The 68,983-nt window shown below is 34.1% G+C and overlaps 4 protein-coding genes across 5 annotated transcripts; all 4 read left to right on the top strand.

Annotated features, from left to right (window-relative positions):
- The first annotated feature begins 469 nt into the window (after positions 1–469).
- Positions 470–8,524, top strand: LOC145310470 (uncharacterized). The gene is made up of 4 exons (XM_080150420.1): positions 470–557; positions 860–1,592; positions 5,654–6,844; positions 7,802–8,524. The coding sequence occupies exons 2-4, from the start codon at positions 885–887 to the stop codon at positions 8,507–8,509; spliced, it is 2,607 nt and encodes an 868-aa protein (XP_080006546.1). The 5' UTR covers positions 470–557; positions 860–884; the 3' UTR covers positions 8,510–8,524.
- An 11,078-nt stretch (positions 8,525–19,602) lies between these two features.
- LOC145310469 (uncharacterized) lies at positions 19,603–22,104 on the top strand. Its single transcript, XM_080150419.1, has 2 exons — positions 19,603–20,471; positions 22,100–22,104. Exons 1-2 carry the CDS (start codon positions 19,619–19,621, stop codon positions 22,102–22,104), a joined length of 858 nt encoding a protein of 285 aa, XP_080006545.1. The 5' UTR covers positions 19,603–19,618.
- Positions 22,105–22,562: 458 nt separating this feature from the next.
- LOC145310480 (uncharacterized) lies at positions 22,563–29,072 on the top strand. Its single transcript, XM_080150431.1, has 2 exons — positions 22,563–22,652; positions 27,918–29,072. Exon 2 carries the CDS (start codon positions 27,942–27,944, stop codon positions 28,776–28,778), a length of 837 nt encoding a protein of 278 aa, XP_080006557.1. The 5' UTR covers positions 22,563–22,652; positions 27,918–27,941; the 3' UTR covers positions 28,779–29,072.
- Positions 29,073–52,989: 23,917 nt separating this feature from the next.
- LOC145310456 (uncharacterized) lies at positions 52,990–64,112 on the top strand. Of its 2 annotated transcripts, XM_080150407.1 has the most exons (15): positions 52,990–53,059; positions 53,599–53,654; positions 54,303–54,361; positions 55,355–55,413; positions 55,611–55,674; positions 56,814–56,878; positions 59,306–59,364; positions 59,525–59,577; positions 59,794–59,852; positions 60,077–60,137; positions 60,495–60,553; positions 61,761–61,820; positions 62,474–62,659; positions 62,945–63,021; positions 63,431–64,112. In XM_080150407.1, exons 14-15 carry the CDS (start codon positions 62,947–62,949, stop codon positions 64,073–64,075), a joined length of 720 nt encoding a protein of 239 aa, XP_080006533.1. In that variant the 5' UTR covers positions 52,990–53,059; positions 53,599–53,654; positions 54,303–54,361; positions 55,355–55,413; positions 55,611–55,674; positions 56,814–56,878; positions 59,306–59,364; positions 59,525–59,577; positions 59,794–59,852; positions 60,077–60,137; positions 60,495–60,553; positions 61,761–61,820; positions 62,474–62,659; positions 62,945–62,946; the 3' UTR covers positions 64,076–64,112. The 2 variants fall into 2 exon arrangements, with proteins under 2 accessions (XP_080006533.1, XP_080006534.1); XM_080150408.1 differs by lacking the exon at positions 59,525–59,577.
- Positions 64,113–68,983: the final 4,871 nt, after the last annotated feature.

The following is a 68,983-nucleotide window of genomic DNA, read 5'->3' as shown; positions in this document are numbered from 1 at the left end:
CCAGGATGGAGATATTCAAAAAATTTCATTTCTCAGTTATGCCTCATACCCACACTTAAAAAGTCAAGCAGTTTGAGCTCTTTATCTTTCACACACAGAAAATGAGATAGAAAAAACCGGATGGGGGGGCGTTCAACGCCCCCCTCCCGACCGTTAAGGGTTAAAGAAAAATCATAATTTTTTGAAAAAATGTTATTTGTAAAAATGTGGAAATAGGTAGTATCTTATATACTTTGTTTCTAACATGTGTCGTCCTAACCTTACAGGGCTACCTTGTACATACCCAATTTACCCTAACCTAAGTTTAAGGAATACTAATTTAAAAATTTTTGATATTTCAACTAAATCGTGTAAATACTGTTTCTGTTTATACATTTTTTCTGTCCTTCTCTTGAATGCAAAAATGTGTAGGTATACCTTCTTTAATTCAATTAGATCTACTTATGAAATAATAATTTTGTTTATTTTCAGACAAAAAATAAAATTAAATAAGATTTTAAACTGAAGTCAACATAAAGAGAAACAAACCACGCATATTCCCAGTTCAGAAAATTAAAGTAAGTTAGTTTTTAACAAGTACAAGAATAAATATGTCCATAACAATGAATAAAACAGCACATTTGGATTACTTTTACTTACATATTGATGGACACACCCTACATATATAGAGTAGCGATACTAGTTAAGATATGGATGTAAGGAGAGAGTTTTCATAAAGTAAATATTGACAGACCTACGGAAACAACCTTAAATAAAGAGAAGCTGTAATAAGAAAGTCATACAAATAAAAAAAAATAATAAAAGTGGAATTATTATTCCAATTCTACAATAGTATTACATTAAATATTATTTATTCCAGGTGTAAGAACAATTAAGAACCCATCATGAACAAGTGTCTTATCTGTTCTAAGGAATTCTCTAGAAAGGATAGTCTAACAGTACATATGCGAATTCATACAGGAGAGAAGCCATTTATATGTGATACATGTGAAAAAGCTTTCTGTACAAGAAGTGATTTAACAGTACATATGAGAATACACACAGGAGAGAAGCCATACTCTTGTGATACATGTCAAAAAGCTTTCCGGACAAATGGTGAGTTAACTTACCATAAGAGGAACCATACAGCAGAGAAGCCTTACACTTGTGATACATGTACAAAAGCTTTCTCGCGACAAGATGCATTAGCTAAACATAAGAGGATCCATACAGGCGAAAAACCATACTCTTGTGACACATGTGATAAGGCTTTCTCACGCCAAAGCAACTTAATTGTACATAAGAGGATCCACACTAGTGAGAAGCCATACTCTTGTGAATTATGTCAGAAATCTTTTTACACCAAATCAAACCTGACAATACATTATGAATCAGCTAAACATCTCAAAAAGATAGAATCTTCTAACATTAAAATTCCACAATCTGCTTCTACCAGTTTTGTTGATTGTGGTGAAGCTGACATAAAACTAGAAACTAAAGAAGAAGAAACTCTTGATGAGGATCCTATATCTATAAAGATTGAGACTGAGAGTGTGGAAGTAATTATAAAAGAGGAAATGAAGGAAGAGGAAGGAATTGAGAGTGAAGAATTTGTTTAAGTAGATAAACATAAAAATGTTTGATGAATGCATGACCCGAAATAGCGAATTTGTTATAAATGTCTTTTAAAAAGTGTTTAATTATGTTTATTTATGTTTGTATTTAAGATTTAATAATATGTGTAAATAATATTACTTCTCCAAAAATATTTTTTTTTTAAATCATAATTCTTTGAAAAAAATGTGTAAATAGTTAGTATCTTATATACTTTGTTTGCTTTATTGATTAAACATAAACATGTGTCGTCCTAACCTTTTACACTAACCTAAGTTTGAGGAATACTAATTGATAAAAAATTGTAATTTTTTTCTGTCCTTCTCTTGAATGCCAAAGCTTTCATAACTTTTTAAATTTTTGTTATCCAATATATTTTTCGTTTTTTTCTCATATTTAGAATTGTGTTACTTGTAAAATTATCATATTTAATTTCAGACTGAATATAAAATTAATTGAGACTCTAAGATTATGAAAAGAAAGAAAACATTGAGTTTAGCAAAATTAAAGTAAGTTAGTATTTATATTACAAATATTATGTAGTAGAATCTTTAGAATATTAATATTAAAGATGTAGGATGTCTGTCTATCTGTCAGTCATAAAAGTGAATTAGTTTACTGTAATCAAAATATTATTTAAACAGTTGAGGTTTGTGATGGTTGTTTTCTATAGTATGTTTTTCAAATAAAAGCTGAAGATGGAAATTGAATAAAACATCAAAAGTAGATCAGGTAATAAGACATGTACATGTGAGTGGATGGAAGAGAAAGTGGGGTAAGAATTAGATGTAAGAGGAGAGTTCTCATCGATACATCTGGAATACTTTTACCAACATTGTGACAGCCGCACGAACCCCCCTTAATTATATACTACCCGTTATACAAAAATTAAAATGATTATTAAAAAATATGAAGGCTTGAAATTACTATTTTCAATTCTACACAAGAATTACATTAAATATTATTTATTCCAGGTGCAAGAACAATTAATAATCCATCATGAACAAGTGTCATATCTGTAGCAAAGAATTCTCTAAAAAGAGTGATTTGACAAAACACGTGAGAACTCATACAGGTGAATACTATATATACATATGTGCTATATGTAAAAAATCATTTACAGAGAGAAGTAATTTAATAAAACACAAAATGATCCATGAAGGTGAAAGGAAATTCAAATGTGATACATGTGAAAAATCTTTTTTCACAACAAAATGGTTTAATTAATCACACGAGGATCCATACAGGAGAGAAGCCATTCACATGTGATACATGTGGAAAGGCTTTCTCAACGTCAAGTAATTTAATTGTACATAAACGTATCCACACAGGAGAAATGCCTTACTTTTGTGATACATGTAATAAGTCATTCTTACAAGAAGTTAATTTGACTGTACATAAGAGGATCCACACAGGAGAAAGGCCATACTCATGCGAATTATGCCAGAAATCTTTTTCCGGTAGTTCAAACCTGTCAAGACATAACAAAACAGCTGGACATCTGAAGAAGCTAGAATGTAATAAGAATGTAGTTCCACCTTCTGCTTCTACCAGTTTTGTTGATTGTGGTGAAGCTGATATTAAACTAGAGATAAAAGAAGAAGAAACTCTTGATGAGGATCCTCTCTCTATCAACATGGAGGCTGAGAATGTTGAAAAAACTATAAAACAGGAAATAAATGAAGAAGGAATTCAGAATAAAGATTCTCTTTCTTATAAATAAAAGTATGATAAAGATTGAAAAAAACTTTTTACATTGAATTATACAGTAAGACCCACGAAAAAGTATTTTTTATGGTATACAGCCTTTAATTCTAAATGTATCCCCAAATGTAGCATATGTTCTGTTTCTCTGTACAATTTTACACCAGATAAAGGAAAAAAAATATTTCAAGTAGGTAACAATGGAGATTTTCAAGGTCATAGTTTTGAAAAAGCTCGAATTTTTTTTTCTTTTTCATAATTTTTTATGGATATAATATATTTCTGCTATCCGAAGAATAATATAAAAGAATAACAAATTTACTTGTTATTTATTAAAAAAAATGATTTTAACTTAAAACCTAAAAGTTCCTGCTAGTAACAAAAAATAACAGGATCTCTAGCTCAATTTTGCCAAAAAGTTGTTTCATGTAAAAAGTTACTTTTTAAAACTTTAGCTCTAAAAATCTCCGTTGTTAATGTAAGTAAAACTTTTTTTTTGTATATTCTTGTGTGAAAATGTATAAAGAACAAGGACATATGTTACTTTTGATGATACATTAAGAAATAAAGGCTGTATACCCTACAAGATACTTTTACGTGTGTCTTACTGTAGATTTTTTCTATTGGAGATTTAATAATGAGTAGTTAAATTTAAGTACTTCAATATCATTTATGTGGGATGTAGATATACAGTTTCTAGTATTTTGCTTTTTTAAATAACAAAACTTTTTAATGCTTTGAAAGAAATTATTAAATAGATGTTATTTTCAATTCTTAGTATTTTTCCTGATTTCAAAAATATCTTTTTAGCTTAACTGATAGTTCCACGGTGTGCTCTTGGCGAGATAATGTTATTAGGTTAGTTACTCATCAAATATGTTCTAGAGTATTACAAGTATAGATTAGCAATGATAACATTTAATAGAAAGATCAATTTATTATCATGTTGTTTTTGAGATAAAGCAAAAATGTCCGATTTGTGATTATTAAGGTTAGTTTTTGAGAAAAAGCATAAATCACAGTGGTACAGTTTTACATTAGTATTATTTCAAAGTTTTAACATTTTGAAAACTACATGGTCAAAATAAAAGTAACCCCAATTATTTTCTTTAAATATACAAGAAAAGGAAAAATACTACTGTGATCACGAATTTAATTTCAAATAATTTCATATAAATTATTTTGTTTCCTATCTCTGAAGAGATATTGTAACAGAAATATTTGTTAATTTCGTTTAATATCAGAATCCTTATACCAAGGTCATTGTTTTGTGATAACGACATTCTAACTGAAGAAGTATTAAAAAACACGCGGAAATAAGTACTGATGTACATATGTGAGTTGTTTGATGGATTGAAATGAGAATCAAATGTTTTCTCTCCTTTGTACTGAATATTTCATAGTAGGGGAAATTATTTAGTGAATTGATCTGTTATATGTTTAGTTAGTGTTAACTTTATTTCACCTTTTCTCATTTTATTTAATTACTTTGCTGTTTCTAAGTCTAATGTGAGTTGTTTCACTATAACTTTATATCATTTATAAAATTATTATTACAGATTTATATCCTGGTTTACCAATATTTCATTATTTGCTCATTATCAAACTTATGTTGCTTGTAAAATAATAATTATATTTATTTTCAGATATAAAATGAAATAAAACTGAAGATCATAAAACTGCAGAATTATTGTTTAAACATAAACTTGTGTCGTCCTAACCTTACAGGGCTACCCTGTACATACCCAATTTACCCTAACCTAAGTTTGATGAATACCAATTGATAAAATTTTTTAAATATTAATTACATTTTAACTAAATCATGTAGATACTGTTCTGTTTATACATTTTTTCTGTCCTTCTCTTGAATGCAAAAATGTGTATACCTTCTTTAATTTAATGAGATCTACTTATTAAATGTTAATTTTGTCTATTTTCAGACAAAAAAATAAAATGAATTAATATAATATTTAAAACTGAAGTCAACGTAAGGAGAAACAAACCACTCATAGTCTCAGTTCAGAAAATTAAAGTAAGTTAGTTTTCAAGTGCAAGGATAATTTTGTCCATAACATTAGATAAAACAGCGCAGCATATTTAGAATACTTTTACTTACATAGTGACAGACCCTACATATAGAGGAGATATACTAAATAAGAAGATAGTTTTCATAGAGTACATCTGAAATACTTTTACAAGTGATACTTTACCTTTATAGTGACAGACGTACGGATACATCTTAATTATAGAGAAATATAATAATGAGAGAAATGAATATAATAAAATGAGGCTTTAAATGATTATTTTCAGTTCTACACAAGTATTACATTAAATATAATTTATTCCAGGTGCAAGAACAATTATCATCATGAACAAGTGTCATATCTGCTCCAAGGAATTCTCTGTAAAGAGCCATTTGACAAGACATGTGAGAATGCATACAGGTGAGAAGCCATACTCTTGTGATACATGTAAAAAGTCTTTTTATACAAATCGTGAGTTAACTGTCCATGAGAGGATCCACACTGGAGAGAAACCATACTCTTGTGATACATGTAAAAAGGCTTTCTCACAACAAAGTATTTTAACTGCACATAAGAGGATCCATACAGGAGAGAAATCATATTCTTGTGATACGTGTAGAAAAGCTTTCCGTACAAATAAAGAGTTGACTCTGCATAAGAGGAGTCATACAGGAGAGAAACCATACTCTTGTGATACATGTGATAAAGCTTTCTCAAACAAAAATACGTTAGTTTATCATAAGAGAATTCATACAGGTGAAAAGCCATTCAAATGTGATACATGTGAAATGGCGTTTCTAAACAATAGTGGATTAACAAACCACAGAAGAATCCATACAGGTGAGAGGCCATTTAAATGCGATTCTTGTGAAAAGGCTTTCATACAAAAAATTCAATTAATTCATCATAAGAGAATCCATACAGGGGAGAAGCCATATTCTTGTGATTCATGTGGAAAGGCTTTCTGTACAAATACTCAATTAGATGTCCATAAGAGGACCCATAAAAATGAGAGGCCATACTCTTGTGATACATGTGAAAAGACTTTCTCACAACAAAGTTATTTAACTAAGCATAAAAGGATCCATACAGGAGAGGAGCCATACTCCTGTGAGATATGTAAAAACACCTTCTCACGACAAAGTTTATTAACTGAACATAAGAGGATCCATACAGGAGAGAAGCCATACTCTTGTCAAATGTGCCAAAAAAATTATAAATCAAATTCAGAATTTTCAAAACATAATAAATCAGCTAAACATCTCAAAAAATTAGAATCCACTAAGAATACAGTTCCACCATCTGCTTCTACCAGTTTTGTTGATTGTGGTGAAGCTTATGTTAAAGTAGAGATAAAAGAAGAAGAAACTGTTGATGAGAATCCTCTGTCTATCAACATGGAGGCTGAGAATGTGGAAGAAACTATAAAACAGGAAATAGAAGAAGTAGGAATTCAGGATTCTCTTTCTTGTGAAAAGAATTATGAGGAGGATATAGTCAACACTAAATGCCTTTATGAAAATCTTTAACCTTAGTAGATTTAATGTAAATCGCAAATATTTTTAACTACCTAATGATATTGTGTAAACTGATTTTATTTACTTTTCATTAAATGAGTTTTTGTATTTTATTTTGCACTTGTACAATTTCTGAATAATCAAACTTGTTATCAATGCATGTTATTTTACTATCTTGATTCTACTCCTATTGAATAAGAAATTATTACATCTTTTTGGTGCCATCATTGTATCTAACAAAAAATCAGGTATTTTGAAGAAAATTATTTTATAGAGAATCCTTACTATTTTATCCTATTATATAAAATAAGATCTCATTGAGCACAAAACCAAGTTCTCCAATTTAAGGAAGCTTTCCATGGGTTCTGCGATAGTTTTAGGCTATTTTAATTTAAACTATTATTATTTTGATTGACACTTAGGGGGATACTACTCGCATTAAATTGTTCTTTGGGATATGTTAAGGAAGATATTTCTCACTTGCAAAATATGACCGACAAACAATGTGGAACAATGTAAATTTCTGTAATGCACAGGAAATGCGAGGCTAGAGAAAACACATGTAAAATCACACTGTCTCTCAGTATTATCCTATTTTTGTGAGAAATTAAACTTGCAACAAGTCATTTAGTTCAAGCAGTTACAGAAAACTGTCTTCCTTATTATTTCTAACTTTATTCAAAAACATTCGATCTATTTATAGATTTGAACAGTGTCAAGTGACTAATTTCAGTTTGAAATTAAACTTCGCCTAAATGTAGATATTTCTCTCCTAAATGATTGTATTCGATTTTGTAATATTTTAAGATCAAATCAACTCTCTTGGCCATGAATACTCATCAGACAGATGGAAAACCATTCAAATGTGAAATTTGTAATATGACATTCTCACAGATAGATAGTTTTTACAGACACAAGACAGTTCATGGTATTAAACCATTAAAATGTGATAAATGTAAAAAGGCATTTTCAGATAATAAAGCCTTAACAAGACACAACAGAATTCATACAGAAGAGAAGTCATACTCTTGTGTTACCTGTGAAAAGGCTTTCTTACAGAGAAGTAATTTAACTGAACACATGAGGATTCATACTGGTGAGAAACCATACTCTTGTGATACGTGTGAAAAGTCTTTCTCACAACATAGTTCATTAACTCGTCATAAGATGATACATTTAGAAGAAAAACCATACTCTTGTGATACATGTGAAAAAACTTTCTCACAACATAGTTTATTAACTCGTCATAAAAAGATCCATACAGAACGCAAGCCATACTCATGTGATACATGTAAAAAAGCTTTCCTTAAGATTTGTAACCTAACCCGCCATAAGAGGATATACTCTAGTGAGAAGCCTTACTCTTGTAGTTTATGCAAGAAATTGTATTGTTCCGGTTCAGACTTGTCACAGCACATCAAATCAGTAGGACATTTCAAGAAGATAGAATCTACAAAGAATGCAATTTCACATTCTGCTTCTACCAGTTTTGTTGATTGTGGTGAAGCTAATATTAAACTAGAAATAAGAGAAGAAGAAACTCTTGATGAGGATCCTCTCTCTATCAACATGGAGGCTGAGAATATTGAAGAAACTCTAAAACGGGAAATAGAAGAAGAAATTGAGGATAAAGATTCACTTGATATCAAAGAACATAAAATTAAAATATGATGAACAATTGTTTTTCTTATGTGAAATACTAAATTTTGTAAATATTGTATTATTTTTAATATAAATGTCATTAGAGGGGGGGGGGGGGAGTTATGCCACTTTTGCTTACTCTGTGATTATTAGGCTTGATATTAATGTGAGAATATAAGTTATTTTGGATAAAACTTTACTTTATATTATATTGTCTAACATTGTTATATATTGTTATATAACATTATTAATGTTAGACCATATTTAAGGTTATTTGGGATAAAACTTTACTGTTTAGGTTATATTGTCAAACATTAATACCTAGCCTAATAATCACGAGTAAGTGAAATTGTTAAAACTCCCCACCTCCACTCCCAACCCTTACTTTATCTTTATAAAATCTATATATATTATTTTTCTACTATTGCTGGTTATTTAAGATTTTTTGGTTAAAAATATTTTTTTCTATTTTGCAAATCAAAATCATTTTTGTACATTTTTTTTTTTTCAGATAACGGATAACAATGAAATGAAAGTATAGGTAAATATTCCAGACTTCATTTAAATAGATAGCTAAGATATTTCAGGTAAATATGATTACTTTCATGAACCCTTAATTGTCGGGCCCCTTGCCGCACATTTATCGGCGGGGGCGGGGGGGGGGGTGTTCAACACTCTCCCATCCTATTATCTCAGCTCCTATTAGAGCTAGAGGGCTAAAAATTGTTGTGCATGTCCCCTGTTTGATGAATTTCTGACGATAAGTGAGTCAAAGTCAATTTTCGCTCCCTTCACCCTTTTATTTAGCAACATTTGTATTTAGGTCCTTTTTTACTTAAACATGATTTCTTGCATAAATTCTGTCATAGTAGAAAATAAAAAAAACTATTATGGTAAGATCAATCTCTCTTTTTCTAGAATACTAGCAGCTTCGCCCCTAGCCTCTAGGGGCTTTGCTCCATGAGTTAATTTAAAAAAATAAAAAAAATAAAATTTCAGGTGCTACCAATAATTTATGTTAAGTAGTTTCCCCAGAATTTTTTTATTTTTTGGGGGGGGGGATAAATCAGGTAAATGTGATTGCTTACATTAACCCTTAACCTCCCTCAAAATAGCCATAAACCGCCCCTAGACCTATGAGAAGTTACCCTGTAAAGGAGAATCACATCGGTTCAGCGGTTATCGAGATCCTTTGGAACAGACAGACATCCATTTTCTTTATTTTTTATACCAACTAATAGGAATGCATTTATAGTCCCCAAAGTTGTTGGTCAAACGAAAAAGAAAACGTAATTATAAAACCTCTAGGACTATTGTAATAATCTTCTCAATGTCTCCTCCCTTTCATTCATTCATTTAGCCCATGTCCTTCTCATGTAGATTCATCATCAGCTGTTGCCAGGTCTAGGAATCTGGCCGTAGCAACAGGATTTTTCCAGAGGTCTCTGACTGTAAGGTTCGTTGGTTTATTTGGACAGTTAAACAGATGAGTAGTGGTGTGGGAACTGTCACAATTAGGGCATTTATCTGTCACAGTTCTGTCGATGCGGGCCTTGTAACTGTTCAAATAGACACTATAACCAGATCTCAGCTGTGCTAGTGTTGATCTGGTTGGTCTGGGCAGCTTCAATTCAGTCTTGCTGATATCTGGAGGTTTAGTTTTCAGTACTTTGTTGTTATCAAGGTTTTTGATAACTTCTTGTACTGATTTGGTGTGGATTTGTTTCAACCTGGACTTGTATTCCTTCTCTGGCAGATTAGGGCGAGAAATTTTCTTGATTTCTTTACCAAACTTGGATGTAAGAGTTTGTTTCATCTGCCGTGGAGGTGGACGTCTGTTCAGGTTGGTTCTGTTGGGATGATTTTCCCGTTGTGTGCCAAGTAAAAATTGCTTACTAAGCATTTCACAGTGGGGCCGCACAGGCATGACTTTGGTTTCAGAGTGCAGATGGTCTATGTTAGTCATTCTGTGGCAACCCGTGGCGACTCTGAGTGCTGCATTTTGGGCAGTTTGGAGATGTTTCCAATTTGTGTCGCTTAGTGTTGGTGTCCAGATGGGGGCGCAGTAATTGAGGGTGGACTGTCCAATAGCTTTGTAAGTATTGACAATTACCTCTTTTTCCTTGCCCCAACTGCTACCTGCCAATGCCTTGAGGATGTTGTTCTTGGACTGTACTGATGTTTTCATGTTGGCAGCATGTTCTTTGAAAGTAAGCAAACCATCAAATGTAACACCAAGGATCTTGGGTTTCTTGACCGTTGGTACACTTTCTCCTGCTATTTCAACGCCAAGTTCAATGTTGATTTCATTGGAACTTGTTGTGAACAGGGTTGCCGAAGATTTAGAGGGTGAGATGTTGAGATTTCGACTTTTAAACCATGTATCAAGGGTGGATAAGTAGATGTTGATTTCCTTGACAATTGGTTCTATAGCAGGGCCAGAGTTGAGGATATTTCCATCATCTGCATATGATACAAGATTAATGGAGCCAGGTGGTGATGGCATGGACGACATATATAAGTTGAAAAGTACAGGGGACAGGACACCTCCCTGTGGGACACCCTGTTTGACTTTCCTGTATTTGCTCTTGGAATTACGGAACATTACATATGTCTGCCTGCCTCTGAGATATGAACATAGAAATTTCTTGATGTAATCGTTCAGGTTGAGTTGGTTTATGTCGTCCAGCAGGATCTGGTGGTCAACCGTGTCGAAGGCACGGGACAGGTCGTTTGCGACGGAGACAGTTCTGTGTACTGGCTTTTTCCTATTTAAACCGTTGTTGATGTGGTCTAAAATACTCTGGAGTGCAGTTGTGGTTGATCTGCCCTTCCTAAAACCGTGTTGGTGATCGGCAAGTTGAACAGCTTCATTTACATAGGGAAGTAGGAGAGCTTCAAGGATCTTGATTGCAGGAGAAAGGAGAGAAACAGGTCTGTAGCTAGGTCCAAGGTCTGAAGATTTGCCGGGTTTTAGGAGGGGGATGATCTTGGCAGTTTTCCACAGGCTGGGGATGACAGAGTCCTTCATGCATTTGTTGAAGATGTTGGTGAGAAATTTAATTGCATGTGGTCCAAGATGTTTAAGCATGAGAGGCGAAATGTCATCAGGTCCAAGAGCTTTGGAGTTCTTGGCCTTTTTGATAGCTGCGCTGGTCTGTTCTGGGGTGAAGATGATTGGTTGGTTCTTGGCTTTCCTCTTCATGGCTCTCAGAGTTTTCCTAAGTGCCTGGAGAGGTTTTTTGTCAGAAGGTGGAGTGTACTGCTTGTTGAACTGTGTTGCTATATCCTTAGCATTCAGGTAGGTTTTGCCATTGAATGCTATGCCTTGGTTGTCTGGTTGTTGTGGATGGTTATTTAAACTTTTTATCGTTTTCCAGAGTTTCTTAGAACCCGCCTGACAGCTGGCAAGGTGTTCCTGCCACTTGTTTTTGCGATGATTGTTGATGACATTGTTGATCTCCTTGTTTAGATCAGGTATTCTATCGTCAGCTGGGTTGGTGTTCTTGATGGTGTCTCTGTTCTCTATCAGTCTTACAGCTTCAGTAGGAAGAGCATTTAAGATTTTAGGGATGCGGCCAGCAGGAATAAATCTTTTGGAGGCTTTTTGAAGGGTTTTTCTAAAATGTTTTTCAGCTTGATGGACATTTGTGACTTCTCTGGCATTAGCAAAAATATTTTCAGTAAAGGATTGAAACTTTGGCCAGTCAGCTTTCGAGAAGTTCATGAAGGTAGATGGGCGGGAATTAAACTTTTTCAGTTCAGCTGTAATACTGATAATGATAGGCAGATGATCTGAGCTTAGCCTGTTTTCTACCTGCCATTTGGAGGTAGCTAATAGACTAGCAGAGGCGATGGATATGTCAGGTGATGTTGATGAAGTGCTGGTTACTCTGGTAGGGAGGTCTTCATTCAGAAAACCACAATCTTGCCCTGTAACGATGTCAGCAAGGGCATTACCTCTGGCATCAGGTGTTGAGCCAGTTAACCAAAGTTCATTGTGAGCATTTAGGTCGCCACAGACAAAGTAGTTTTCACCGAGATTATCAAAGAGATTATCAAGTGAGGGAATATATCCCTGGCTGCAACTACTCTGTGGTGGAATATACACATTGCGTATATACAAGGGTGAGTCTTCTCCTGGGATGCTGATGGTCATTGACTCAATATGTTGATCCTGTTCCAGGCTCTGAGGGGTTTTCTCAAGTGTGAAACAAACTTCCTTATGAATAAGGAAAGCAAGTCCACCACCTTTGTTGACACCTCTGTCCTGTCTGATGAATGTGTATTCAGGGGCTTTGGGATGTTTAGATTTGGCTGTAAGTTTTGTTTCTTGAACAGCCGCCACAAGAACCTTTCGTTTCTCCATGTAATCTAATAGTTCATCAAGTTTACTACTAATTCCGTTGATGTTCCATTGTAGTATTCTGCAGTTGTAGCTTGAGTTGTTGATGATAGGGGGGGTGGGGGTGGGGGGAGCATGATGAGGTGGCGGGGGGTCACGATGGGGGGGAGGGGGTACACGACGGGGGGGAAGGGGGGCACGTTGCGGGGGCAAGGAGGCTCGTTGCGGGGGCAGGGGGGCTCGAACCGGGGGCAGGGGGGCTCGTTGCGGGGGCAGGGGGGCATGTTGCGGGGGTGTAGGGGGTGATGAGGGGGCACAGCATGGTCCAGTCCAGTGTGTAATATTTCTCCTTTCTTTGGATGTTTTAAAACCTTAGCATTTGACATGGAGCCAATTTTCGCAGGTGGAGCACTGAACCGAGATGGTTGCTACTCTTTTGGAGCAGAGTGAACATAGCCATATGTCACTGGGACCAGGATTTTGTTCAATTCCAGCGATAAGTAAAAGTAGCCGAATTAGACAGGCTGGAGTTGTCTTATTCTTTGTCAACCAATTTAAAAACACAGTTTAGCTGAGGTGGAGGCCTCATTGTCAGAGTTGATGAAAAACCTCTGGGAGTTGATGATGAATCTCTCGGAAGGATGGGAGATTGTAGTTGTTGGTTCTTGGCTCTGCTCCTGCTGCTGATGGTGTTGCTGCTGTAGTAGAGGTGGATGCACGGCGTAGACATGACCAACATAGCATGTCTCCTCCCTCCCTGAATTTGCCGCCATTATCTTTATCTAAAATAACCCCATATCATATTTGCTTGTCCAGTTTCTAATTAAAAATGGGAGGGAGTCCGTGTTGAGCATCATATTTGAGAAAATGGGCGGAGATTTAGTTAACTTTAATGAATATAACTATTGTTTATGATTTAGATTGATAATTTAATCAATGTCAGTCAGCAACTAACTTTCAAAGTGAACAGAGAGAAATCCATAATACAGATCTACTTAATATCATAAGGTATTTATAATTCTTTTGTACTTTACTACAGAAATAGTTAGGGTTTGATTTGTTATCTGATCAATAAATGTATATGTTAAGATGTATAACTGGTAACTTTCTGGTTCAAGTGGTGGGGACATATTTATTCTGATAGCAAATGTCTATTTCCTCTTTTATAGCAACTTAGCTGTGTTATTATTCCCGATGCTATTGGCTGATATTCAAAGACTTAATTGAAAGTCGCAATAGGGTCGACACCCTATGAACATTGAACATACAGTTATTTAAACCCTTTCTTTTACTATCCTGATCTATATGAAACTAGTTAAACTATTATTTCTGATTAAAAGTGGGAGGAGTCCGCGCATTGAGCATCATATTTAAGTAAATGGGCGGAGATTTTGTGCAGTTTTATTTTTAAAGCAAGACTATTGTTTATGATTTAGGTTGATAATTGAATCAAAATCAGTCAGCAACTAACAATCAAAGAAAACAGAGAGAAATTCATTTTACAGATCTACTTTATATTATAAGGTATTTATATAAGGTAGGTTTTGCTAAAATTCCGTAAAGGTGTAAGTTTTAAGGCTTAAAAACAGTAGTAGAACGATAATATTCACTAAAAATGTGTATTCCTTATTGAATAGAACCATAGACAAAAAAAAAATAAATATTTATATTTAGTGAATATTACCATTTCTTCTACTGTTTTTAAGCCTTAAAACTCACACCTTTACAGAATTTTAGCACAATCTATCTCTCCCTTTATAAGTTTAGATGCCCCCCTCTATTCACTATACTATTCTGATCTATATGAAACTCTGCAATAGTTAAACTATTATCAAAAATTGCAAAAAATATGTTCCGGTTTTTAACTGTGAATTTCTCGGCTGCTATTCAAGTTAGACTGTTGATTTTTTGTTTGTAAAGATTCCCTATGGTACACCGACAAACGTCCTACTGCGACAAACGTCCTAATGCGACAAACCTCCTAAGCGACACACCTCCTAAACGACAAACGTCCTAATGCGACATCTCTTAAGTAAAACATCCTAAAATATTTTAAAAATTTAAATCTTTCACAACTTAATTTAAAAATTGCCCGAATATAAAGGAGGATGTGCTTAAGGACCATTTGGGCAGGGGGGGGGGGTTTACTCGAGAACCCTTAGAGCTAGAGGGAGCTAATTTTGGATTTAAGCTTCTATGGGGCCAAAGTTACTTTTAAAATTATCGTCGACCCCCCACCCCCCCCCAATTTTTTTTTTTTTTTTTTTTGGGGGGGGGGGGTAAAAATTTTTTTTATTGCATTTCTCGCCGAATTAGGCAATTTGGAATCATTTGAGACCATGTTATTTTTTTCAAAAATTTTTCGCCTTACAAGCAACCCTGCGGGGGGACTTGGTCATTTTTTTCAAATTCTCGTTTATGAAGGTATATCTTAAATACAGTATGCTACTCTCTTAGTTTTAAAGATAATTGGATGAAATCTTTTTGATTGTGTCACTAATTACCCCAAGTTTTGGTATCTTTAAAAAAAAACGGCGGCGGGACCGCCGCTCCCGCCGTCCGCCGCCGTTTTCCGCCGCCACCAAAAAAGAAATTTTTTATTGCATTTCTCGCCGAATTAGGCAATTTGGAATCATTTTAGACCATGTTATTTTTTCAAAAATTTTTCCCCTAACAAGCAACCCTGCGATGGGGACTTGGATTTCGGCACTTTCCTTCTTGGGGCTTGTGGAGCACAAAAACCCCCCAAACACTAAAAATATGAGTTCTGAGCTTATTTTTAAAGATATCAACCTGATTTTTTTTAAATAATACTTTTTTAACATAACTGAATCAACGAATCATTACAGATTTCATTTTGGGACTTTCCTTCTAGGGGCTTGTGGAGCAAAAGACCCCCAAAAACTAAAAATATGCGTTCTGAGCTTATTTTTAAAGATATCAACCTGATTTTTTTTAAATAATACTTTTTAACATAACTGAATCAACGAACCTTTACAGATTTCATTTTGGGACTTTCCTTTTAGGGCCTTGTGGAGCAAAAGACCCCAAAAACACTAAAAATATGCGTTCTGAGTTTATTTTTAAAGATACCAACCTGATTTTTTTTAAAATAATACATTTTTTAACATAACTGAATCAACGAACCATTGCAGATTTCATTTAGGGACTTTTCTTCTAGGGGCTTGTGGGGCAAAAGACCCCAAAAACACTAAAAATATGAGTTCTGATCTTATTTTTAAAGATATCAACATGATTTTTTTAAGGAAACTTTTTGAACATAACCAAACTAGGGAACAATTACATATTTTATTTTAGGACTTTCCTTCTAGGGGATTTTGGAGCAAAAGAACCACAAAACACTAAAAATATTAGTTCTGAGCTTTTTTTTAGAGACATCAACCTGATTTTTAAAAAATAATACTTCTTTAACATAACCAAACTAATAAACCATTACAGATTTCATTTTCGGACTTTCCTTCTAGGGTCTACTGGAGCAAAAGATCCCCAAAACACTAAAAATATTGGGACTTTCCTTCTAGGGGCTTGTGGAGAAAAAGAACCACAAAACACTAAAAATATTAGTTCTGACCTTATTTTTAAAGATATCAACCTGATTTTTTTAAGAACACTTTTTTAACATAACCGAACTTAGTAACTTTTACAGATTTCATTCGATTATGTTAAAAAAGTATTATTAAAAAAAAAAAGGTTGATATCTTTAAAAATAAGCTCAGAACTCATACTTTTAGTGTTTTTGGGGGTCTTTTGCTCCACAAATCACAAGAATAAAAGTCCCAAAATGAAATCTGTAATAGTTCGTTGGTTCGGTTATGTTAAAAAAGTATTATTTTTAAAAAATCAGGTTGATATCTTTAAAAATAAGCTCAGAACTCATATTTTTAGCGTTTTTGGGGGTCTTTTGCTCCACTAGACCATAAAAGGAAAGTACAAAATGAAATCTGTAATGGTTCCTTAATTCAGGTATGTTAAGAAAGTTTTTTTTAAAAATCAGGTTGACATCTTTAAAATAAGCTCAGAACTCATATTTTTAGTGGTTTAAGGGTCGTTTGCTCCACAAGCCCCTAGAAGGATAGTCCCAAAATGAAATTTGTAATGGTTTGTTGATTCGGTTATGTTAAAAAAGTATTATTAAAAAAAATCAGGTTGATATCTTTAAAAATAAGCTTATAACTCTTATTTTTAGTGTATTGGGGGTCTTTTGCTCCACAAGCTCCTAAAAGGAAAGTCCCAAATGAAATCTGTAATGGTTCGTTGATTCGGTTATGTTAAAAAGTCTAAGTCTAAGTCCCCCCCGCAGGGTTGCTTGTTAGGGGAAAAATTTTTGAAAAAATAACATGGTCTAAAATGATTCCAAATTGCCTAATTCGGCGAGAAATGCAATAAAAAATTTCTTTTTTGGTGGCGGCAGAAAACGGCGGCGGACGGCGGGAGCGGCGGTCCCGCCGCCGTTTTTTTTTAAAGATACCAAAACTTGGGGTAATTAGTGACACAATCAAAAAGATTTCATCCAATTATCTTTAAAACTAAGAGAGTAGCATACTGTATTTAAGATATACCTTCATAAACGAGAATTTGAAAAAAATGACTAAGTCCCCCCGCAGGGTTGCTTGTAAGGCGAAAAATTTTTGAACGAACCATTACAGATTCATTTTGGGACTTTCCTTCTTAGGGCTTGTGGAGCACAAAAACCCCCCAAACGCTAAAAATATGAGTTCTGAGCTTATTTTTAAAGATATCAACCTGATTTTTTTAAATAATACTTTTTTAACATAACTGAATCAAAACTTGGGGTAATTAGTGACACAATCAAAAAGATTTCATCCAATTATCTTTAAAACTAAGAGAGTAGCATACTGTATTTAAGATATACCTTCATAAACGAGAATTTGAAAAAAATGACTAAGTCCCCCCGCAGGGTTGCTTGTAAGGCGAAAAATTTTTGAAAAAAATAACATGGTCTCAAATGATTCCAAATTGCCTAATTCAGCGAGAAATGCAATAAAAAAATTTTAAAAGTAACTTTGGCCCCATAGAAGCTTAAATCCAAAATTAGCTCCCTCTAGCTCTAAGGGTTCTCGAGTAAACCCCCCCCCCCCCTGCCCAAATGGTCCTTAAGCAATCCTCCTTTTAAAAAAAGAATTTAAAAAATTAAAGGTCGATTTTTGTTATGCATGATTGTATCGGGTTAAAAACCATGCCATTTGATGGCCAACGCAGACTTTGGAAAAACTGTCGGACGGATTTTTAATTTTCAGCCTGTGTGCAAAGTTATTCAATAAATAAATTCAATTAAAAATTATGTCCCTGTGTTTTATCGCCATATTGGATTTTATATTGTTAATTTGTATTAACGTTAGTGGATTTTGTTCTCAAATTTTGGAAGATTTTTTTATTTCATAATTTTTGAAAATTTTTAGGACGTTTTACTTAAGAGATGTCGCATTAGGACGTTTGTCTCTTTAGGAGGTTTGTCGCATTAGGACGTTTGTCGCATTATGAGGTTTAGGACGTTTGTCGCATTAGGACGTTTGTCGTGGTAGGAGGTTTGTCGGTGTACCTATTCATCTGATTTTTTTAATACTGATTCCTATTACAATGTTAGAAAGAAGCGTCTCTATAATCATATTCTTATCCTTTAATTAATTTACTTACAATTTTGTTTAGACTTTTGTTTAGACATTTTATTCTGCTTATTCAGTTCTGACATTTTTAATGTGTTAATGTTATTTTGCTCTACCATTTTAGAGTTTCGCTTTCATGTGTTGGTCTGTCAGTACTGCTCTGTTTCAAATTTTTATAAGAAATATACCTTTCCTTAGCTTTTATCAAAGATAGACTGCATATTTGTCTCAAAGAGAAAGTGGACAATGAGTTGTTTCATTTATTGAGTTTTCAATCGTTTCAACCACTAATTTTTATCTACAGAAGGGGTAATTATGTGCATTATCATAAGGAATGCATATCAATTTTATTGGCCATTGTCTTATCCCTTTAGATCCCTGAATGTTTCTACTAGTCTGGTTTATTTGGACTTAATAGATATTGTCATCAATGTTTTTCTTGTATGATAACAATATATTTCCAGTTCTATATGAATGTATTTATTTTTATTTACCGCCCTAACTTATATAAGTCCTGGGATGGGGGTGAGGGGGTGATTACCCCAAACTTTGATATTTCTCATTTTACTCCCCTGCCTCAAATATTTAATTCCAACTCCGCCCAATTATCACTGATTTAGAACAATTAAAGTAGGAGGAGTTGCTAAATATTTTTAAAAATAATTATAAAAACTAAATCTGGGGAAAGGGGGGGGAGAGATTATAAAACCATATCAACCTCTGTACACAAATATATAAATGCTGTCATTCCATGTTTGTCAGCTTCGCTTTTATAAATTATTATAACATGCTTGTTTATTACAATTTTAAAAGCGAAGCTTTTTTACATTTGTCTGTAGGTCTATTACAGTAGCTCTCATAAATTTAGGCATGTCAGAATTGTTCTGATGGTTCCTTTAACAATAAGTAAAGGATCCGTAAAATTGTTGAAGAAAGGTCTTTTGTTCTTTTAAAATTAATTAGCTTTATTTACAACAACTTGGATATGACTTTTACAATCTGTATTGCTTGTCTGACCGACTGTTTTTTCTTGCTTTGCTTCTATGTAAGTTGCATCCTTTGTGTTTATTTGAAAATATTGGAAAACAATATTATATGTTTTTATTAACAAAAATGATATTTTAGGAGATTGAGAGAGGATAGACCAGCATGAATACCTGTGATATTTGTAAAAAGAATTTTACACGGAAATCTGCTTTGGTTGTTCATATGAGGGTACATACGGGTGAGAAACCATACTCATGTGATCTATGTAAAAAAGCTTTTAAGGATAGAAGTCATTTGACTAGACACAAAAGGATCCATACAGGTGAGAAGCCATACTCGTGTGGTCAGTGTGAAAAGTCATTTTCTCAGATTAGTGATTTGACTGTGCATAAAAGAATTCATACTGGTGAGAAGCCATACTCTTGTGATCAATGTGAAAAGACATTCAATCAAAGTGGTGAATTAACTCTCCATAAAGGAGTTCACACTGGTGAGAAACCATACTCATGTGATCAATGTGAAAAAAGATTTCTTCGAAATTGTGATTTGACAGTCCATAAAAGGATCCACACAGGCGAGAAACCATACCCATGTGATCAATGTGAAAAGACCTTTACATCTGGTGGTACCTTGACTAAACACAAAAGAATCCATAAAGGAGAAAAGCCATACTCATGTGATCAATGTGAAAAGATATTCCGACAAAGTAGTAATTTGACTATACACAAAAGGAACCATACTAGTGAGAAGCCATACTCATGTGATCAATGTGAAAAATCATTTTCTCAAAATAGTGATTTGACTAGACATAAAAGAATTCATACAGGTGAGAAGCCATTCTCATGTGATCAATGTGAAAAGACATTTAACAGAAGCAGTCATTTGACTAGACATAAAAGCAGTCATTCTGGTGAGAAGCCATTTTCATGTAAACTTTGTGACAAACATTATGTCTCTAGTTCAGATTTATCAAGACATAAAAAATCACCTGGACATTTAGAAATGATTAAAAGCTGTAATAATACAGTTCAACCTTCTTCATCTATTAGTTTCATTGAATGTGAAGAAGTTTATATCAAGGAAGAAATTAAAGAAGAAGAAATATTTGATGAAGATCCTCTCTCTATCCAGATGAGAGCTGACAATATTGAAGAAAATATTAAACAAGAAATAGAAGATCCTCTTTCTTTAGAACAAAATTATGATGAAGATAGAATTGATACTATTGATATTGTTCATCATAAAATAGAAATATAAACATTTAATTGTCATAGGATACAAATAAGGGGGGGGGGGGGAGTGGTGACTCGTTACTTACTGCGATTGGACTAAAAAAAAAATTAACTTAAAAACGGCGATTTGCCGCCGTTCACTGCCGTTTTCAGCCGCCACCGCCACATTATTTTTACATTTCTTGCCGAATTATATGTTTGTAATCATTTGAGAACATGTTGGTTTTTTGCGGCGGCGGAAAATGGCGGTGAACAGCGGGAGCGGCGGTATTTAAATATTTCTTACTAACTAACCTAAAAATATTTTATATTCATATGTCAAACACTAATCAAAGACAAATTAACTATTTGACAAAAAAAATCCATGTTTTTGTTTTATTTCAATTGATATGTGAATGTTCTTGTTTAATGCTATCTCTCTTTTTATTTAGCTTACAACTTACTTTTTACAATGATTTAATTTACTTTAATTTTCTGTGAATAATTTTGATATTTTTAAGCATAATGACAATCATTAATTTATTGGTTTCTGTGTGAATAGAATATTTATCAAATGTAAATATATTATTTTCAGATAAATATTTATAATACATAAAAATGCACCAAGTATAGATAGCAATGTTATACAGAAAACAAGTTTCCTACCAATATTGTTTCTGAATGCTGCACAGGTTCTTTATTTTTATTCATACTTAAGGCTCCACATTATTCTCTAAGGGGTCCAACTTAAAAGGATTTACATGGCTGGTTCAGGTTCTAGAAATATGATTCCTCCTCGAGAGCCAGCGCTGCTGGTACGTGCAGCGATGACTCTTTCTCCTTGTTCTTGTTCACGATTGTTCATTGTTAAAAAGTTGTATGAGATTTAGAAATTTTAATCATAGGCAATTAAACTCTTTAATCTCGGTGTAGAGGAGAAAAGACATAGACAAAAGATAGAAATTTTGGAAGAAAAGACAAGAGTTCTTCACCTTTATGTTTTGCTAAGCCGTAAGCCCCCGTGCCAACTTCAAGGCTTGGTGTATCTGTGACCCCCTCTTAACCCACCTATTCTAATGCTCCCTTTCGAGCAGCAAAGTAAGGGGGAATGAACTTAAAAGGCCATATGGTACAAAAGACCTAATCCTACAAAAGGCCTAAATTAAATGTAGAATAAATTCAAGGATGACAGCATCCATAAATCGGAAGGCCCTAATCCTGCGGGGCTAATTAACATTACCTAACCCAACTTAAATATTCATTTAATGTCTTTTTTTTTCATAAAGATAAAAAATGATTTTCGCCAGAATAAATTTCTGATTAGGTATTAGTAGGAGGAGTCCGCGTTGAGCATCATTATCAAGTAAATGGGCGGAGATTTTGTTTATCTTTATTTTCATAAAAAAGGAGTTAAATATTGTTTTTATTTTAGGTTGATAATTGTGTTAATGTCAGTTAGCAACTAATATTCACAGTGAACAGAGAGAAATCAGCACAGAAATTTTTTATTTTGGAATAAACTTATTAGAGGTATTTTAATTTCTCATCTTATTTATGTGCAAAGCCTTCATCCAATTTTGACTGTCTGTCCGTATTAAGTTCACATTTATTCTGTTTGAGGCGTTAAATTATATTGATTTTATATGTTGACAAAATAACATATTTATATTTTAAAAATTCAAGATCATCAAATAATGCATGATAGATAATAATTTGCCACTAGAATCTTTGTTTTAAATAAATACATTACAACCTTTTAACAAAACTAATTGCATGTCCAGTTTTAAATAAAAGTGGGAGGAGTCCACCTTAAGCATCATTCATATTTAAGTAAATGGGCGGAGATTTTGTGAGGTTTTATTTGTAAAACAAGAGTTAACTATTGTTTATGATTTAGGATGATAATTGTATCATTGTCAGTCAGCAACTTACATATACAGTGAACAGAGAGAAATCCATAATACAGATCTACTTCATATCATAAGGTATTTACAGTTTCTTTTGTTATTTACTACAGAAATATTTAGGGTTAGTTAATTGTAAATAAGTATAGACGTATACAGATTATCCAAAGAATTAGATCTTTTTAGTATGCAAAGATAATTACTCAATAATTAAATTTTTGGCGTATTTTCATCCTTCTATCAGTTTGAAAGTAATGTAATGGAGGAAATCTGAATGCTTGGCTGCTATTCAAGATAAAGGACTATACCCCTTTTGGGTATAGTCCTTTCCACGACATCCCTCCATAAGGAGCGATTCTTCGTATTTTTAAAATGGCTTTTTTATAGGTTATTTTAGGTTAGGTCAGGTTATATTGTGTTAGGTGATTGCCCCACAGGGTTAGGTAATTGGCCCCGCAGGGTTAGAGCCCCCCGCAGGGGCTAGAAATAGGAGAAAAGCTACTGTGAAAAATATGAAGAATCGCTCCTTATGGAGGGATGTCGTGGAAAGGACTATACCCAGACTTTTTTAAAATTCCCCTTTCCAATATGAGCATCAACTAGTTAATTTTCATGCTCTGTCTGAAATTAATGGAATGGTTATATTAAATTTCTAGAAGATAAATTTATAAATAATAATTATATATATCTATTTCCAGTTCTATGTAAATGTATTATTTATATTTGTTGTTGTTGTTTTGGCTGCTCATAGTCAGTTTCCGGTCCGGGTAGTCATCAGTGGGGTGAGGGGGGGGGGCGTGGGCTTATGGTGGGGGCTCTGGAGGGGGGCGTTGGAGGGGAGGAAGGCTGGTGAAACTTGGATGGGAGGAGAGGAAGGCAGCTACATGGGTGGGATTTTGCCAGAGGTCCATAGGATTAAGATTTGTAGGATTATTTGGGCATGAAAAGAGGTGCTGGACTGTTTCTGGGGTAGGATTAACAGGACAGGATGGGCAGTTGGGGGTAAGAGAAGCGTTGATGGAATGGAGGTAGCTTTGGAGTTTAGGACAATAGTTGGATCTTAATTGGGAGAGGATGGTTCTGTAGTGCCTGGGGAGTTGGATTTCGGAGGGGTTGATGTCAGGGGGAGCTTGATTAAGGACAGGATTAGGGGGGTAAGAATTTATGGCTTGGGTGACAGCTGAGGTGTGGAGTCTGGAGATTGTGGATTTGTAGTTTGTGGGAAGGAGGGTGTTGTCGGGGGAAAGAAAAGGTTGGAGAGTAGGAAGGAACATGGATTGAAGGGTGGATTTTTTGGATCTAGGGCCAGGGGGGGTTGTGACGTTGTGGAAGGATGGGTGGGAGGGGCGGAGGGAGGAGGCCAGGTATTGGGAACAAAGAAGGGAAAGGTGGTTCTGTACTGGTAGGATTTTGGTTTCTTGGTGGAGGTGGCTGATGGGAGATTTTTTAGTGGAACCAGTACAGATGCGGAGGGCTTTGTTTTGGAGGACTTGGAGTTTGTCAATGTTGTTTTTGGAGGTGTTAGGGAACCAAATAGGACAGGCATAGGTGGTGATGGGGCGGAGGAGGGTGTTGTAGGTGGTGAGGAGAGTCTCCTTCTGGTGGCCCCATTTGGTGCCAGCCAGACATTTGAGGATTCTAAGGCGGGAGGAAATTTTTGAGGAAATGGTGGAGACATGGGAACTGAAATTGAAAAAGGTGTCAAAGGTAACTCCAAGGATTTTAGGGGTTTTCTCAAGGGGAAGGGTGGAGCCGTTGATTTGGACTTGAGGATGGAGGTTGGATTGGTGCTTGCGGTCAGAAGTGAAGAGGGTGACAGTGGATTTGTTGGGAGCTATGGAGAGGCCGTTGGTGGAGGCCCAGTCAGCGATTGAGGAGAGGTGGGAGTTGATGGATTCAACTGACTGGGGGATGTTAGGGGAGGAGTGGAAGGAGTTAAGGTCGTCGGCATAGGAGGAGGTGTGGGCAGGGGGAATGTGGGGGGCATCTGCTATGTAGAAGTTGAAGAGGACTGGGGAGATAACAGAGCCTTGGGGGACGCCAGTGTGGACAATTTTAGGAGAGGCATTGGTGTTTTGATAGGAACAGAAAGCCATCCTGCCACGCAAGTAGCAGGATAGCCATCTAATGATGTTGGGATGAAGGTTGGAGGAGGAGATTTTTTGGAGAAGGAGGTGGATGGGAATGCAGTCAAATGCTTTGGAAAGGTCGATGGAGGCAACAGTTGTGCGGCTGGGGGGGAGGTTTTGATTGAAGCCATTGGCAATGGTGGTGGAAAGGTTGAGGAGGGAGGAGGTGGTGGAGTGGAGGGGTTTAAAGCCGTGTTGTGAGGGGTGGGTGGAGAGGGATTGTTTAAGGTAGGGGAGGAGTAGGCGTTCAAGGACTTTTGCTGCAGGACAGAGGAGGGAGATTGGGCGGTAGGAGGTGGAAAGGTCAGGGGGTTTACCAGGTTTGAGAAGGGCAATGATTTTGGATAGTTTCCAAATGGCAGGGATGTTGGCAGCGGAGATGGAGAGGTTGAAAAGTTTAGTGAGGTAGGAGATGCCATTTGGACCAAGGTGTTTAAGGTGAAGGATGTTAAGGTTGTCGGGGCCAAGTGCAGAGGAATTGGAGGAATTTTTAATTGCTTCAAGGACAAGGGCAGGGGTAAAAGGTTGGAAGTTTCTGTTGAGGTGGTTGCGGCGGCGGATTTTACGGATAATTTTTCTGGAGAAAGGGTTGGAAGTATGACGGAAGACAGAGGTGAATTGACTGGTGAAGGATTCGGCAATGTGGAGGTGGGAGGTGTGGACTTTGTTGTTGTTGAAGGAAATGGGTTGGTTGGAGGGAGGGGAGTTGTTTTTGCCAGAAAGGGACTTGAGGAGGGACCAGAATTTGGAAGGATTTGTTCTATGGTCGGATTTGGAAAGGGTTTCTTGCCATTTTTTGTTGGAATGTTGGTTTACTATTGAGGAGATTTGGTCATTAAGGATTTGAATTTGAGGATCATGGGGGTTGGTTTCTCTTAAGGAGTCTCTTTGCTGGATAAGGGGTTTAGCAGACTGAGGGAGGGTAGGGTTGGAATTTTTGATGAAGCCAGCAGGAACAGTGTGTTTGGAGGCAGTTTGGAGGATTTGGCGGAAAGTGGCTTCACCTTGGGAGCAGGAGGAAGGGTCAGGAAGGTCTTCAAAAAGGGTTTCAGTTTCTAGGGTAAAGGTGTCCCAGTCTGCTTTATGGAAGTTGTGGAAGGTTTTGACAGGGCGGGGGGTTCTGGTGATTTTGGGAATGGAGAGGAGAATGGGAAGGTGATCAGAACGGAGGGTGGTAAGGGTGTGCCAGGAGAAATCAAGGGCAAGGTGGGCAGAGCATAAGGAAAGGTCAGGGGAGGTAGGTTGGCCATTGGGGGGAAGGCGGGTAGGGGAATCCTCGTTGAGGAGGCAAAGGCTGCTCTCATTGAGAGCTTCCAGCAGAGCCTCCCCACGATTCATGGCAGATTGGTCAAGGGTAATGGAGTTCCAGGCAGGGTTGTGGGCATTGAAGTCACCGACTATGATAAGGTCATTTGGATTTTCAAAAAGGAGGTTAAAGTCAGGGGTGTATTGTGGGGGGCAGGAGGAGTGTGGGGGGAGGTAAAGGTTGATGATTGGTAGAGGGGAGCCATTGCGGGAAATTTGGATGCCATCAACCTCAAGGGGGCCATTGGAGAGGTGGTTGAGGTTAAGGTGTGTGAAGGGGATGTCTCCACCAGGTCGGTCTTGTCGATCCTTCCTGATGAAGTTATAGCCAGGGAGGGGTTTAGGATTGGATTTGCAGGAGAGTTTAGTTTCTTGGAGGCAGGTAATTGGGATGTTAAGGGTTGAAATAAGGTTGTGGAGTTCATCTTGGGTGGTAAGGAGACCATTACAGTTGAATTGGAGGATGAAAGGTTTACCAGGAGGTTTGCGGGGGGCAGGGGTGGGGGGAGGAGGGGGCGGGGGTGATTGAGGGTGTGGTGGTGATGGAGGTGCTGTTGGGGAAGGTGGGGGAGACGGGGAGTTGGGTGTGGAGGGTGAGGGAGGGGGGGAATTTTGGGGGGAACAGGAGGGGCATATCCAGAAGGGGGAGTAGTGGGTGGAGGATGGAAGGAGGGAACATTTGGGGTGGACCCATTGGAGGCAGGAGTTACATTGGAAGGAGCCAGTGGATTTAGTAACACCTAAGGAACAGATAGGGCATGGAAATTTGGGGCCACGGGATTTAGGTGGGGGTGTTGATTGTTGGGGGAAATGGGTGAGAAGGGGGTAGGGGAGGCAGAGATGCAGGGTGGACAGGACCAGTTAGAATTGTATTCGGATTTGGATGAGAGGAGGGAACATTTGGGATGAACCCAAAGTTGGCAGGAGTTACAGAGGAAGGCACCAGAGGAGCGGGTTATGTTGCGGGAGCAGGTAGAGCAAGGGTATTTGGGACCAGGATTTGGATGGATGTCGCCAGAGAGGATGAGGGGAGGAGGGGGGGTGATGTTGGATGTGGTTATGGAGGGTTGGAGTTGAAAGGCCTCCAAGGCCTCCAGAGCTGACAGGGGCTGACTTAAAAGCCCTTTAGGCCAGCCCCGTGGGGGAAACCCGGACGGGAGACATGGCTGTCAGAACAGGTGGTTTGGTGCAGGTTTGCCCGGGGGTGTACATCTTCTTCTCCTCCTCCCCGGATAGGTCCACTGCGGAAAAGCTTGCACCCTCGGACCTTATTATTTATATTTATATTACTCATATACGTCCTGGGATTGGGGTAAAGGGGTGCTTACCTCAGACTTTAAAATCCCTCATTTTACTCCCCTGCCTCAAAGATTGAATTCTAACTCCGCCCATTTTTCAATGATTTAGAACAAATAAAGTAGGAGGAGTTGCTAAATATTATAAAAAATGATTATAAATAATAAATCTGGGGAGAGGAGGGGGGGATGGTTGGGTTATAAAACCATATGACCCTCTGTACACAATATAAATGCTGTTATTCCATCTTTGACAGTTTCGCTTTTATTAATGTTGTTTATTACTTTTCTAGTACAATTTTTAAAATGAAGCTTTCTTATATTTGTCTGTATATACGTACATAACACTAGCTCTTATCGTGAATTTATGCATGTCAGAATTGTTCTGATGGTTCCTTTAACAATGAGTAAATGATCTGTAAAAGTGTTGCTAGAAAGGTCGTTTGTTCTCAAAAGTTATTTATTGACAACAACTTGGATAATGATATGACTTTTACAATTTTTCTTGCTTTGCTTCTATGGAAGTTGTTATACTTGTTTCAGTTTTAACCTGAATGTTGTGATTATTTGAAAAAACAATATTTTGTGTTTTTATTAATAAGAAAAATATATTTTAGAAGATTGAGAGAGGATATATCAGCATGAATACCTGTCATATTTGTAAAAAGAATTTTACAAAGAAATCTTCTTTGGTTGTTCATATGAGGGTACATACGGGTGAGAAGCCATTCTATTGTTATCAATGTGGAAAAGCATTTGCACGGAAAGATAAACTTTCTATACACAAAATGATCCATACAGGAGAGAAGCCATACTCATGTGATCAATGTGAAAAGACATTTACAACTAGTAATAACTTGACTAGACACAAAAATATCCATACTGGCGAAAAGCCATACTCGTGTGATCAATGTGAAAAGAAATATACAACTGGTAGTCACTTGACTGAACACAAAAGAATCCATACAGGTGAGAAACCATACTCTTGTGATCAATGTGAAAAGACATTTTCAACTAGTAGTTACTTGACTTTCCACAAAAGGATTCACACAGGTGACAAACCATATTCATGTGATCAATGTGAAAAGACATTTAGAACTGGTAGTCACTTGACTGAACACAAAAGAATCCATACAGGTGAGAAACCATACTCTTGTGATCAATGTGAAAAGACATTTTCAACTAGTAGTCACTTGACTTCCCACAAAAGGATTCATACAGGTGAAAAGCCATACTCATGTAAACTATGTGCCAAACATTATGTCTCTAGTTCAGATTTATCAAAACACAAAAAATCTGTCAAACATTTAGTAATGATGAATAGCCATAATGATACAGTTCCAACTTCTGTATCTATTAGTATCATTGAATGTGAAGAAGTTTATATCAAGGAAGAAATTAAAGAAGAAGAAATATCTGAAGAGGATCCTCTCTCTATCCAGATGAGAGCTGACAATATTGATCCTCTCTCTATTTAAATGTAAATGAATGAGAGTGTTGTAAATAATTTAATCAATATCCAATACCTACAACATAATTTATTATCCAATTAATAAAAATATCCGTAACATCTCTACTTTATCATATAACTAAATACATCGCCTCTTGCTTAAAGACATTTTTCTCAATTTAATACCAAACTTCTTAAATTAGTGAACTTTTTATCTAACCGTTTATGAGATAGTTTTGACCAAGCATACATACTTAAAGAAAGACATCCTATTATTTCATATAATGTAAAATATGTATTGATAATGCCAAATGTTTTGAATTATTTTGACAACATGTTCTATGATGTAGAATAAATATTGTAAAATTAACTAAACAATTTTTTTCTTTTCAAGCTTTTCTATATAACTAGGTTATGTACGTCTGTACGCACGTCATGGTTAGCTCTTTTCAATAATTAGGCTTTTTAGAATTGTCTTGTCGATTCTAAACTTTGGGTAATGAATCCTGTTTGGTACGATTTTAAAAGCATAGCAACTTCATAATCGTTAAAAGAAAGTCCGTACGACCATTATAAAATACTGATTTTACCTTTTTTTGACAACCACTTTTTATACAACAGAGTTTGATAAGTTCTTAAACAGAATCTTATATAATATATATACGCAGTTTTGCATCACGTTTATATATGTACAATGCTAGCGGCTACGCCACTAGAAGTCTCTAAGGAGCTTATTTCAAATAATAATTTTTGGTGGGTTAAGTGATATTGAAACTATTAAAAACTATCACTGTATAAAGGAGAGCCATATTGTTCTAGCAGTTCTTGAGAATTTTCGGTACAAAACTACATAATATGTTGCTAGATAATATAAAGATCATAACGACGCCCTTCTTAAAAGAAAATTTTTTTGGGTAAAATATTTGTTTCCAGGGTTTGTTTGTTTGTTTAGCCCTCGTCATCTCAACCTGGATCATCATCACTTCGGACCAGGTTTAAAAACCTGGCTGCTTCCAAGGGTTTAGACCAGAGGTCTCTGACATTTAGTGTTGTGGGATTGCCTCGACAGTTGAAAAGGTGCTTAGTGGTGTGTGATGCGTCATTGCAGTGAGGACAAATATCTTGTATTGGTGTAGGTTGATTCTGGCTAATACGGGCCTTGTAACTATTTAAATAATTACTGTAGCCAGATCTAAGTTGGGCAAGTGTGGATCTTGTTTCTCTGGGTAGGGCCTTTTCAGAGTCTGAGATCTTTGGGGGGGTGGCATTTAGGACCTTATTGTTTGCCATGCTGGTTATTTCTTCTCGGACGCAACTGGTATGGATATTCTTCAGCTGTTTTTTGTAGATATCAGGAGGCAATTCAGGATATGATATCTGTTGGATTTTCTCGCCAAATTTTGAAGACAGTGTATTTTTCATTTGGCGGGGGGGTGGGGGGTCAGATAGGTTTATTCTGTTGGGGTGGCTGGGTTGCTGTGTAGACAGTAAAAATTGCTGACTAAGCATCTCACAGTGTGGCTTTACTCGCATTATTTTGGTCTCGTGATGAAGGTGGTCTATGTCTGTCATTAGATGACAGCCAGTAGCAACACGGAGGGCGGCATTTTGAGCTGTCTGGAGATCCTTCCATGAGGTGGCACTTAGGGAAGGTGTCCAGATGGGGCAGCAATAATTTAATACTGACTGACCAATGGCTTTGTATGTAGTGACAAGAACTTCTTTTTCTTTCCCCCAGGCGGAGCCAGCAAGAGCTTTAAGAACATTGTTCTTTGCCTGAAGTTTTGTTTTCAGGTCTGTAGCATGTTGCCTGAAGGAAAGTAGATTGTCAAAGGTTACTCCTAAGATCTTAGGTTTTTTGACTGTTGGTACACTTTCACCATCAATAATTATGTCCAGGGTGGTACTGACTTCACTCGAGGCTGTAGTAAAAAGTGTGGTGGAGGATTTTGATGGTGAAATAAACAAATTTCTGCTTTTGAACCAAGTGTTTAGGATGGACAGGTAAGAATTTAATTCTTCAACAAGTGGCTCAATCTTAGGTCCAGAATTTAACAGGTTTCCGTCATCTGCATAGGAGACAAGTTTAATACTACCTGGAGGGCTGGGCATGGATGCCATGTACAGGTTGAAAAGGATGGGAGATAGCACACCCCCTTGGGGTACGCCCTGTTTTCCTTTCTGTAGGTAGATTTTGAATTTCTGAAGACCACAAAGGTCTGTCGTCCTCTCAGGTAAGCACACAGGAATCGCTTTATATGGTCGTTTAGTGGAAGGTTGTTAATATCATTCAGAAGTAGGTGATGGTTAACTGTGTCAAAGGCTTTTGACAAATCTATGGCCACTGAGACTGTCCGATGTACTGGTTTTTTCCTGTTCAGTCCCTTGTTTATGTGATCTATTATGCTTTGAAGTGCTGTAGTCGTTGATCTTCCCTTTCTGAAACCATGTTGATGGTCGGCCAGGCTTATGGCAGCCGTGACATAAGGAAGTAGAAGGGATTCGATGGTTTTGGCAGCTGGCGAGAGTAGAGATACTGGGCGGTAGCTGGTTCCTTGGTCAATTGGTTTACCTGGTTTCAGTAGGGGTATAATTTTGGCTATTTTCCAAATACTGGGTATGGTAGATGTAGCTATGCATTTGTTGAACATGATGGTCATAAATTTGATTCCATAAGGACCCAAATTTTTAAGCATGATGGGTGATAAACCATCAGGGCCCAGTGCTTTGGAGTTTTTGGCTTTTTTAATAGCAGCGGCTGTTTGAGTTGTTGTGAAAAGAATTTTTGGATCTCTGGGTGTTCTTTTCATGTTTCTGAGGGTGTTACGTAGAGCCTTATCTGGTTTAGTATCTGATGGAGGTGTATATTGCTTATTAAAATGATTAGCCATTTCTTTAGGATCATTGGTAGTCTTGTTGCTGAAACTAATACCATGGTTATCAGGCTGGATAGGTTGGTCATTCAGGTTTTTAATGGTTTTCCATAGTTTCTTTGAACCTGCTGGACAGTTGGTAAGGTGTTCATTCCATTTATCTTTCCTGTAGTTATTTATAAGTGTGTTGATGTTTTTATTCAGGTCTGAAATTCTGTCGTCAGCAGGGTTATTAGCTCTAATATTGTCTCGTTCGTCAATTAATCTGGCAGCTTCTGATGGGAGGGCATTGAAGGTCTTAGGTATTCTTCCGGCTGGGATAAATTTTCTGGCCGCTTCTTGCACTGTTTTACGAAAGAATTTTTCAGCTGCGTGGATGTTTGTGACCTTCTTGGCTTTTGAGAAAATATTTTCAGTATAGTCCTTGAACTTGGGCCAGTCAGCTTTATTAAAATTGATGTAAGTAAAGTGTTTGGTGTTGGTTTTAATCAGTTCTGCTGTCAAAGTGATTAATATTGGAAGATGATCTGAACTCATTTTAGTCTCAGTTTTCCAGTTGGTTGTTGGAATGAGATTGGAGGATGCTATGCTGATATCCGGAGATGTAGATGAATTGTTGTGGACTCTGGTGGGGATGTCTTCATTGATGACGCCATAATCTAGGCTAGATAATGAGTCAACAAGGAGCCTTCCTCTGGTATCTGTAGTAGCTTCTGTGTGCCATAGCTCATGATGAGCGTTGAAATCTCCAAGTATAAGTGATGATGGTCCGAGATCTTCAAAAAGGTGGTTGAAAGGAGGATTATATTGTTGTTGGCAGCTACTTTGTGGTGGAATATAGATGTTTCGTAGATATAGGTTGTTGTTATCTTTACTTGGTATGTTGATGGTTAAGGATTCCAAGTGTACATCTTGTTCGTGGCTATGTGGTGTAGGTACTAAATTGAAACTGATATCCTTGTGTATTAAGAATGCCAGTCCACCTCCTTTGTTGGTACCTCTGTCCTTCCGAATGAGTGTGTAATTAGGTGTTTTCTTCATTTTTGACTTACCAGTGAGCTTTGTTTCTTGTAGCGCAGCAATATGGATTTTTCTCTTCTCCATATAATGAAGAAGTTCATCAATCTTGTTGTTTATTCCATTGATGTTGTATTGTAGCACTTTTATGTTGGAGCCAGTATTATTATGTTGATCAGTAGTGTTGGGGGGTTGGGGGTGAGGGGGGGATGATGATGGGGGGTTCCGGGGGTGGGGGTTGATGAAGGGGGGAGTCCGGGGGCGGGTAACACGACGTGGGCAGGGGCTATTTCTCTTCGGGTGGTGATGATTATTAACCTTTCCGGGACTTTTGAGAAGCTTTTTGTAAAGGAGGTCCATATCGGTCCAGTGGTTAAGCAAGATCCTTCGGTACAAACAGACAAACTAACATAATGTTACTATATAATATACAGATCATAATGACGCCCCTTAATAACGAAAGTATAAAAGAAAAAAATCATTGGTCATCCAGCAGGAGAAGAGGGGATAAGGCAATGGGGGTGGAAGTATCATTATTTCAGCCTGCTGCAAGTATTACTATATGTGCTCAATAAGGTACTTTGTGCGAAATCGACAAAATTATGCACGTTCTAAATACATTTTAATCAGACAAGCTTTCAGACAAGTTTCGTAGTCATTTGACCGTGGATGCGAAAATAATGTAAGGGAATAATTCCATTGTTTAGTCAACGTATCTGTGGACAATATCTTTAACAAACAACTTGTTTGTTCATAGCTGTGCAGAACTGGTTTCTATCCAGCGGATATGAATAAAATCCGGAGGAAAGTTACAGTGCAGAACCGGTTTCTATCCAGCGGATATGAATAAAACCCGGAGGAAAGTTACAGTGCAGAACTGGTTTCTATCCAGCGGATATGAATCAAATCCGGAGTAAGTTACAGTACAGAACTGGTTTCTATCCAGCAGATATGAATCAAATCCGGAGGAAAGTTAAAGTGCAGAACCGGTTTCTATCCAGCGGATATGAATAAAACCTGGAGGAAAGTTACAGTGCAGAACTGGTTTCTATCCAGCGGATATGAATCAAATCCGGAGTAAGTTACAGTACAGAACTGGTTTCTATCCAGCAGATATGAATCAAACCGGAGGAAAGTTAAAGTGCAGAACCGGTTTCTATCCAGCGGATATGAATAAAATCCGGAGGAAAGTTAAAGTGCAGAACTGGTTTCTATCCAGCGGATATGAATAAAATTAGGAGGAAAGTTACAGTGCAGAACTAGTTTCTATCCAGCTTATATAAATAAAATCCGGAGGAAAGTTAAAGTGCAGAACCGGTTTCTATCCAGCGGGTATGAATAAAATCCGGAGGAAAATTACGCTGCAGAACTAATTTCTATCCAGCGGATATGTATCAAATCCGGAGGAAAATGTCCTTAATTGTTAAATTTCTGTTTTGTCTTATCTTTATTTAAGCAAATAAGCTGATTTTTTTTTATTGTACAGCTACTCTTTAGTTTTATATACTTGTATCTTTCTCTCTCTCTCTCTCTTTCTTGCTTTATCTGTTTCTCGCTCTCTCTCCTTCTTTCTTGATCCCTATCACTCTTTGACCTTCTCTCTCTCTCTCTCTCTCTCTCTCTCTCTTTCTTGCTTTATCTGTTTCTCGCTCTCTCTCCTTCTTTCTTTATCCCTATTACTCTTTGACCTTCTCTCTCTCTCTCTCTCTCTCTTTCTTGCTTTATCTGTTTCTCGCTCTCTCTCCTTCTTTCTTTATCCTTATTACTCTTTGACTCTCCCTCTCTCTCTCTCTCTCTCTCTCTCTCTCTCTCTCTCTCTCTCTCTCTCTCTCTCTCTCTCTCTCTCCTTTCTTGCTTTATCTGTTTCTCGGTCTCTCTCCTTCTTTCTTTATCCCTATCACTCTTTGACTCTCCCTTTCTCTCTCTCTCTCTCTCTCTCTTTCCTTTCTTGCTTTATCTGTTTCTCGCTCTCTCTCCTTCTTTCTTTATCTCTATTACTCTTTGACCTTCTCTCTCTCTCTCTCTCTTTCTCTCTCTCTCTCTCTCTCTCTCTCTCTCTCTCTCTCTATCTATCTCTCTTACACATTGCCAATAACATAAAACTTTATATTGCAACTAAACTTTGTTAACTTTTATAGCTGCGCTACTTATGGACATGTTTAAAATAAGGAACATAGATAGTTCTTCAGAAATTTTATTTGAATTAAATCATATACAATTAGATTGTTTTTAAACCTAACCTAAATTTCTTCAAACTAATGTGTATAAACCCTATTTCTTACTTTTGTTTGTTCTTTTTTCAAAGCGCAATGAACTGAATATTATTTCTATTTAAAAATGCTTTTTTAACTTCAAAGATGAAGGGCTTATGTTGTTGTGATTTTTTTCAAAGTTCTTCTCCATAAATAATTCTGACTATTTGTTTGACAGGTTGTTTCCCTCAATGTGCCTTATCGAACAAAGAACCCCTCAGCCTTTTTTCAAAATAAATTGCTGTAATCCCTATCAACACAGAGTATAAAGCTTGGGGTTAAATAGTTTATCTACAGGTATTATATCCCTGTCCTGGATTTTTGTCAATAAAAAACAAGGCTCTGCCAGATAGAAATGGGACAATGGGCTGTTTAATTCATTAAAAGTCCCAAAAAAATTTAAAATAACTTTTTCTTATTAGTTAGTTTAACAACTTTGGGGACTGTTAGTAAATTTTGATTGTTTTTTTTATTAAATTGAGTGTCCTTATGTTTCAACCTCTAATTTTAGTCTACAAAAGGAGTAATTTTGTGTATTAACATAGATGATATGTAGCAATTAGTCAGGCATTGTCTTATCCCTTTAGATCCCTGGGATAACTGCCACGTCCTATTAAAAATTAAAGTAAAAGATAAGGAAGGAATATGCATATTTTAGTTGTTTCTTTACTGCTGTGATAACCTATAGCATATTTCGTTGTTTAAAAAGGTATTAAAACGTTTACATAACATTATAACAAATAACTATAACAAGAATGACAACATCCTTAAATGATAAAGAAAGTTTTGATATCATTGTTGAAGCCGGGAAACAATTGTTTTTTTTTTCACATTACAGACAGACAAGTAAATATTATTTTTGGCAGTTCCCCTCAAAGTGGCTAGCAAAGCACAAAAAAAAAACACTTTTTTTAAAAATAATGTTGAAATAATTGGTGGATAGTTTTTCTTGCATAGCCATTGCGGCACTCTAACCTTGTAGGACTACCTAATATAACCCATCCAAACTTTAAACAAACACATGAAAAAACTTATCACCCCACCCCCCCCCACCCCCCATCTCCGATTAGAGTTTGTCCATGAGCAGTAGAGCATGTCAATTTATTAGTTTTAAAGTTTAAAAACCATCAATATATCATTTAATTTGTAGATCAGCTTTGTTCCTAAGGAATAACTTGGTCTTGCTGTTATCCCTAGTTTAGGTAAGTGTTAAACTTTTCATTTTTATAAGGAGCGTAGCTACTATTGAAATAGGCCATGTTATGGATTGGGTATATGTTTCCCAGCTTTATTTTTTAAAATCATCTAATGATTTTAAAACTTAACACCCCGTCATAACTAAAGACGTGAAAAATTCCAGGTGCATGACATTAATAGTTAGTGTAAGGAAAATACCTTGGATCAAAACAGGAGCAACTTTATGGGACTTCGAGACAAAGGACGTGCAATGTTGGTTGTCTGTTGGGTGCTACAACAACCTGGTTCTTTGGAAAGAAAAAGCAGGGATCTAAAGGGATAAGACAATGGCCGATAAATTGATCCCAAGTGATGATACTCATAATTACCCCTTCTGTAGATTAAAACTAGTGAAAATAGTTGAAATGTTTGAACACTCAACTTAATAAATCAACCAATCAAAATTTAAAAGTCCCCCAAAGTTGTTATGCAACCCAATAAGAAAACGTTATCAATTTATCGTCCATTGTCTTATGCCTTAAAATTCCTGGAAATACGCGCTTAAAGGAGCATTAACCTGGTCAAGACCAATATGACGATCTGACAAACTCTTGTTATAAAGAATAGCTACGATCCTGAAAATGTTTGTTTTTAAAAATCACGCTTGTTTTTTGTGATTAAGATAAACTTTTTTTTCTTTATTGACACTTTTTAACCTGCCCTTCATTGACGTCAATCCTTGATATCTTAAACAATTGAATGACAACATCCATAAGTAGCGAAGCACCAAATATTTATGGAATGAACAAACGGACAAAGCGAGTTATGCATATATAGCAGACATTCAGTTGTCTTTACAAAGAAAAGGAAAAAGGAAAATACGTAAAAATGAATAAAGAAGTTTTTTTGTCTTTTGAAGCATGGACGACAGACAATGTATTCTAGAAGCACATATGCCATTGAAGTCTATGTCTATCTTAAATATTGCCGAGAAAATTCATTTCCCCCATAACGTTATGTACTGACTGACGGACATATAACATGAATTATAGAGTAGCTTCGCTACATATAAACTTTATTGTTTTCCTATGATCTATTTACTTAAGAAGTGAACACTTTTTAACGTGCCCTAGATTGACGTCTAACGGTCAGTTATATTTTTAATCCATTTTACTGTCATAATAATTACTAGCGGCTACGCCCCTAGAGGCATCTAAGGGCACTGGTAGGAGGGGGGAAAGTCGACCTCAAAAGAGTTCAAATAATTTTTTGGGAGGAGGGGGGGTGAAGACACCCTCTCAAAAAATAGTTTAAAACCTTCCCAGGACCTATAAGCAGCTTTACTGTAAAGGAAAATTATATCGGTTCAGCGGTTAGCGAGATCCTTCATGGTAGACCAAAAACATACTTTATATAATAGGATAATTAGAAGCTACTCCATAATGTTGGGGTTACCTAAAACAAAGTACTTGGGCGGGCTAAAGCCCCTAGTTTTAAAAAGAAAATAAAACGCATCCTTACAAATGATTAAAAAAAAAGAATGTACAAATAAAAGAATTGAAGTAGGTTTTGACTGTTTTTTTTGTTATTGTTTATCAGTATTGTTATTAATATCCGCTGGATTAGAACCAGTCCTCAGCCATACTGATACTGATCAAGTATGGCATCGTATTGTAGACAAATGTCAATTCGAATATTAAAAAATTGTAAAATTAATACCTATTTTGTTATCCTGGTTATTCGGCCCCTCGGGGCTAACAAAACTAGTTTTAATAATATATTTTTTTTAAATTTTGATATCCGTGGAGAGCTGTCTATAATACGATGCAATAACTAACTATTAGCTGTCAATAGCTACTGCCCTAGCTTTAATCTATAAAATAAATAAATTTAAAGATTTCTTTCTAACAAACTAGGATAACAACATCCTAAAAGGCACAGCACAAAATTAGATACTATTTAGCGCAAGTATTCATAATTTAATCACCAAATAGATAAATTATGATAAAGAATGATTTATTGACATTAACTGCTAATTTTTCATTATTTCATTTTTATGAATGCTGCGCTACAAATTTAAATTAATTATGTAAAATCCAAAATAAAGTTTTAAAACTTTTTTTCCCTAATGGTAGTTAAATGTCCATATATTTTTCCAATGGTAGCTGAGTAAGTATCCAAAAATGAACCCAATAGTAGCTAATATTTCATGAAAAATTTTTAGAAGTTACCTAACCTAGGGCAATGAAATGCACTTTGTCCCAATTCAGGTTCTGACACAAAAAAAGTCAGATCACCCTTCGAACGGACTGTGATTGCTTTATCAAAGTACATGAAAATCTGGTGCGATATCCATGTAATAATATATCAATTCATGTTTTGGACACGAAATACCTTACTGTTATCTTTATGTACACTGTACATTATTCGTTGGCATTTCTAAATACGTTTTATAAGAAATTATTATTATTTATTACAAATAAAGTGAGCACAATAAAGTTCAGGTTTTAGACACGTAGCATTGATTTTTTTGTTTTTGAAAACATTGATAAAAATTATGCATCCGGCAAAAAAACGTGGCAGAATATTTGTTTTTTAAATGCTAAGTTACAAAATAAAGATAAGAAAAAAATTGAACATTCTAACAGGCAGGGAAGGCCATTTATTGTTAAAACAAGGATGTCAACATCCATAAAAGCGAAGCTTTGAAATCAGAAGGACAAAATAATAACTCTTTTAGAATGTAGAAACTTAACAAATAGATCATTAATTTATCTATAAATACCCATAAAAAATTGTACATAAAGTTGTTCCAAAGTTGCTTAAATACAGGATACAGTAAAAGGACGCATTTTTATTTTTATGCTTTAATCTTAGAGATGACTTGCTTAGTTTATTGTACCTCATAGTCATAGGAATCATTATTACAAAAATCAGATTAATAGAATTATTATATCAAACACAGAATTGTTGTCAAAAAAGTTTAAAAAAAACAACATGATGGACGGACGGACTTTCTGTTTACGGCTATAGAGTTGGTACGCTACCTAATTCATAGCAAATTTTGCAATTGATAGGACAATTCTAGCATATCTTGATTAGCGAAAAGACGGATTAATCCTAATTATTTGAAAGCTTCGCTTTTAAAAGGGGATAAATTAAATTTATTGCATAGAAGTATATCAAAACATATTATTAAATCATAGAGTCGGGGAAAAGAGGGTGTGTCTGTCACTACTACATAGGATCTTGCTAATCACTGAACTCATTCATTTCTTCTTTACAATTTAGCGTCTCAAAGGTCCTGGCAAGGACCTCTCCCAAATTTTCTTTTATACTTCTTCTTTTTAAAAACTTATTTGGAAAGGGTTGCGAATTACAACCCCCCCCCCCCCCCCCCTCCTCACCTCAAATGTCCCTAGAAATGTCGAGGGGCGTAGCCGCTAGTATCTTAAATAGGAGCTGAGAAAATCACATTTCCTCCATACAACTCAGACACACGGATGGACGGACAAAGTGATATAAAGAGTAACTTTGCTAATAAAATCCAATCCCATGGAAATTTCCAGAAAATGAATTTCTAATTACGCCTTTTTAAAAACGAAGCTTTTCTATAATTAGGATAAATCCGATTGGTCTGATTTTTTCAATACTGATTTATATGATAACAAAGTAAATGTTATAAGCGAAGCAACTCTATAATCAAGTACTAAACATGTAAGTATGTCCTTCAACATTATCTTGTATTTATGCAGTTTTTCAACAAGTTCACTTATAATTTTGCATTTACACTTATATTCTGATTATTCAGTTCTGACAATATACAATTATTTATGTTCGTTTGTCCTACAGTTTCAGATCTTCACTTTTATGGATGTTGACATCCTTGTTAATTCAGTCTGTATGTATATAATTAGTTCTGTATAAAATATTTCCTATGCCTAAACCCTGCAGGAGCCTAACCTTGCGCGAAGGTACCCAGTACCCAATAAAACCTAACCTAACCTGACCTAAAGTATTTTTATCAGTTTTTAATTAAAGAGGATTGAGTGTTTCTGTGTGCTCGACTTTGCACCGCCAAAGTAATTTAAATTATCTTTATCTTTAAACAAACATGGCCTTTTATTTTATTTTATTATGTTATTAAATGTAAACTTTTATTTTTCTAAAAGCAAGCCTTTTCTATACTTAGTGTTGGTCCGTCCGTCCATCGGTATGTCTGGAACGGTTAGCCCATTTCGTTGATTTAGTCATCTTAGAATTGTCCTATTGATTTCAAACTTTGTATGATGATTCCTATAACAATTAGGTACGATTTAGAATGCGTAGCTACCAGAAAGTCTGTACATCTATTTAAAAATGTTTTTTTAACCTTTTTAAAAACAATATTTTATGTGATATTATTATCCTATTCATTTGATTTTTATGAACACTGATTCCTATTACAACAAGAAAAAAATGTTATAAACAAAGTATCTGATTCCTGAGACAATATGATATTCCTTTAATGGACCTGTTGGTCCGTATGGAATTTTGCAAATCAAATCAATCTCTATAAGAAAGTCTTAAAAATGTGGGTATATCCTTTACAGGCTCCTGTATTTAAGCAGTTTTGCAACAAATTTACTTACAATTTTGTTTCAACAAATATTGAAATATTCTGCATATTCAGTTCTGACAATCAACAAGTGTTAATGTTCGTTTAATATAGCATTTCAGAGCTTCGCATTTATGGTTGTTGTCATCTTTGTTTTGTCAAATGACAAATAAAGCTTAATTCTGTGGAAATATCCATGTTATGAATCATTTTAAATAATATTTATATTATTATCTCTATTTTAAAAACCCTGGCTTTTTCTTATGACACTTATAATCAGGGATCTAAAAGGATAAGACAATTGCCGATAAATTGATATACAACCCCATGTTAAACACAAAATTACCCCTTACGTATATTGTAATCTTGTATAGATTACAATTATTTATTGAAATGTTTGAACCCTTAACTTAATGAAACAATAAATCAAAATGCAATAGTCCCCAAAGTTAACGAATATAAATGTAATAAAACTTTGGGGACTAGTTTTATAAACAGCCCAATGTCCTCTTCCTCCCTGCTTAATCTTTAATAAAAGCCAAGATAATCACATTTCCCCTGAAAACCACGAAATAAATCTCAAATCGATACTGACAGAATGACGAAAAAAAAACAATTTGTAAAGTTGATGTGCATATGTAGGATGCTGTGAGTAATGGTGCAAAAAATATGACGTAACAAAAAAAATTAGCCAATGAGAGGCCGTTATTGACCAATGGTAAAATTTATAGTGGCCTCTCATTGGCAAATTTTTTTTGTTACGTCATATTTTTTGCACCAATACTCACAGCATCCATATGTAGGTCATCGGAATAGTCACTAAAAAGTTTAGCTTTATTATTTTTTACAAGTAACTATATATGGGTGTAGAATTAGATTAATCTATCTTTTAAAGGTTCTAAGGTAAGAAATTCCCATTTCCTTGTACAGTCAAACGGATGGACAAAGTGAATATAGAATAGATTCGCTGAAAAAAAAATGTATAAAGTTTAATTCCTTATAAATTTCTATGAAATGAATCATTGTTATCTTTTAGAATTTCTAATTACTTTTTTTTTTGTTACTAACACAGTTACTTTAAAACAATCAATATATTATTACTCGGATAATGCACCAGATTTTTATGGACATAATAATATAATCGCAGCTGGCTAAAAATCGACACCCCCACACACCTCCTTTTACATACATATATACTCCCCTTTTGCTGGATGAACGAACTGACTAATGAATGAGACACTCAACTTTATGAATCAAATTTAATCAAAAGTCCCCAAGGTTGTTAATTTAACGAATAATAAAATGTTATTATATAATTATGGGGACTAGTATAATGAACAGCCAAATGTCCCCAATATAGCAATTAACAAAAGTAATGGATATAGGTTTTAAATAGATGTATTGACAGGGGTAAATTAGTCGTCAATTTAGCTTGCTAATATCGACCCAATTTATTAGTCAGTTCGCTCATCCAGTGAGATCGTCATATTATCAGAGTTTCAGGGTTTATAAAAATCTGGTGCAACATCCAAGTAATAATATATCCATTAAACAAAAGTTTGTTATAAATTATCCACGTCATATTCTAATATATATCGAATATTCAAAAACAAAGATAAACGGTTTTTCAACTGCTTTGTCTTATCTCTTCCTCGCCATATAAAATGAACACGTTTTTACTTTATTATTACAGTTGTTTATAGTTATTACACAAACGTCACAAGGTAAAAAAAATCTTTATTTAGTTAAATGACATTTTGAAATGCCTAAACCTTTTTTTTGTTTTTGAAGCTGAAGGCTTCAAATATAGGGTATGGGTTCTACTTGTGGCAGTCTTTCAGCTTTTAGAGCGGTGTATTTCTTGCAGGATTCTTTATATTTATTTTTAAAAGCGAAGTTTTTCTATAATTAGGGTCGGTCCGTCCGTCCGAGATAGTTAGCTTTTATTCGTTAATTTAGGCATTTTAGAATTGTCCTATTGATTTCAAACTTTGCATGGTGATTCCTGTAGTAGATAGGTACGATTTAGAAAGCGTAGCAATTCTATAATTGTTACCAGAATGTCCATTCGTCCATTTTAAACATGTAGATTTTTTACTTTTTTAACAACAGAGTTTTATGTGATCTAATTATCCGATTGATCTGATTTTTAGTATACTTAGTCCGTTTTAAACATGTTGATTTTTTTACTTTTTTAATGAATATTTTTTATGTGATTAAATCATCCTATTGATCTGATTTTTTGATTACTGATTCCTATTCCAATAAGGTACAATATTAAGAGCAAAGCATCTCTATAACCAAGAATTAAAAATGTCAGTATGTCCTTAAACAGAATTCTATATTTAAGAAGTTTTGCAACAAATTTACGTTTAATTTTGTCAAACCTTATATTTTCATATTTAGTATATTCAGTTCTGACACTCAACAAAAGTTAATGTTCGTCTGTCATATCGTTTCAGAGCTTCGCTTTTATGGATGTTGTCATCCTTGTTTCTACTGTAATTCCTAAATACTTTTCCAGTATAGCTTCGAAAAAATATTACTGGATTGCAAACCGTTATAAGTCATACTGAAAAATCATGTAAGATTTGGTATTACAGACAATTTTGTATAAATATTAAAATGAAAAATTATAAAATAAATAGCAGTTTGGTTAGCACCGAAGGCCAGGGTTTATAAATTTTTGTTTTTACTATCAACAGAAAGCTGTCTATAGTACAATATGATAAACTAGTGGCTTCGCCCCTAGACTCTAGGAGCTCTGCCCCAAGAGGTTTGATCAAACCAATTTTTTGTATTTTAGATTTAAAAGACAAATTTTATAAAAATTTCTTAGGGGGGGGGGGGTAGTCGAACCTACTATTTTAACCCATTAGTGCCGAACCGGGCATCAAAACCCGGTTCCGAAAAATGGAAAAAAAACCGGTTTCCGGCTTCATAATTGCATCATTCTCAGAATGAATCCCCCCTCTACTAACCTGACTTTCATTTCCCCCTGGAGCAGGCAGTTTAGCTTACTTCAGTTTGCTGGTATAGCTCAACAAAATTTGAAAATCATGAAAATTCAAAACACCCTTCTAACTTTTTTGTTTTTATAGTAAAGTCGCTGATTTTTTTTGTGAAATCTATTGTTTATTGACAAGTACATCTACTTGTGAATTCGTTTTATTCAAATTATAATTTTTTATATGATTTTTTTATCGTTTTTTTACGCCCTATTATGACCCGGTTCGGCTTGGCCATAAATACCCGAAAATTTTAAAACCCGGCTCGGTTTCGGTTTTTATTACCCGGTTTTAACTTTTCAACCAATAAAAATAACAGTTTACGTCATTAGTAAGGGTTTGAGCCACCCTAATAACCCTAGTAATCTCTATAGGTGTCACCCAATAGTTTTATGCTCGTTTTCTGATATGTAACACCCAAATTTTATATGTTCTTTTTTTGTAGTGTGTGTCTTTTAAAACTTCGAGCAACGGTTTTTTTTACCCGAAAACGGCGGCACCTATAGCCGAAACACTAAATTTGAAATAAATCGCTTCGTATTATACTTGTAGCTCTTTAGATTACATGAGGTTGTGTAGTTTTCAATTACGGATCGTATCAAAGTTCTAAAAAGTGTTCATCTCACTTTTGGCGTTCAAAAATTACATTTTTCGATTTTTGGTCAAAATAACCGGGTTTATACAGGTCAACCGGGTTTTAAAACAGGGGGAAAGCACCAAAAACGGGTGTTAATGCCTGGTTGGTATTTATGGCCAAGCCGAACCGGTTTTTTTTGCAACTTTCCTGTGCACGCCACTAGAGCAAAACAAAAAAATACGAATTCCGTTTTGACCATTATAAAGCTTCCCTGAAACTTACAGCTCGATCGGCCCATAAAAGTGGCGCTCGGCACTAATGGGTTAATTTTAAAAAGAAATTTTTTTTTTTTTGGGGGGGGGGATTTTTCATTTTTGGGGGTTGTTGGGGGTGTCCCACCCCCCAAGAAAATAGTTATAAACCTTCCCGGGACCTATGAGAAGCTACCCTGTAAAGGAGAACCTGATCAGACAAACATATCAGACAAACATATCAGACAAACAGACAAACAAACAGACAGACAGACAGACGTCGTTCTACTTTGTATTATAGATAACTATCAAAGTATTTATATACTCTGGATTAAAACCGGTTCTAGTCAATACTGAAAAATCGTGTATTGTGTTTAGACAGTTTTCTTTCTTTCTTTTTTCCTTTCTGTTTTTTATTCCTCTCTATCTCTCTCTTTTTCTGTCTGTCTGTCTCTCTCTCTCTCTCTCTCTCTCTCTCTCTGTCTCTCTCTTCTCTTCTCTCTCTCTCTCTCTTTGTCTCTCTTCAAACAATTCCAATGTATGTCTGTCCATATCTCTTAATTGCTTTTTTTCTATTTACTTTTTTCTCAGAGTTTCTCAGAGACTTGTTAACATGAACGTTTAGCTTTTGATGAGTAGATTTGACTTTATTTCATCCAATTTATGTAAAAGTCCCGACTATTATGCTTTTTAAAAGCGAAGCTTTTCTATAATTAGGATTGGCCCGTCCGTACGTCCATCCGTCCGTCCGTAACGGATAGCTTTTTTCGTTAATTTAGACACGTTAGAATTGTCCTATCGACTTTGCATGGTGATTCCTGTAGTATTTAGGTACGATTTAGAAAGCTTAGCAACTCTATAATCAATACCAGAATGTCCGTACGTCCATTTTAAACATGTAATTTTTTTACTTTTTTAACAACAGAGTTTTATGTGATCTAATTATGCGATTTATCTGATTTTTATTATACATTTTTAACGTCTTTAGTTATGACGCGGTTTCGGTCCGAGATTCGAACCTATCATCTCCCAAGCGGATGCGCTATTTGTTGAGCCTTGATCGCGGGTTATTATATAAAGGATAATTCCACAGCAGATAATTTACTTTTAAAAATTCAAGATAATCAGCGATAAAAAGTTACTATCTATGTAAATAATAAAAATACATATATCACAGGAGAATAAATATTCCAGTATGGCTTTGAAACCGATTAATATCCACTTGATTACCTAGAATCGATACTCAGCCATACAGAAAAATAAGTGTAACAAAGTATTACAGACAATTTTCCACGAATATTAAAATAAAAATTTAAGATTAATACTAGTTTTATTAGCCTAGGCCTTCGGCATTTCAGAGATAACAAAGCTGTTATTAATAATCGTTTTTTTTCCTTTTAAAATCCGCAGAAATATGTCTATTATACGATGCGATAATTATTAAAAATTATATTTAAGTAGTAAAAAAAAGTAGAATCTATCTATCTATCTAGTAAACTTCAGATGTCCTCCTCTTGTCTGTTTGTATGTCCATCCGTTTGTCCTTTATATAACCGGGCGACGGACAGTAATCAGTATAGCCCGTTACAAGATCTTTATATGCTTACACATGTCCTACAAATGTCAATGTTCTTCAGAGCTTCGCTTTTATGGATGTTGTCATCCTTGTTAAAAAAAATAATTAAAGAAGAATAGTTGAGATAAAACTTTAAAGAAAATATGGTGCTTACAAACAAAGCACCCTAGTGAGCTATGATAAACCACCCCCCCCCCCCACACCCTATTCTGAAATAACTTGAGAAAAATAAGTGGATGGGGGTTTCAGTGCTCAACTAGGTACTTTGTGTGAAATCGCCAAAAATATTGCAATATACATTTTGTTCAGACAAGCTTTTATACATATGGTTTCATAGTCAGTTGGCTGCGGACGCGAAAATAATAAGATTATTAATTTTATAATTTTGTCTATGATTCTGTGAAAATTTTACAAGAACCCGGTTAGTGTTATATCACCTTGCGGAACTGATTCATATCCAGCGGATATGAATGAATTCCGGAGGAAAATATTGTAAAATTTCAAACATTTGTTTTTTCTTATATTCATTTAAGCAAATAAGCAAGGTTCTTTTCTTTTAAAGCAGAGCTGCTCTGTAGGTTTTTATATACTTCTTTCTCTTTCTACCCAGGGACAAGGGAATGCTATTCTGACAAACAACTCTAAAGGAAAATTTCCCCACAGCCCCCTTCCCCTTCGTTCCCACCCCTCTTCAGTTACATGACAAAAACAAAATATACCACCAGATACTTTATAAGGTTTGTGATTTTTTTGAATAGCTATCCCTGTATCTACCTCTCTTCTCTCTTCTTTTAAATCTTTCTCCCTCTCTTTTAGAATATGAATCTATCCCTCATTCTCTCCTTCTCTCTCTCTCTCTCTCACTCTGTCTTTTTTGCTTTATCTATCTTCATATCTCTTTCTCTCTGATATTGCCAATAACACTTTTTATTGCAACTAAACTTTGTTAATTTTTCTAGCTGCGCTACTTGTGGAAATGTTAGACATGTTAGTCATTGCAGTATTTGCTTAAAATAAGGAACATAGATAGTTCTTCAGAAATTTTAATTTATTTAAATCATGTAAACTTTATCTTAATTAGATTTCCACAAATTAATGTGTATTAACCATATAACTTACTCTTGTCCGTTCTTTGTCAAAGCGCAATGGACATAATTTCTATTTGGAAATGTTTTTTTAAAAGCGAAGCTTTTCTATAATTAGGGTCGGTCCGTCCGTGACGGATAGCTTTTTTCGTTAATTTAGGCACGTTAGAATTGTCCTAAAGATTTCAAACTTTGCATGGCGATTCCTGTAGTAGTTAGGTACGATTTAGAAAGCGTAGCAACTCTATAATCGTTACCAGAATGTCCGTACGTCCATTTTCAACATGTTGTTTTTTTTTCATTGTTTAACAATAAAGTTTTATATGATCTAATTATCCGATTGATCTGATTTTTGGTATACTGATTCCTGGGACAACAAAGTACAATATTATAAGCAAAGCAACTCTATAATCAAGTCCTAAAAATATGACTATGTCCTGTAACATTATCCTTCATCAAGTAATTTTTCTTTGAATCGTATACATTTATATTCTGATTATTCAGTTCTGACACTATACAAGTGTTAATGCCCTTTTGTCCTACCGTTTCAGAGCTTCGCTTTTATGGATGTTGTCATCCTTGTTTTGTGTATAATCCCTTTTCAGTGTTTCATATACTGTATACATTATTCTGTCTGTTTGACTGCCAGGTGGTTTCCCTCAGAGAGCCTTGTCAAGCACAGCTACCCTCCCTCCCTTTTTCATTTTTATTTGATTTATTTTCAAGAATGGGGGGTAGTTGGTTTATCTTTTGTTTAAATTGTATCTCCCCTCCTTTTCCTTAAAAAACTCTTTCAAAAAAAGAGAAGGGGGTATTTATTGCTCAGCAGGCACTTTTATTGTTTAGTGTTTACTTTAGGTAAAGTCATTTTTTATTTGTTTTACAAGTTTTTGTCAACTTAAAACGTACATTTTAGAGACATATACGTTTTTCACATAATATTAAGAAAGTTGGGAAAAATTTTTTTCGTATTCATTTGAATCCGGTGGATAGGAACCGGTTCTCATGAATACGAAAAAACTATGTCTAGCATCGTATTATATCCGCGGAAAGCCGTTTATAATACGATACGAGAAATAACTATTCTCGTATTCATTCGAATCCGGTGGATAGGAACCGGTTCTCATCCATACGAAAAAACTATGTCTAGCATCGTATTATAACCAGCTTTCTACGAATATAAAAATGTACAATCATAAGATTAAAACTAGTTTTTTTAGCCGATGCCTTTGGCATCTCGGGGCTAATACGATACGAGAAATAACTATTCCCGTATTTATTCGAATCCGGTGGATAGGAACCGGTTCTCATCCATACAAAAAAACTATCTCTAGCATCGTATTATATCCAGCTTTCTACGAATATAAAAATATATAATCATAAGATTAAAACCACTTTTTTTTATTCCGTGGGGCTAAAAATACTGGTTTTAATCTTATAATTGTACATTATTTATCCGCGGAAAGCTGTTTATAATACAATGCGAGAAATAACTATTATTTATTATCTTTATTTTAATATTCATAAAAAATTGTCTTTCATTCATTGCTATAAATGATTTTTCAGTATTGCTGAGAATCTAATCTAATCCACTGGATATTAGTCGGTTTTAAAGCCATACTAGAAAATAGTTTATCTATATCCTTATCATGGAATTTTTAAAAAAAATAACAAGGCTCGGCAGCCGCAACTGAAATCAAGACACTGCTACCAAATATTAATTCACTGACATCTGGAAGGGAGATGGACATTGGACTGTTTATTACACTGGTCCCCAAAGTTTTATAATAATATTTTCTTATTAGTTGGATTAACAACTTTTATTAAATTTGTATTGGTCATAATGATAAGTGTCCAAACATTTCAATCATTGAATTTTGTGTTTCGTCAGTGGGGATGTACATGAATTTGAACGCCAGTATCTTATCCCTTTAGATCCCTGGCATAACAAGCTTCTCTCCTCTGTTCTGAGCTGTTTTTAACTCTGCCAAAGTTTTCAGCTGCAGCCCTAGCCGTGCAGCTGAATGTGCATTTGACACGTCCTATTAAAAATTAAACTGAAAGATAAGGAAGGAATATTGTTTAGTTGTTTCTTGACCGTCGTCGTGACAATATATCATTCATAAAGGTAAATATTAAAATGTTAAAGCAAATAAGAGTATGACAAGAATGGCAACATCCCCAAAAAAAGTGAAGCAAATATGTAAACATCATTTTGGCCATATCTATGTATTCATCTATTCAACTAAAAGTATAGTATTTCATTTTTCTTTCATCATTTTGTGTAAAATAAAAAGAAAGCCCCCCCCCCCCCCTTTAATGTATATCTAGTGTTATGTTCGTCAGTTGTGGTACACAAAAGATGGATGGACGTGATAGCTAGTTTGTGGAGAAGCTTTGATTCCAACCCCAAAATAACATTCAAAATTTGTACACGTTTATTGAACTAAAATGGTCACAATACTAAATCAAAGATATTTACACATAATTTAGGTTAGGTTTCAATGGCTAAAAATAGATTTTTCCACATTTAGATTTAAAGGGGGAATTTTCAAAGGATACTTTTACATCTTTAATTCCTGTGGTTAGGGTGGGTTAATCAGGATACATATCAATTTACTGGTATTATCCTCTTAGGATTTTTGAAAACTTTGGAACCCACCCTCCGACAAAACTATGAAACTTGGCTGACAACAAATAAAATAGTAAAAGTCATAAAACCAAGACTCATATAAAAACAATCAAGGATGACAACATCCATAAGTAGCGAAGCTCAAAAATGATGGACAGTGTCATCAAATAAACATGAAACTTGATAAAATAGGGTAATAAAGAAACCTTTAAATCTAGGAATCAATCTAGCACTGCAATTAATAAACAAATCTTAATGAAACTTGAAAAATTTAGAATATAAGCAAATTCAATCCCTTATAATTTCAGCCGTCAATCCTGACAAGGAATAGAGAAAATCCCGAAACCTAAATCGATCTATCCCCCCAATTTAAAGACAAATCTTAATAAAATTTGGTAAAAATATGTATAATGTAAAATTGATTAATCCCTAAAAAATTTGAGCCCTCTATCTTGAAAAGGAGTTGAGAAAATCATGAAAACGTAAAAACCAAGGATCGATCTAGCACCCCAAATAACAGACAGATGGACAAAACAATGTATATCTTAGATGCGCATATATAATGGGAATCTTCACTAAAAATTTCAGCTGTCTATCTTTTATAGGAGCTGAGAAAATTACGTTTCCCCCAAAACGTTTCTTATGGACAGACGGACATACGGACATTTCAAATTATAGAGTAGCTTCACTACACAAAAGATTAAATGCACACTAAGTGCATTAAATAATGGACATATTTTTTGTTTTAGTTATAGAGAAGCCTTACACCTTATGAATAACTATGGCCTTGGTGTTATTTTTTATTGTTAGGTAAACAGTAGAATTATTCATTTTCACAGCTACTCGTTATCAAGATTATGTCTGTCCTTTATTGCCATTTGAATTACAAAAGTTTACAACAAATTATACAGGAAAAGGCATAAAAAAGGCTCATAGAAAAATAAAGAAGATTAGATACACTGAGTGTAACTATTAATGGATGTTTTTGTTATTTCAGTTATAGAGAAGCTTTACTCCTTAAGTATAACTCTGGCCTTTGTGTTATTTTGTAGTAGTGAATTCGAAATGCCCGTCCGTCTGTCCGTCCGTCCATTCGTCTGAGACAGAAAGGGGGAAACGTGATTTTCTCGGCTCCTATAAAAGATAGAGAGCTGGAATTTTCAGGGATTAAATTTGTTACCATTTTTCATGTATTCACCAAGTTTAATTAAGATTCGTCAATTGGTTGAGGTGCTAGATCGAATCCTACATTTTTAAGTTTTCATGATTTTCTCAACTCCTATTCAAGATAGACAGCTGAAATTTTCAGGAATTAAATACTTTCATATTTTGCATGCTTTTATCAAGTTTTATTCAGATTTGCTCATTGGTTGGGGTGCTAGTTCGATTCCTAGATTTTAAAGTTTTCATGATTTTCTTTAATCCTATTCAAGACAGACGGCTGATATTTATAGGGATTATATGAGTTAACAACTTACATATCCCCACAAATTTTCATTAAGATTTGCTTATTGGTTGAGGTGCTAGATCGATTCTTAGATTTTCAAGTTATAAATCTTTCTAGGTTTCGTGATTTTTTAGTTTAATGTTTTTTTATGAAACTGCAACATAGTTTATTTTCGCCGGATATCCATCCATAATTTTTGTGCTTTGCTACTTATGGATGTTGTCATCCTTTTTGTTAGGTAAACAGTAGAGTTATTCATTTTCTCAAGGATCGCAGCTACTCGTTAACCAAATTTTGTCTGTCCTTTCCACTAGATAGCTGTTTTAATCATTTTAAAACTATTCTCCTATTCATTTGAATCCGGTGGATAAGAACCGGTTCTCATCCATACAAAAAAACTATGTCTAGCATCATATGATATTCAGTTTTCTTTGAAAATATAAAAATGTTCAATCATGAGATTAAAGTCATTTTTTTAGCCCGTGCCTTCGGCACCTCGGGTCTAAAAAAACTGGTTTTAATCTTATAATTGTACATTCTAAAGGGTGAGCAAAAAAAAATGCGTACCTTTTTAAAATTGTAATTGCTCGGCTTGTGTTAATAGTAGAAAAATGTTACGCATATTGTTAGAACCGTTAGGAAGTCTATTTTTTGGAAATATAAGAACCATTACTGTGCTACGTATAGTTTAGGAGCTATGTGGTAAAATGTCCCAACTGGCTTAAAACTTGACTTGCGAGTAAATCATTAAAGATTAAAGCATACAAAAAAATATGTACCTTTTTAAAGTTGAGATTGCGCGGCTTGTGTTAATAGTAGAAAAAACGTTATGCATATCGTTAGAACCGCTATGAAGTCTATTTTTTGGAAATATAAGAACCATTACTGTGCAACTTATAGTTTAGGAGCTACGTAGAAGAATGTCCCAACTGACTTAAAACTTGACTTGAGAGTAAATCATTAAAGATAAAAAAAGTGTGTGCAAAAATGCGGACATATTTAAAGTTCAAACTGCTCGGCTTGTGTGAATAGTAGAAAAATGCTATGTATATCGTTAGAACCGTCATAAGCTCTATTTTTTGGAAATATAAGTACGATTTTTGTGCTATTTTTAGTTTAGGAGCTGTATTGATAAATGTGAGAAAAGTGGAAAAATTTCATCTTAAATGATTTACTCGCAAGTCAAGTTTTAATTCCGTGGGGACATTTTACCACATAGCTCATAAATTATACGTAGCACAGGATTCGTTTTTATATTTCCAAAAAATAGACTTCATAGCGGTTCTAATGGTATGCATAACGTTTTTCTACTATTAACACAAGCTGAGCAACTAGAATTTTGAAAATGTACGTATTTTTATTTGCATACCCTTTACTTTAATCTTTAATGATTTACTCGCAAGTCAAGTTTTAAGCCAGTTGGGGCATTTTAACACGTAGCTCCCCAACTATACGTAGCAGAGGAATCGTTCTTATATTTCCAAAAAATAGACTTCATAGCGGTTCTAATGGTATGCATAACGTTTTTCTACTATTAACACAAGCCGCGCAATTTCAATTTCAAAAAGGTACGCATTTTTTTTTGCTCACCCTTTATATCCGCGGAAAGCTGTTTTTAAAACGATGCGAGAAATAACTATTATTGGCCTTTGAATTAGAAAATTATACATACAGGAAAGGTCATAAAACAAGGCTCATAGAAAAATGAAGAATATTATATACAAAAAATATAATTAAGAATGGATATATTTTTATTTAGTTATAGAGAAGCTTTGCTACTAAGCAGAAATTGGACTTGTTGTTGACTTTTATGCTGAGGTAAGTGTTAAAATTAGTCATTTTCATAGGTAAAGCTGCTATTCTATAATTAGGTTATTTCTGTCCTTTCCTCTAAATAGCTGTTTTAATCATTTTAAAACTTTTCTTGTCTTTGAATTTCGAAATCCGACATCCTTATAATAAAGTAACAGGATGTTTGCCTGTGTGTTTGTGTTGTTGTATGTTTGTACCGAAGGATCTCGCTAACCACTGAACCGATCGGGTTCTTTATAACAGGGTAGCTTCTAAAAGGTCCCCGGAAGGTTTATAACTATTTTAGAGGAGGGTTTCTTCACCCTCTCAAGAGAAATCACAAAAAATCGAGAGAAAAAAATTTTACTTAGAGACTTGAACTCAACAAAGAAAATAATTACATATTTGAAATAATAAAAAAACTAAATATTTAAAGTGCCACTTGAGGCCTCTAGGGGCGTAGCCGCTAGCTAAATAATATAGGAAAAGTCTTAAACCAAGGCTCATACAAAAATAAAGAAGATTAGATTAATTGTAATTTTCATTGGATATTTTTGTTATTTTAGTTTTAGAGAAGCTTCACTTTCAAGGACTTTGCCTCTGTATTATCTTTGCAGTTTAGGTAAGAAAGAGTAGAATTATTTATTTTCATAATTAGCGTAGGTACTCTTTTATAACTAGGTTATTGTTTATTTTAAAACTTAAATTGCTTTTTGACTTTTAAAATCTGACAACAAATAAAGACGAAGCCCAATCTGTCCTACTTTTGATTCCTGTGACGACATAAAAATGAGGGAGATGAGAGAAGTTGGAAAGAAAACCACTAAAAAAGAGATGGATAATCTCTGATTTTTATGACGTCAAAGGAATGAAAAGTAGGACAGATTGGGCTTCGTCCAAATAAAGAATAAAATTTAATACAATCCTTATACTAAAGTATCAGGATGTCTGTTTGTGTGTTTGTACCAAAGGATCTCGCTAACCGCTGAACCGATCGGGTTCTCCTTAACAGGGTAGCTTAGGTCCAGGGAAGGGTACCACCACCCTCCCAAGAGAAATAAAAAAAATCAAAATTGTTTATACGTTTCTCGATTTTACAAAGAGATTCCAACGCAACATAAACGTCAACCTAACACAGACATATTTTAAATATAAAAAAAAAACATTTAAAGTGTCCACTAGAGGCCTCTACGGGCGAAGCCGCTAGTAATAAAGCTATAACATAGGGAATACATTACATATGTTATATTATACATGTATCTTATTTTAGTTATAGAGAAGCTTTGCTACTAAGCAGAAATTGGTCTCAGTGTTATCTTTTATGCTTAGGTAAGTGTTAAAACTAGATATTTTGTAAGTAGCGCAGCTACTCTATAAGATATATATGCCTTTCCATTCAATAATTTTTTACTTCGTTTTTCAAAGACCTGTGTTAATATAAGCAATGCCATTGGTTGATTGTCTATGACCCAATAGAAAGGTTGCGCAAGACGGTTGCAATGGGGAGATACAGTTATTCAACCCTTTCTCCCTCTAGTGTTTAACTCTAATGTTACCAGAAAGTCAGTACGTTCATTTACAACATGTTGATTTTTACCTTTTTTAACAAAAATTTTTTATGTGTTGTAATTATCACATTCATCTGATTTTTTGAATATAGATTCCTATTACATCAAGGTATAATGTTATAAGTGAAGCAAATATATTATCAAGTCCTAAAATGTAAGTATGTCCTTAAACAATATCCTGCATTAAGCAGTTTTGCAAATAAATATTTACAATTTTGTTTAGACTTATTTATTTATATTCTGCTTATTCTACGAGTGTTAACATTAACTTGACCTAACTTTCTAGAGCTTCGCTCTTATGGATGTTGTCATCCTTGTTCTTGTTCTATTTAAAGAACGTGTCCTAACTTTTGTGTTTTTTTTAAATAGCTAGTCGGTACTTTTAGTAAGTATTAGATGTAAAATGATCTAGAGAATTTAGATATACATTTGGTTTTTTTGTACCTCTTATTTTTTAGACCTCTTATTTTTGAAGTAATTTAAGTTTTTTTTTTAAATTAAGTTGGTTTTAAGGTACAAATCGCAACAAAAATATAGTAAATTGCCATTATGAACAAAAATAGAAGATCTTTAATTTGAAACCTTACTTTTAATTCTGTTGAGTAATTATTTAAAAATCTATTTTGTTGAACCCTGTTGAATCAAAACTTTTAACCTGCGGAGCTCTACACGAATGGGTTAAAAAAGTTAGGACACGTTCTTTAGGAAAATATATGTATTTTAGAGATATTTATGAACATATTTATTATTTTAGTTATAGAGAGGCTTTGCTCCTTAGAGTAACTTAGCCTTGGTCTTATCTTTAATGTTTAGGTAAGTGTTATATTATTCATTTTTACAATTTATATTTTAACAATGCAGCTACTCTATAGCAAGATTTTGCCCTGCCTTTCCTCTGTTTTACTTAATTCAAAACTTTTATTGGCCTTTGAATTTGTAAATCTGACAACAAATAATATACAAATATAAAGAAGATTAAATACATAGGCAATTTTTAATATGTATTTCAGTTTAGTCAAAGAGAAGCCTTACTTCTTAGAATGACTTAGCCTTGGTCTTATCTGTAATGCTGAGGTAAGTGTTAAATTATTCATTGTCATAAGTAACGCAGCTTCTCTTTGTTTAGGCTGTTTCCCTCCCACTTTTTTGTTATTCCCTTTTTACACTTCCATGTCAATAAAAAAAGTATAGTATATATCTAAGAGAAACATTTAACAGTATATTAGTGTCATATAAAGTGCATTTTAAGCACAGATAACCCCACCCCTTTATTTGAAAATGAAGGGGGTGTTTCCATGCCTAAACCCAGTGGAAAGCCAAGTAAAGTACTCAATAAAACCCAACCTAACCTGACCTAGAGAAATAATCAAATGAAAATCTAACCTATTGTGTTTTAAAGCTAGTGTATATATACTTATTAACTAACGACTATGCCTCTAGAGTTACTTAAAATGGTGGGGGTTTGATCTCGACCCCCTATTTTTTTATTTTAGTAAAAAGAAAATAGGCGGGGTAGGACAGGGGTGTCCAAGCTTTTTTTGGGGGGGATAAATTTTTTTTAAGGGGGGAGAAATTCGTGTTTTAGGGGGGGGGTAAAATGTCGCGCAAAGCGCGCGCGCGGCGAAATTTAAAATTTAAATTTAAAATTTGCTTGGGGGGGGGGGGTAATTACCTCCTTGAAATCTGTTGGCAGGGGTAAATTTTGTTTACCCCCCCCAAAAAAATTTACTCCCGGCGTAAAATTTTTGGAGAGTGGTAAACAAAATTTTATTAAATATTTAGTATTAAAAATGCGCGTGAAGCGGCAAAAATATTTTTTGTTAGAGATCTTTTATTTTTTAGGGGGGGGGGAGTATTTACCTCCCCAAATTGTTTGGGGGGTAAATAACCCCTCTCAAATGGTTGGAAGTGCCTACGGCACCTCCAGGGTAGGGGTAAATTTTAAATGGGGGGGGGGGGGTTAAAATGAAAAAAATTTTGGTTGTTCACCCCAAAATTCGTTTGGGGGGGGGAAATCCTCACTTTACCCCCCCCCCCTTGGACGTCTCTGGGGTAGGATTTTCCCCAAATAAAGTTATAAACCTTCCAAGGACCTATGCAATTCTATACTGTAAATGAGAACCATTTAGTTTTAGCGGTTATCAAAATCCTCAGGTACAGACAGACACAAATCTTGTTACTTTCATATAAAAATAAACGTATTTATTGTTTAGGTACAGAGAGGCTCCTACGAAAATAAGCTTGGCCTTCATTATTATCTTTGTTGTGTAAGTAAGAGGTAAAATAAAATTATTAGTAGCACTTATATTCTATAACTTAAGTGTATCTGTGTACACGTCTGTATATTCCTCTTTTTCTATATACTTGCGGCCACGACCTAAGATAATCAAATTCCCTTTGAATTTTTAAAATCTGTATTGGTTGGTTCAAGCCAGCAATGTCGAAACTTTTAATGTATACATGAGGTATTTTGTTTATCATGATAGTGAGTGAACAAAAATTTATCGTTCATTGTCTTGTCCCTTAAAATTCCTGTACTTGCCCAACAGTTTTTTATTGCCTAAATAAAAAGAATCATGGTGTTCAAGTTTGTAATTATAAATTAAATTTTCTAAAAAATATATATATGAAATATATCTACAATTCTAAAATTTTTATTTTGTCTGAAGCTATTAATATACTAGTTAGTTTAGATTGGTTGTTATGCATATGTAAGCTTTATAAATGTCTTTTGGGGATGGGTTTTTAGCTATTTTCCTGACCTCATAGATCTTTCCCTAGAGGCAATGCTATAAGGTGTATGTGTGTATGTCTATAAAGATCTTGTAAATTGTTAGACAAATCATTTTAGATAAGTTTTAGCTTTGGTCCGAGGTAGGATTAATGCTATTCAGAGTAAGGGGGGTAGGACGAACCATCCAAACAAATTTATTCAATAAAAAAGATATCAAAAAGCTTTTTCTATTATATTACAAAGTAATGAAATTTCTCTCTCTCTCTCTCTATGTCTATCTTTTCAGATAAAGCTTAAGATCTTGCTAACCGCTGGACCAAGTAGGTTATGTAACATGTTTATATAAAATATACTAACTTGTAATTTCTTGGTACTAGGCTATTTTATTACAAGGATGAGACACCACTCCCCCCAAAAAATATAGTGTCTCTAACAAAATAGAAAAAGTAGACAAAAAATGTTTAAATTTGGCAACCTTAACATTCATTACTAATATAATATACTCTGACTCAGTGCATTAGTTGCTTTAAAAGATGAAATATCATTCCAGTTTGTGTTTATTTTATCATAAACGAATAAATTGAAAACAGTTTACTCTGTTAGTCATAAGATTTGTTCAGACTTATTTATACTATATTATTAGGTGATACAAGAGGTATGAATAGTTATTTATCTCCTCAAATTATAAAAAGTTTTCAACATATATTGAAGCTATACGTGATTTTTGAGAACTGTTTCTAATCCAGCTGATATTAATCGGTTTTAAAGTCATACTGGTAATATTATTAAAAATTGAAAAGTAAATGAAAAAATCCCATTATCCTATTATATAATCTACAAGCGTTTACACCCCTAGAAGTATTGCATGAAATTAGTTTTTAATGCTCACGTCCAATCACACCTTGAATATTGCTGTAATATTCTAGGTATGGCACCTGAAAAATATTTAAAACCATTAAAAATTGTTCAAAAAAAAGCCATACGCATTTTTAGTGGAGCTTCATACAATGAACACACTCTACCCTTGTTTAAAGAAAATAAAATTCTTCCTCTAGCTGAACTTATCAATTATAATATATTCAAATTTATGCTTGATTTTAAATTAGAAAGACTCCCAATTTCTTTTTCTGGCACATGGATTCAAAACAGTCAACGAGGAACTTATGCTCTGCGCAATACAGATGATTTCTACATCCCCAATGTTCGATGCATTTCATTTTTTAAACACCCTTTGTTTAATTTTCCTCGTGTTTATAACGAGTTACCTAATGATTTTAAAAATCTTGAAACTAATAGAATTCTAAACTTGAAAAAAGTAAAGGATTACCTGTTAAATTCGATATAAATTTTTGTACTTTTGTTAAAGATAGAGAACACCATACTAAATTTTTTACCAACAAATATTAATATTAACATCATACGTGACTACTATAGTTTAATACTTCTATACCTGAACCAACCCACCTTGTCCTGCTTGGGCCACCACCAAGCCACCACTCCTGACAACAACATCACCATTTTACTATTAATATTAATTACTCTATTCCGGAACCAGCTTTAAAGGCAAGCTTTCCTTGTAACAGTTGATAGCTTACATGCCTTCTTGGAATCTGGATCACATGGATCATACCTTTTATGAACCCGACCATAATCATCATGATTTACAATATATAACAATGGTAATAATTAATAAAATATTTTATTTGTAAACATATTGTCAATTTGATCTCATGTAATAAATATTTTTGTATTTTAGTATTTAGTATTTAAACTGTAAAAGTATACTTCCATTTTTTAAAGCTAAAGATCTCGGTAACCACTGCACCAATTGGGCTCTACTCTTCTAGGGAATATAACTCGTTTTACTTGGGAGATGTGCTTCCCATTACGTCTTTGGGCAAAGCCCCTATAGGCTAGGGGCTAAGCCACTAGTATAAATTGAATTATTGATTGATGTTTTTGTTATTTTAGTTGTAGAGAAGCTTTGCTGCCAAGTAAAATTTGGCCTTGGGTTTATCTTTTGTTGTTAGGTAAGCAGTAAAATTAATTTTCATAAGTAGCGCAGCTACTCATTGATCAGATTATGTCAGTCCATTCCTTTAAATAGCTGTTTTAATCATTTTAAACTTTTTATTGGCCCTTGAATTAAAAAATCTAACATTGAATTATTGAATGTTTTTGTTATTTTAGTTATAGAGAAGCTTTGCTACTAAGCAGAAATTGGTCTTATCTTTTGCTATAAAGTAAGCAGTAAAATTATACATTTTAAAAAGTAGCGCAGCTATTCTATAATTATGTCTTTCCCTTAAATATCTGTTTTTATCATTTTAAAACTTTTTATTGGCCTTTGAATTACTAAATCTGACAAAAAATCATATAGGAAAAATCATAAAATCAAGGCTCTTAAGAATTAAGAAGCTTAGATAATTTAATATTAATGGACAAATTTTTTATTTTAGTTAGAGAGATGTTTTGCTCCTCAGTATAACTTGGCCTTGGTGTTATCTTCTGCTGTTAGGTAAGTTGTAAAATTATACATTTTTGTAGGTAATGCAGCTATTCTTTAACTAGGTTATGTCTGTTCTTTCTCTTAATTAGCTGTTTTAGTTATTTTAAAACTTTTGGCTTTGATTTACTAAATCTAAGAACAAATCATATAGTCATAAAACTATTGCTCATACAAAAAGATAGAAGATTAGATACACTAAGTTTTGTTATTAATAGCCATATATTTGGTTTTAGATTTAGAGAGCTTTACGCATAAAGAAAAAAGTTCGCCTTGGTCATATCTTCTTGATATTAGGTAAGTGGAAAAATTTCATATTTATGAAAGGCACAGCTACTCTTCAAGTTATAAGTAAGTATGTTTGTCTATTCCTCTATATAGCTCTTTTACTTATTTTAAAACTTTTTATTGGCCTTTGAATTTCTAAGTCTGGATAAAGCCCATATTGGGGAAAAGAGAACCCACTTTCTCCCATCTCCTTTGAAGAGATTTTATTACTAACTTTCCCTTCTTCTATCCCGAATTTTATAACGTCACAACAGGACAATATTGGCTTTGTCTAAATATGACATCAGATAATAAGGAAAACGTCAAAAACCAAAAGATGTTAATATGCAAAAAAGTGTAATTATTAATGGGCATTTTTTATTTTAGTTCTAGAGAAGCTTTGCTCCTAAGAATAACTTGGCATTATTGTTATCTTTTGTTGTTGGGTAAGTTGAAAAATTATACATCCTCTCACATTTCATTTAATTTTCTTACCAATTAAAAAATTATTTTAAGTATATAGTATATTTGGTATAGTCCCTTACGTGACAACGCCTCTCAAGGGGCGTTTCGTCGGATTTTCACAGTAGCTTTTCTCCTATTTCTGGCCCCAGCGGGGTAATCACCTAGCATAACTTAACCCTTACAGATCGGGCCCCAATTCCCACCTTAATAGATCGGGGGGGGGGGGGGGGGGCTCAAAGAGCCCCCCCCTCTATCTCGGCTCCTGGTACAGATAAAGACGTAAATTTTTTTCTGGTGGTTAATGTGTATTTTTAGCTAAATCTTAAAACAGCTGTAGAGCGGCCAATTTTGCAGCTAGGATGACCAAATTTTAGGACGAACTTTTATTTTTCATAACAAAAAAATTACTTTTTCTGATCATCGCCGAAAAACGGCAAATAACGGAAACCGCCATTTTCGGCGGTTACGGCGGTAAAACGACGATTGGCGGCGCAAATTAATATTTTTATCTGTTTATTATTGCTCAATGATTTACCAAAAAAAATTATAGGTCTCTAGCTGTAATAGAAGCCACGATATTCATGATATGTCTTTGTAAAAGCCGGACAAAAATCGGTCATAAAGTCGGTCAGGGAGCGGTCAAACGGTCATAACACCACTTTTCTCAGATGGTCATTGATATCTAAGTATTCACCAAAAAATTTTAGGTTTCTACCTTATACACAAAAGTCATAATGTAGAAATTAAGATTTATTTAGAATTTTTTTTGCTACCCAACCGACTTTGACCGGACACCACGACCGACACAGACCAGATATCCTAATAAAATCCACTTTTGCCGACGTATAATTACTAAACTAAAAAAGTCATGAAGTTATAGCTCTCCATCCTACCTACAAAAAAAATGAGATTGAAAAAACTAGAGGGGGGGGGCTCTTTGAGCCCCCCCCCCCCCCGATCTGTAAGGGTTAACCTTACCTAACCTAAATTAACCTATTAAAAGCTACTGTGAAAATACGGCAAAGTTGCCACAAAACGGACTATTTAAGTACATTTCTAATTAAAATTAAAGTATTTGCTATCCAGTACCAAATACAACCTAACCTGACCCCAAATAACAAATAAAAAAAACACTCTACAGTGTTTAAAAGCCAGCTAGATATATTAATAGACGTACTTACTTTTTAGGTACAGAGAAGCTTTGCTCCTAATAAAAACTTGGCCTTGGAGTTCTCTGTAAAGTAAGAGGTAAAATAAGTTATTAGTAGCGCAACTAATCTATATCTGTTTCTCTTTCAAGAGGCCTCTAGGGACACTTGAGTGAAGTCTACCCTCCTCTTTAAATTTTAGTACAAAATCTTGGGTGTAATTTGTTTCAAGGGGTAATTTCAATTGGAAAGGTTAACAAAGGTACCCTATACCAAAATAGTTTTGGACTTTCCCTGGACCTATAAGAAGCTTAGATGTAAGGTAGCAAGAGACAGACAGACACACAGATATCCTTTAACTTCTACAACAGAAGTGGTAATTTTGTGTATCATCATTGTACACAAATTTATCGGATATTGTTTTTTCCTGTTAGATCTCTCCTGTCTAAATGTATACTATCTGCTTTGCTCCTAACAATTAAATATTTTCTAATTTGTTTTATCTTTATCATGAAATATAAACCTGACCATAATATAACACAAAAATACTTTTCATTGCCATCAAGACAAGAACAACTACTTTCCATAATTGGATGAAATATTGTAGTACTTGAAATAAATATTAATAAAGTGTAGCTTCACTATCAGTATTTAGCATGAAACAGGGGTAGTACTCAACTTTAGAATTTCTAATAGGAAATATCACTGAACTATATTTTGATTTAGATTTTACTAAACTTCTCTCAATTTTAGGGAGTTCTATTGACAAGAGAGTGGTGTTGAAAAGAAACTGGTTACAGAACAACAAATATAAATAAAAACTGGCAGATCTTATATCCTCTTGACTCAGTGGCTGCTACAACGAAAGCTGGGAGCGCTGTTGCTGCTCCTGCAAAGAATAAACTTCTTTTCAATGAGATAGCTGAATATTTAGTTGGGGTAAGTCTTGCTCAAGTGTTAAAATTATATACACTTGGTGAAATTATCAAATTCTCTCTGTAGAAAAAGATCTCAATATTAGCTGCAATTTTATTTCTACTTTACAGTAAAGCTTCAAATGACTGAAACAATTATTAAAAATGTAAGTTAAAAATTATTTTTGACGTTATTGTGTTAATTAAAATTGAAATTTGATAACAATAAAAATTGCTTATTTCTACTGGATAGAAGAGCTCCGAAATTACTTGTGCATTTAGTTACATAATCTTAAATTTTATTATTTAGCAATGGAGGAATTAGGCAGTGGAACTGAAATGGATGAAAACACAGGTTGTGCAGGTCCTGGTAGTGATAATAAAAAGGTATGTATTCTGTCTTTAGTCATGGAAATTATACAAAGATATCTTAGGACTTTAACAAAAAAGTTGTTAGGCTAAAAGCATATTCGGAATAAGTATTAATCAAAACTTATTAGCAATCCCATTCAGAAAAATTCAAATTCAGTGAAAAGCTGATGCTATTTTTCTGCTGCTTTCTAGCAAAGGCCAAAATCCTACTCTATTAATTTCTACATAGAAAATAATGATTTAAATTTTACATAAATATATTTTACCCAGTTTTTTTAAAAATGAGTTAGTTATTTGCTTTTAGAAAAAAGACCTAAAATTTAAGATTGCTAAATTAAGGGGTTAAGCAAACATGATTGTATTACAGTCAGAAATTATTTGTAAAGGTACCTAAATGATAAGTGTTAACACAGAATATTTTTAGAAGCAAGTTGAGATTGAGTCTACAATTCCTTCTACCAAGTGTACTTGTGGATTAGAATTTGGAGTTTGCCCTTTATCATCACAATCATCAAATTTAGCTAAAGAATTTAGTAACTTGAGTATAAACTTTCATGGAGCTGCAGGAGAAAATACAAAAATTTTAGTTAAAGAAAAGATTGCAGAGATAAAACAGAAAGTAGCTGATTATTATTATGATCCAGACTGTAAGGTTATAGCTATACCAAATCATTTTGTAACACCCAAGAAACCAACTGTGTTAGGAAAGGTGGGGAAGGAAAAGCAAGATGCTCAGATTTTGGACAAATATCTTGAAGAATGTTTACATCATGATCTTGTCAATGCAGCAAGAGAATCAAACTTAGAAGCTTTTATATTCAACAGTTTTCAATCAGGTGATTGCATTCAGCAATTTATTATTAAGGGGAAAGAAATGAGAAAAAAGGATAAATATGCAGAAATGAATGAGCATGAGAAAAGAGTGATGGAGATCCTAGACATTACAGATTATTCAGATAAAGAACTTGAGTCTTGTATTGAGGAACATAAAAAGTGGAGGAAAAATCCGTCAAAATTTCAAAGCCCACAGAACTGGCTGTTTCAACAGGAATGTTTTATATTTCATTAGATTACATTTCGGTCTTAATTAAAATTTAGCTTTTTTAAAATTTATACTTTTAGGCGATCATCCAGAGGAAGATATTAGAGGGAGGGGAGGGAGGTTATGAAAAAAAGTTTGAAATTTTCTCAAATGTATCAAAGCAATTTACTTGGATACCATATTACTGGAAGAGAGGGGAGGGGCAAAAGCATCCACCTCTCTAATTTTATTTTATGCAACATACAGACCCAAATCTCTATGACTTTTTAAGTTGGGCAATGTGTGACTTATATTAGTTATAAATTCTGGTTAAGAGTACAAAAAGATTGTAAATATCAATACCAATTTTATATTTGTAGACCCTACACTCTTTGACTTTATGTCTACTTATCTAGATTTTTGTTAAAAGGCAAAAGTAAGATTTTCTTGGCTGCTATTTAAGAAACATCAGATTCATTTTTAGATGTTTCACAATATCTAGTTTTCTTGTCTATCTATTGTAAGTGTTTGGTCTTCTTACATTATTGATAAAGCATAAGTTTCAAATAAAAATTAATTTTATGAAATTTACCACCTTATTTTAAATATTTGTAAATAAGTAGGGAAACTGGGGGCAAATTACAAACTTCCTTAAATTTGATAGTGATACATTTCAAAGTAATTTGTGGAGCACTGAAATCCTTCCATGTTTTTTTCTGATAAATTGAAAACACAAGAGATAGGGGGAATTTTGTTTGTTAGTTTGTTAGGTAAGATTTAATTGCAGGGTTTAAGAAAAGAAATAAGGTCTTTTATAGTCAGGCCCCCATTTTCTTAACACATGAAATATTAGCATTGTGAATGTTAGGTGTTGAAAAATCTTGGTTTCAAAAACAATTTAAATCCCAATAAAAAAGTAGTTGGAAACCAACAATCTGATATACAGAATAGAACTGAAGAACACCCAAATACAGATCAGTGTTCTTCTAGTACAACCCCTGAAAGAAAAAACAAAACTGATCAAACTGACAATATCAAAAAAGTTCTATATGATATTCCTGAGGATAAACTTGAAAACTTTTACAAATATCAGTTTTTTAACATTAGTGTCCAAGAAAACAAAACTGAATGGGATACCATCATGATAATTCCTGAGTATAGTGCTATTATAAACATAGAGGTCAAACGAGGTTCAAATGATTCAAGTGATAAACTCAAATTTCAAAAAAGAAAACTCAAATTACTGGAAGAAGCTTCAGATCAAACCATAAAACACTTTTCTATTATGCAGAAATTATTTGGAGGTATGCTTACCAAAGAGTGGGTATTTGTCAGAGCTGCATGTGTACCAAGTTTGACTATTGGTGAAAAAACAACAAAGCCCTGTGTCAACTGTCAGCAATTTATTCTACAAGATGTTAATTTCACAACAACTTGGTTGAAGCAGATAATGGAACACAAGCTTGTTACATCTGATAATCATGATCAGACAGAATATGAAAATCTTGTTGCTGAACTAATATGCCACATTTCTATAAAAGAGTCAAGTAAATTTAATCAATTGATATCAGATCAATTGACAGTTAGCAGAGAAACTGAGAAAGCATTAACAGGAAAAACAAAACGAATAACAGGAGAGAATGATGTTCCTGTGTACATGCTCAACAATGAACAGCTGCAAGCAGTACACTCAATAGCTAAACGCCTTATCATTGATGGCGACTATGGTACTGGTAAAACATATGTACTAAAGGAAAGAGCTAAAAAATGTGCAAGAGATAATAGTAAAGATCAATTATTTTACATTGATTTAACAACACTTACACAATTTCATGGTGACATATTTAAAAAAGCTGAATCTTCTGTTATGAACAAAATAGCTGTAGTAGATTTTGACTCTTATCCTAATATCAAAGTTATTACTACTAAAGATTTAGAGATTAGTGAGGAATTCTCCTTAATAAGTGATGTAGAAAAGGCAGTAAACACTTTTTAAGAGATAATCACTGTGATCATTTATTCATTGATGAAATGATAATTGAAAAAATTGTTTTTCCTCACTCTATAGAAACTGTTTGTGTTAACCTTAAAGTATCTAAGTACGGAAATGATAGAAGTGTGGAGTGGATAGAAAGTATGAAAATGAATCATAATGCTGTATATGTTAATCTCACAAAAAATATGAGAAATTCACAACAAATTATTCATCTAGCTAAAGCTTTAGAACATAATTTTAAATTTACACAACCAATGTCTGATTCTCCTGATACTAATGTCATGGGTAACCATAGTTTTTACTACAGAAATATTCACAACATTAGTACTCCTTTGTTAGTTGTTGCTGCTGTAAACAAATTTTTCATACATAAACCTAAAGAAACTGTTGTTGTATTATCAGAAAGGAGAGATCTTACTGATGTTTTTGAAATATTACACAAACACTTTTCCTCAACTACATCAGTTGTCACAGATTTTAAAGAATACATGGAAAAACCTGAAGGAATATTGGTAACAAGTATAAAGAAATTCCAGGGTGCTCAAGCAAGGAACATAATCATGTGTGACATAGATTTAGATCATATGAGGAATATGATACTTAGAACAATATCCTATGCAATTATTATTTTGGATAAAGATAATTATAAACTAAATAGTTCTGGAGCAATTGAATATAAAAATCTACATAATTTTATTTATGCTGAAAAAAAAGTTCTAGAGTGTCATCTCTATCATAATAGATATAAACATGATATTAGTTACTTAACTGTGGCTATATTAGATAAGTACAAACTATTAGACCAGGATGAGAGTATTGCAATCATTACATACTCAAAAGTTTCTAAAGATATTATCAGAGAGGCAACTACAAAGGAGTTTCTTAGTTTACCTAAAAGAGAAAGAGAGAAACAAGTAGAGGAGAAAATTAAATTAGAAAATAGAGAACTATATGAAGATGTAAAGAGAAATATTTCTAGAAATTATCCTGATATATCATGGAGCTACTATCACAATAACTACAAGGAAAGAGACGTAAAAGATCTAGTAAATAAGCCAAGACATATCAATTATGTCAATATTTTTTATTTACCAAAAGATAAAGATTTCGCTGAAATAAAGAATATCATTGTATTTGCTGATAAAAATATTGATCATAAACATGAATTTGCAGCTTGGACAGGTGTGACAGGTGTGCTGTCACTAAATCATTTAGTTGATAAGTTGAAAAGTTGGAGGAGTCAGTGGAAAAGAAATCATTATGATACATTTTGTAGAGAATTAATAATGTTACATCAACCAAAGTTTGCCATAGTTGTTCATGATGATAATTTTGATATGTTCAGTGGTCAAAAGGGAGCTCTTAACCTAATTGAGGATGAAAATCTACATGAATACATACCTGTAGACATAGAAAGTACTAGCTATTCAACCAAGGGTTATAATCTAGATGAACACATACCTCCAAAAATTATCATCTCAATCCAGGATGATGATCTAGATGAACACTTACTCGTAGAAATTATCAACTCTTCAACCCAAAATGATACTCTAGATGAACACATACCTCTGGAAATTATCAACTCTTCAACCCAGAATGATAATTTAGATGAACACATACCTGTAGAAAATCTCAACCCTATTACTGAGGAAGAACTAAAAACTACAGCAGAGGAAACTTCTTCAAATCAATAAGAAAACGCAAAAAGTGTAGTATATCATAATTGCTATTTTATCTTTAAGAAATATTATTTAAGCTTTATATTATCTTAACAATAATGTAAACATGTATAATACAGTAATATAATACAGTATAAATTCATTTATTTTCTTTCTATAAAAATTTTAACAATTACTCTATAATTAATTTTGTAAGTAAGTCTTGGTTTAAACTAAAAACGCCATTGTTATTGCAGATTATTGGTTTATCATTTTATTTTTGTCATATGTATTAACAAGGATGACAACATCCATAAAAGTAATGCTATTAAATTAAACAGTAAAACCAACGAGCATACACTGTTGTAGACTGTCAAAACAGAAAATAGATTTTAAATTATTAACAAAATTTCATGTAAATTTTTACAAAATTGCATAGATACAGAATTCTGACTAAGCACATACTTACATTTTTAGGACTTGATTACAGAGATGCTTTGCTTGAAATTTTGTACCTTGTTGTCATTAGAATCTATGTTCCAAAAATAAGTTTTATAGGATAATTATATCATACAAAAAACTGTATTTAAAAAAATTAAAAATTAGCATGTATTAATGGTCATTTTGGTACAAATTAAAGAGATGCCAGGCCTTCTGGATCATACCTTATTGTTACAGGAATCATCATCCAAAGTTTGAAATAGATAGGACAATTCTATCATGCCTAAATTAACAAAAAGAGCTAACTGCCATACAGAACTCAAATATAGCAAAACTTCGCCTTAAAAATGAAACATTATTGATATTAATGGGTTAACAGTGTGAGTTATAGGGTTGTTGCTTATTTACTTATAGATATACAAATTATACTTTACTATTATATATTTAGCATGGTTACATAACAGACAGACAGACAGTGTGAGTTATAGAGTAGATGCTTATTTACTTATAGATATACAAATTATACTTTACTATTATAAATTTAGCATGGTTACATAACAGACAGACAGACAGTGTGAGTTATAGAGTACATGCTTATTTACTTATAGATATACAAATTATACTTTACTATTATATATTTAGCATGGTTACATAACAGACAGACAGACAGTGTGAGTTATAGAGTAGATGCTTATTTACTTATAGATATACAAATTATACTTTACTATTATATATTTAGCATGGTTACATAACAGACAGACAGACAGTGTGAGTTATAGAGTACATGCTTATTTACTTATAGATATACAAATTATACTTTACTATTATATATTTAGCATGGTTACATAACAGACAGACAGA

The sequence above is a fragment of the Acartia tonsa genome, unplaced genomic scaffold (assembly GCF_053477335.1).
Source record: "Acartia tonsa isolate MP-2025a unplaced genomic scaffold, ASM5347733v1 sca1, whole genome shotgun sequence".
In the NCBI taxonomy this organism is placed as follows: Eukaryota; Metazoa; Arthropoda; class Copepoda; order Calanoida; family Acartiidae; genus Acartia; species Acartia tonsa.
This window is presented reverse-complemented; position numbering and strand designations above follow the sequence as displayed.

Bases quoted from the DNA above. Each gene is read 5' to 3' on its own strand.
- LOC145310469 (XM_080150419.1), top strand. From the start codon at position 19,619: ATGAATACCTGTGATATTTGTAAAAAGAATTTTACACGGAAATCTGCT.
- LOC145310480 (XM_080150431.1), top strand. From the start codon at position 27,942: ATGAATACCTGTCATATTTGTAAAAAGAATTTTACAAAGAAATCTTCT.
- LOC145310456 (XM_080150408.1), top strand. From the start codon at position 62,947: ATGGAGGAATTAGGCAGTGGAACTGAAATGGATGAAAACACAGGTTGT. The intron at 63,022-63,430 runs GTATGTATTCTG...GAATATTTTTAG, and splicing joins CTGGTAGTGATAATAAAAAG to AAGCAAGTTGAGATTGAGTC.
- LOC145310470 (XM_080150420.1), top strand. From the start codon at position 885: ATGAACAAGTGTCTTATCTGTTCTAAGGAATTCTCTAGAAAGGATAGT. The intron at 1,593-5,653 runs GTTTAAGTAGAT...CCAGGTGCAAGA, and splicing joins GAATTGAGAGTGAAGAATTT to ACAATTATCATCATGAACAA. The intron at 6,845-7,801 runs CTTTAACCTTAG...AAATGTAAAAAG, and splicing joins CTAAATGCCTTTATGAAAAT to GCATTTTCAGATAATAAAGC.